The sequence below is a fragment of the Oncorhynchus mykiss genome, chromosome 17 (genome assembly GCF_013265735.2).
Source record: "Oncorhynchus mykiss isolate Arlee chromosome 17, USDA_OmykA_1.1, whole genome shotgun sequence".
NCBI lineage: Eukaryota > Metazoa > Chordata > Actinopteri > Salmoniformes > Salmonidae > Oncorhynchus > Oncorhynchus mykiss.
In genome coordinates this window covers 92874212-92946300 of record NC_048581.1, presented here as the reverse complement: position 1 = coordinate 92946300, position 72089 = coordinate 92874212, and the positions used below count along the sequence as shown (strand labels likewise).

Sequence of the window (72089 nt, the reverse complement as noted above, 5' to 3'; positions counted from 1 at the left end):
GGCTTAAATGCATTAAGAAGGAAATAAATTCCACAAATTCACACCTGTAAATTGAAATGCATTTAATTTCTCATGAAGCTGGTTGAGAGAATGCCAATAGTGTGCAAAGCTGTCATCAATGCAAAGAGTGTCTATTTGAAGAATCAAATATAAAATATACTTTTCTGGTTACTCCTGATTTCATATGTGTTATTTCATAGTTTTGATGTCTTCACTATTATTCTACAATGTAGAAAATAGTAAAAAGAAAAGAAAAACCCTTGAATGAGAAGTTTTGACTGGTACTGTAGGTGCACACAGGTCGAGAGACACATTTGACGTGACAGACGGTGACATTCAATACCGCTTTGCGCTTTTACACTTGCCTGCTGATAGTTGATGATAGTAATCATTAGTCCAATCATTAGTCCAACAGTTGCAAGCGAAAGTTTCTAATGGACAAATTCAGGTATGTTTATCCCTGTTTTGTTCCGTTTGCTTCTGTTTAAGAAACGTTTTTCAACAGAATTGGCGGAATGAATACACCCCTGATCACACGTCAACACAGTTCACTTTCATAGCAGCCACCTCATATTCCTTCTCAAAATGAGCTTCCTTCTTTCACTTTTTCCCTTCGCTTGTGGACTTTAAAGGCACAACACATCAGCTGTATGTGACCAGGCAAAAAAAACTTTCCAAGTCAAACCATGTCATAACTGCTACACAAAGCCGACATCGTTGTCACCATATTAGCTAAAGTAACATCATAGTCAACACAACTAATAGAACTAATGTGTTATTAAAACCGCTACAATCCTGCAGTACATTACAGTCAGTAAGCACACTGGGGGGCCCCAGTGGCAATACGTTTGTTAAACCAAAAGCTTACCTTGACTTGGAAAAGTTCCCGTGTAGTGTTGGATAGTCATAGCCAGCTAGCTAACATAGCATCCCTCTGTTATAGCCAGCTAGCTAACATTGCACCCCTCTGTTATAGCCAGCTAGCTAACATAGCATCCCTCTGCTATAGCCAGCTAGCTAACATAGCATCCCTCTGTTATAGCCAGCTAGCTAACATAGCATCCCTCTGTTATAGCCAGCTAGCTAACATAGCATCCCTCTGTTTGAGCAGAGTGTTTCAGTAGGCTAAACTAGCTAGCTGCATTTGGTAGCTAAGTAAGTGAAACTGAAAAATAATGACAATCTCTCTCAATTTCTATTTATCTCCTTACTTTAGGAAGAAATGCATTTTTTAAACTGTTCAAATATTGTCTTTCTCTCTCTCTATGAGTCAACTACTCACCACATTTTATGCACTGCAGTGCTAGCTAGCTGTATCTTATGCTTTCAGTACTAGAATAATTCTCTGATCCTTTGATTGGGTGGACAGCATGTCAGTTCATGCTGCAAGAGCTCTTATAGGTTGGAGGATGTCCTCAAGTTGTCATAATTACTGTGTAAGTCTAGGAAATGGGGTGAGAACCATGAGCCTCCTAGGTTTGGTACTGAAGTCAATGTATCCAGAGGACGACGGAAGCTAGCTGTCCTCCAGCTACACCATGGTGCTACCCTACAGAGTGCTGTTGAGGCTACTGTAGACCTTCATTGCAAAATAGTGTGCTTTTAATCATTTATTTCGTGAAGTGATTATATTTAATATAGTTTTATCTAAAAATTATAACTTTTTAAATGTTTTAAAATGATCATTTTCATGAGATTCACTGAGATTCACTGAGGACGATGGTCCTCCCCTTCCTCCTCTGAGGAGCCTCCACTGCCCTCTGTCCCTCTCTCTGTATCTCTTTCTCTCTCGCTCTTTCCCTCTCTCCTCGTGTCTCGGTCTTTTTCCTCTCTGACTTTTTTTTGACAATTGAGAGATAACTATGGAGGTGAGCTGGTTTCTAACACCATGTGGTTCCAAGGCCACAACTCAGCAGTATTGTGTATCTATAGCCTCCCTGCTACCAGTGATAGAAATGGACTGGGTCAACACTGTTATTCTCTGCTGCTCTCTCGCTTTTTGACAACATCAAAAAACATCCTCACTAGACTAAAGAACACTAGAGAAAATGTTCTGTGTGGAATATGTTTGATGTCCGTTTAGTTTAAATGAAACTGGGGTTGACCTTGGGTTGACCCCATCTGTCTCTGCTGCGTGATGACCAGCCCGGCTCCATACACCAAGGAATGTTGTCTATGTAATGGAGGCTCTTCCTTCACTGCTGAAGTGGTCAGAGAAACGCATCACAAGTCTGCTCAGTATTACAATTCTGATATACTTGACAATCCCAACCTTCGCCTGGACCAGTCTCCCTCTCTCCATCCCTCTGTTCATCCCTCTGTTCTCTGTCTACATCTATATTTATGGACACCTGCTCAATGTATTTCCAGAGGAGACTACGGCAGTTAGGACTAAACCCCCGCTGAAACTACAACACATCCATGGGGGCCTTCACAGCCAGTCAGCTTGTCCTGGTGTACCAATCATGCCGCCGCTTTGTGTAAGGGTTAGGTTTGGTTAGGTAAGGGTTAGGTTAAGTTATTGTTAGGTTAGGCTTAGGTAACGGTTATGGTTAGATAAAGGATAGGTTAGGGTTAGGTAACAGTTAGGGTTAGGTAAAGGTTAGGTTAGGGTTAGGTAACAGTTAGGGTTAGGTAAAGGTTAGGTTAGGGTTAGGTAACAGTTAGGGTTAGGTAAAGGTTAGGTTAGGGTTAGGTAACAGTTAGGGTTAGGTAAAGGTTAGGTTAGGGTTAGGTAAAGGTTAGGTTAGGGTTAGGTAACAGTTAGGGTTAGGTAACAGTTAGGGTTAGGGTTAGGTAACAGTTAGGGTTAGGTAAAGGTTAGGTTAGGGTTAGGTAACAGTTAGGGTTAGGTAACAGTTAGGGTTAGGTAACAGTTAGGGTTAGGTAAAGGTTAGGTTAGGGTTAGGTAACAGTTAGGGTTAGGTAAAGGTTAGGTTAGGGTTAGGTAACAGTTAGGGTTAGGTAAAGGTTAGGTTAGGGTTAGGTAACAGTTCGGGTTAGGTAACAGTTAGGGTTAGGTAATTGTTAGGTAGGGGTTAGGTGAGGTGAGGTTATTAGGTTAGGGTTAGGTATCAGTTAGGGTTAGGTAATTGTTAGGTAGGGGTTAGGTGAGGTGAGGTTATTAGGTTAGGGTTAGGTTATTGTTAGATTAGGTTAGGGTTAGGTACGGGTTAGTATGTACTGACTATGACTGTGATATGTGGTTGTCTCACCCAGCTATCTGAAGATGAATGTACTGACTATGACTGGTCCCCCCAGCTATCTGGAGATGAATGTACTGACTATGACTGTGATATGTGGTTGTCTCACCCAGCTATCTGAAGATGAATGTACTGACTATGACTGGTCCCCCCAGCTATCTGGAGATGAATGTACTGACTATGACTGTGATATGTGGTTGTCTCACCCAGCTATCTGAAGATGAATGTACTGACTATGACTGGTCCCCCCAGCTATCTGGAGATGAATATACTGACTATGACTGTGATATGTGGTTGTCTCACCCAGCTATCTGAAGATGAATGTACTGACTATGACTGGTCCCCACAGCTATCTGGAGATGAATGTACTGACAGAAATCGCTCTGGATAAGAGCGTCTGCTAAATAACTAAAATGTAGAAATGTTATTTCACTACTCTAATAGTATCATGAAATTGTGTCAGATATATGCGTAATCGAAATACACTTAATTATTTTTTTACTTACGATTTTAACCTGAGCTCTGCTGCGTAAGGGAGAGCGGCATGCTCTCTATTTCTGTAGCTACAGATTGGCCATGTAATCTCAGGGCAGACACTAACCACAAGGCCACTGTGTTGGTCTAGGCTGTAATCTCAGGGCAGACACTCTAACCACAAGGCCACTGAGTTGGTCTAGGCTGTTTAGTTTAGTATTGTGTAGTTCCTTATTCTTTTTGTTCAGTTTAGTCACATGATATATCAATTTGAAGTACCTTTGCCAATCGGTTGTGCTGCCAGACTTATTTGCCTTTTGCCTCATCCCTCTCAACCATACCATTTTTCAATTCCTCATCAATCCACAGGGATTTAACAGTTTTTACAGTCATTTTCTTAATGGGAGCTTATTATTACATGGAATAAGCAATTTCATGAATGTATCAAGTGTCTGGTTGCTCCTCCTTACACACCACAGACCAACAGCGTCTGGTTGCTCCTCATTACACACCACAGACCAGCAGCGTCTGGTTGCTCCTCATTACACACCACAGACCAGCGGTGTCTGGTTGCTCCTCATTACACACCACAGACCAGCAGCGTCTGGTTGCTCCTCAATACACACCACAGACCAGCAGCGTCTGGTTGCTCCTCATTACACACCACAGACCAGCAGCGTCTGGTTGCACCTCATTACACACCACAGACCAGCAGCGTCTGGTTGCTGCTCATTACCCTCCACAGACCAGCAGCATCTGGTTGCTCCTCATTACACACCACAGACCAACAGTGTCTGGTTGCTCCTCATTACACACCACAGACCATCAGCATCTGGTTGCTCCTCATTACACACCACAGACCAACAGTGTCTGGTTGCTCCTCATTACACACCACAGACCAGCGGTGTCTGGTTGCTCCTCATTACACACCACAGACCAGCAGCGTCTGGTTGCTCCTCATTACACACCACAGACCAGCAGCGTCTGGTTGCTCCTCATTACACACCACAGACCAACAGCGTCTGGTTGCTCCTCATTACACACCACAGACCAGCAGCGTCTAGTTGCTCCTCATTACACACCACAGACCAGCAGCGTCTGGTTGCTCCTCAATACACACCACAGACCAGCAGCGTCTGGTTGCTCCTCATTACACACCACAGAACAGCAGCGTCTGGTTGCTCCTCATTACACACCACAGACCAGCAGCGTCTGGTTGCTCCTCATTACCCTCCACAGACCAGCAGCATCTGGTTGCTCCTCATTACACACCACAGACCAACAGTGTCTGGTTGCTCCTCATTACACACCACAGACCAGCAGCATCTGGTTGCTCCTCATTACACACCACAGACCAACAGTGTCTGGTTGCTCCTCATTACACACCACAGACCAGCGGTGTCTGGTTGCTCCTCATTACACACCACAGACCAGCAGCGTCTGGTTGCTCCTCATTACACACCACAGACCAACAGCGTCTGGTTGCTCCTCATTACACACCATAGACCAACAGCGTCTGGTTGCTCCTCATTACACACCACAGACCAGCAGCGTCTAGTTGCTCCTCATTACACACCACAGACCAGCAGCGTCTGGTTGCTCCTCATTACACACCACAGACCAGCAGCGTCTGGTTGCTCCTCATTACACACCACAGACCAACAGCGTCTGGTTGCTCCTCATTACACACCACAGACCAGCAGCGTCTGGTTGCTCCTCATTACACACCACAGACCAGCAGCGTCTGGTTGCTCCTCATTACACACCACAGACCAGCAGCGTCTGGTTGCTCCTCATTACACACCACAGACCAGCAGCGTCTGGTTGCTCCTCATTACACACCACAGACCAGCAGCGTCTGGTTGCTCCTCATTACACACCACAGACCAGCAGCGTCTGGTTGCTCCTCATTAAACACCACAGACCAGCAGCGTCTGGTTGCTCCTCATTACACACCACAGACCAGCAGCGTCTGGTTGCTCCTCATTACACACCACAGACCAGCAGCGTCTGGTTGCTCCTCATTACACACCACAGACCAGCAGATATTATTTACATCATCAATTTAAGAATCACTACAAAACGTATTGTATGACCTCTTATACACATTATTAGGCCCAGCCTGACCTCTTACACACATTATTAGGCCCAGCCTGACCTCTTACACACATTATTAGGCCCAGCCTGACCTCTTACACACATTATTAGGCCCAGCCTGACCTCTTACACACATTATTAGGCCCAGCCTGACCTCTTACACACATTATTAGGCCCAGCCTGACCTCTTACACACATTATTAGGCCCAGCCTGACCTCTTACACACATTATTAGGCCCAGCCTGACCTCTTACACACATTATTAGGCCCAGCCTGACCTCTTACACACATTATTAGGCCCAGCCTGACCTCTTACACACATTATTAGGCCCAGCCTGACCTCTTACACACATTATTAGGCCCAGCCTGACCTCTTACACACATTATTAGGCCCAGCCTGACCTCTTACACACATTATTAGGCCCAGCCTGACCTCTTACACACATTATTAGGCCCAGCCTGACCTCTTACACACATTATTAGGCCCAGCCTTTGGAACTTTGGTTTTCCTAGATATGGCTACTATATTGTGATGGATTTGGATGCTGCTTTAGAGCAGATTTCTGCAGCATTAGTAAAGATGTGATCAATACATGTTAATGATTTCATTCCTGTGCTGTTTGTAACTACCCTGGTAGGTTGACTGATAACCTGAACCAGGTTGCAGGTACTGGTTAGAGTTTGAAGCTTTTTCTTGAGTGGGCAGCTTGATGAAAGTCAATATTTAAATCACCCAGAAAATATACTTCTCTGTTGATATTACATACATTATCAAGCATTTCACACATATTATCCAGATACTGACTGTTAGCACTTGGTGGTCTATAGCAGCTTCCCACCAGAATGGGAATTTAGGTGAGGCAGATGAACCTGTAGCCATATTACTTCAACAGTATTTAACATAAGATCCTCTCTAATCTTTACAGGAATGTGGTTCTGAATATCCCCCATAATTTACAAATAAATTCATTAAAAATCCTACAATGTGATTTTCTGGATTTTTTTTCTCATTTTGTCTGTCATAGTTGAAGTGTACCTATGATGAAAATTACAGGCCTCTCTCATCTTTTTAAGTGGGAGAACTTGCACAATTGGTGGCTGACTAAATACTTTTTTGCCCCACTGTACATCCACAGACTCAAATGATGTCAATTAGTCTATCAGAAGCTTCTAAAGCCATGACATAATTTTCTGGAATTTTCCAAGTTGTTCAAAGGTACAATCAACTTAGTGTATATAAACTTCTGACCCACTGGAATTGTGATACAGTGAATTATAAGGGAAATAATCTGTCTGTAAACAATTGTTGGAAAAAATTACTTGTGTCCTGCACAAAGTAGATGTCCTAAAACTAAATGTTTGTTAACAATACATTTGTGGAGTTGTAGTTAGTTTTAATGACTCCAACCTAAGTGTATGTAAACTTCCGACTTCAACTGTATCGAAGCAGCAATTGATTAGTAGGACTTCCTCAGTCCAAAATTCCCAGATTTAACACACAGTATTTCAGAAAGACAACATTCACTAAATCAAGCAATCTCATGTTGAATGAGTGGTCTGGGTCACGGAGAGAACGAAGTGCTACAAGGAAGATCATGGAAGTTCATCGTAACGTTCATTAAAAGGAATAATTCCATACTATCTGATCACCGACTCAATCACAGCGACTAAGTACTGCTTTTCTTAGGACAAAACATGGACAATAGATAATGATTATTAATGATACAACACAGATAATAGATAATGATTATTAATGATACAACACAGATAAAAGATAATGATTAATAATGATACAACACAGATAATAGATAATGATTAATAATGATACAACACAGATAATAGATAATGATTAATAATGATACAACACAGATAATAGATAATGATTATTAATGATACAACACAGATAATAGATAATGATTATTAATGATACAACACAGATAATAGATAATGATTATTAATGATACAACACAGATAAAAGATAATGATTAATAATGATACAACACAGATAATAGATAATGATTAATAATGATACAACACAGATAATAGATAATGATTAATAATGATACAACACAGATAATAGATCATGATTTATAATGATACAACACAGATAATAGATAATGATTAATAATGATACAACACAGATAATAGATAATGATTATTAATGATACAACACAGATAATAGATAATGATTAATAATGATACAACACAGATAATAGATAATGATTAATAATGATACAACACAGATAATAGATCATGATTAATAATGATACAACACAGATAATAGATAATGATTATTAATGATACAACATGGATAATAGATCATGATTAATAATGATACAACACAGATAATAGATAATGATTAATAGTGATACATCACAGACAATAGATAATGATTAATAATGATACATCACAGATAATAGATAATGATTAATAATGACCAGATAATGACCAGAACAGACGCTCTGAGAAATGAAATCCCTGCCTGGTATTACAGCTCTTTAAAATACACTTAGAGTATATGTATCGCATGCAGCACCCTATTCCCTATATAGTGCACTAATTTTGACCAGGGCCCATATGACTGGTCAAAAGCAGTGCACTACATAGGGAATAGGCTGAAATTTTGGATGCAACCCTAAACTAGCCAGAAACTCACAGCCACTGTTGAATAATTCACATATGAACCCTGAATACTGGAATATGCTGTGCTTGCTTCTTTTAATGTCTCTCTCTCTCTCTCTCTCTCTCTCTCTCTCTCTCTCCTCTCTCTCTCTCTCTCTCTCCTCTCTCTCTCGCCTCTCTCTGTCTCAACATCTTGTCTCTCTCTACCTCCCCATCTACCCCTTTCTCTCTCTCTCTACCCCCCCTCCTTCCTCTCTCTCTGTACCACTGAGCAGCAGCATCAGTCTGGGACTATCCCTCAGTCCCCCTCCTAAGACATGCCTCACAATATAGAGTAAAACGTTTAGATTTCAAACAATGTTTTCAAAATTCTTACTATCTCCGGCTCTTTGCAAAAGTGTGACGCGAAATAAAAATAGTAGCTATTTTTAATCGCGGCCATCAAAACAGTTTTTAACACGCGATTGCATTTAGAATTGTTGCGCAATGACTGGGCTTCTAAAAGTTAATGTTTCACTCCAGCTGTTTGATGAGCTGAAGCAGCAGCTCTCGTGCTACATCGATTGGTATTTCAATCAATTAATAGGCGAAAGTGCATTTTTGCAATGGGATTTTTGGGGGGCGTTGGGGGAGGACAATTGGCTGGCTGCAACTTCATCTTTCTTCTTTTCATTTATTTATATTTTGCCAAAAGCCGACTATTACCTGCTAGCAGAAACCCTGACTCTCACACTGAAGCACACACGCACGCACGCACACACGCACACACACACACACACACACACACGCACACACACACACACACACACACACACACACACACACACACACACACACACACACACACACACACACACACACACACACACACTCAGAGCTATAAACACAGGTCCATTCTGACCGGTTCACTGACATTTGCACCATATAAACCATACAACTCTCCTTCTGTGGCCTCCAACTGCTCTTAAACGCTAGCAAAACCAAATGCATACTTTTCAACTCGCCCGACTAGCATCACTACTCTGGACGGTTCTGACAGAATATGTGGACTACAAATACCTATGTGTCTGGTTAGACTGTAAACTCTCCTTCCAGACCCACATTAAGCATCTCCAATCCAAAATCAAATCTAGATTCGGCTTTCTATTTCGCAACAAAGCCTCATTCACTCACGCCGCAAAACTTACCCTCGTAAAACTGACTATCCTATCGATCCTCAACTTTCGGCGATGTCATTTACAAAATAGCCTCCAACACTCTACTCAGAAAACTGGATGTAGTCTATCACAGTGCCATCCTCTTTGTTACTAAAGCACCTTATACCACCCACCACTGCGACCTGTGTGCTCTAGTCGGCTGGCCCTCGCTACATATTCGTCGCCAGAACCACTAGCTCCAGGTCATCTATAAATCTATGCTAGGTAGAGCTCCGCCTTACCTCAGCTCACTGGTCACCATAACAACACCCACCCGTAGTACACGTTCCAGCAGGTATATCTCACTGGTCATCCCCAAAGCCAACACCTCATTTGGCCGCCTTTCCTTCCAGTTCTCTGCTGCCAGTGACTGAAACTAATTGCAAAAATTGCTGAAGCTGGAGACTTTTATTTCCCTCACCAACTTTAAACATCAACTATCTGAGCAGCTAACCGATCGCTGCAGCTGTACATAGTCCATCTATAAATAGCCCGACCAATCGACCCACCTCATCCCCATATTGTTTTTACTTACTTTTCTGCTCTTTTGCACACCAGTATTTCTACTTGCACATCACCATCTGCTCATCTATCACTCCAGTGTTAATCTGCTAAATTGTAATTACTTTGATACTATGGCCTATTTATTGCCTTACATCCTCATGCCATTTGCACACACTGTATATTGACTTTTTTTGTTTTCTATTGTACTATTGACTGTATGTTTGTTTATTCCATGTGTAACTCTGTGTTGTTGTTTCTGTCGCACTGCTTTGCTTTATCTTGGCCAGGTTGCAGTTGTAAATGAGAACTTGTTCTCAACTCGCCTACCTGGTTAAATAAAGGTGACATATTTTTTTTATTTTAAAAAGGTGATATAACAGTGGTGATTTTGACAATGAGGAATGCAGTAAACACACACACCATGAAGGGAATGTGTTCTTCTCAGAGTGTGGCCATGTCCTGTCCTGATTTAACCCCAATCTCAGATGACTTCTCAGCTACTCCTGACCGAAACGTCTGGTTGTTCCTGATTAATCGGGAATTCCTGTTCTTCTGACATAATCATTTGTTTATTCATACATCATTGACATCATTGACATTGACAAACCAATACCTAACTACACTCTGATCGCTGTCAAGGCATCCATCTCCTCCTCCATCTCCTCCCCCATCTCTTCCTCCATCTCCTCCCACATCTCCTCCTCCATCTCCTCCTACATCTCCTCCCCCATCTCCTCCCCCATCTCATCCTCGATCTCCTCCCCCATCTCCTCATCCATCTTCCTCCTCCATCTCCTCCACCATCTCCTCCTCCATCTCCTACCCCATCTCATTCTCGATCTCCTCCCCCATCTCCTCATCCAACTTCCTCCTCCATCTCCTCCCACATCTCCTCCTAGATCTCCTCCATCTCCTCCCCCATCTCCTCCTCCATCCCCTCCCCATCTCCTCCTTCATCTCCTTCTCCATCTTCTCCATCTCCTCCCCCATCTCCTCCTCCATCTCCCACATCTCCCCCCATCTCCTCCCCATCTCCTCCTCCATCTCCTCCCCCATCTCCTCCTCCATCTCCTCATCCATCTCCTCTATCTCCTCCCCCATCTCTTCCTCCATCTCTTCCTCCATCTCTTCTTACATCTCCTCCTCCATCTCCTCCCCCATCTCCTCCTCCATCTCCTCCCCCATCTCCTCCTCCATCTCCTTCCCCATCTCCTCCCCCATCTCCTCCCCCATCTCCTCCTACATCACCTCCCCCATCTCCTCCTCCATCTCCTCCTACAACTCCTCACCCATCTCCTCCTCATCTCCTCGCCATCTCCTCCCCCATCTCCTCCATCATCTCCTCCTCCATCTCCTCAATCATCTCGTCCTCCATCTCCTCCCCCATCTCCTCCATCATCTCCTCCTACATCTCCTAGCCCATCTCCTCCTCCATCTCCTCCCCCATCTCCTCCCCATCTCCTCCTCCATCTCCTCCCCCATCTCATCCCTGATCTCCTCCCCATCTCCTCATCCATCTTCCTCCTCCATCTCCTCCTCATCTCCTCCTCCATCTCCTCCCCATCTCCTCCTCCATCTCCTCCCCCATCTCCTCCTCCATCTCCTCCCGCATCTCCTCCTCCATCTCCTACTCCATCTCCTCCATCTCCTACCCCATCTCCTCCTCCATCTCCTCCTACATCTCCACCCCCATCTCCTCCTACATCTCCTTCTACATCGTCTCCTCCGTCTCCTCCACCATCTCCCACATCTCCCCCCATCTCCTCCCCATCTCCTCCTCCATCTCCTCCCCCATCTCCTCCTCCATCTACTCCCCATCTCCTCCTCCATCTCCTCCCCCATCTCCTCCTCCATCTCCTCATCCAGCTCCTCCCCATCCCCTCCTCCATCTCCTCCTCCATCTCCACACCCATCTCCTCCTCCATCTCCTTCCCCATCTCCTCCCCCATCTCCTCCCCCATCTCCTCCTCCATCTCCTCCCCATCTCCTCCTCCAACTCCTCCTACAACTCCTCACCCATCTCCTCCTTATCTCCTCCCCATCTACTCCCCCATCTCCTCCATCTCCTCCCCCATCTCCTCCATCATCTCCTCCTCCATCTCCTCGCCCATCTCCTCCTCCATCTCCTCCTACATCTCCTCCCCATCTCCTCCTCCATCTCCTTCCCCATCTCCTCCCCCATCTCCTCCCCCATCTCCTCCTCCATCTCCTCCCCATCTCCTCCTCCAACTCCTCCTACAACTCCTCACCCATCTCCTCCTTATCTCCTCCCCATCTCTTCCCCCATCTCCTCCATCATCTCCTCCCTCTCTCCTCCCCCATATCCTCCATCATCTCCTCCTCCATCTCCTCCTACATCGCCTCCCCCATCTCCTCCTACATCTCCTCCCCCATCTCCTCCATCTCCTCCATCTCCTCCCCCATCTCCTCCCCCATCTCCTCCCCTATCTCCTCCTCCATCTCCTCCTCCATCTCCTCACCCTTCTCCTCACCCGTCTCCTCCTCCGTCTCCTCCATCCCCTCCTCCATCTCCTCCTCCATCTCCTCCCCCATCTCCTCCTCCATCTCGTCCCCCATCTCCTCCTCCATCTCCTCCTCCATCTCCTCCCCCGTCTCCTCCTACGTCCAGCATGGAAGAAATTTGATGAACTGACTTGTTGGAAAGGTGGCATCCTATGATGGTGCCATGTTGAAAGTCACTGATCTCTTCAGTAAGGCCATTCTACTGCCTAAATTCTAAAGTGTCTAGACAAATAGACAGCAGAACTAATGGAGTCTGTTCAGGGAAAATTCTGGTTCCTTCTAGTGTATAACTAAGACCTGGAGGTTTAAACTCTGGGCCCTTCTAGTGTTTAACTAGGACCTGTTTTTTTTCAGTGGGTAAGTCTGTAACTTACTGTTGAGTGGCTAACAGTAGCTAGTAGCTTCAGCGCTCAGTGGGTAAGTCTGTAACTTATTGTTCATTGGGGGGGTTTGGGAAGAGAGGGATGGAAACACAAGAGTTAGCTGTCAGAGTCTGAAGTAAATGTTAAGTCATTGGGACTGTCTGGGATTGTCTGCTGCCTGTGGCTCTTGATGCCTTCTGTCCTGCAGCTGTGAATGTAAAAACAAAACCTTTCTCTCTTCACCGCTGGATGTGAGCTACAACTGCTACTTAGATGTCCAAATGAGTAGAAAAGTCATAACATTGTACTTGTCAAATATGTAACTTCTTTGTAAATACATTGTTATAAGATAGAATTTAATAGAATGTAATGTAATATTGTGGTCAAGGACAAGTTAATTTGAGATTTCACCATAGGATTTTATCAACCATGAGATTATAATATTTTTCAATCAGGGCGGTCCATTCATAATGACTTGTCTTCTCAGGTCGGGTGGGTGAGAGAGAGAGAGGGGAGGGAGGTTGAGAGAGAGAGGGGAGGGAGGGGGTGAGAGAAAGGGGAGGGAGGGGGTGTGAGAGAGGGGAGGGAGGGGGTGTGAGAGATAGAGGGGGTGAGAGAGAGAGGGGAGGGAGGGGGTGAGAGAGAGGGGAGGGAGGGGGTGAGAGACAGAGGGGAGGGAGGGGGTGAGTGAGATGGGAGGGACGGTGAGAGATAGAGGGGAGGGAGGGGGTGAGAGAGAGGGAAGGGAGGGGGTGAGAGAAAGAGAGGAGGGAGGGGGTGAGTGAGAGGGGAGGGAAGGGGTGAGAGAGAGGGGAGGGAGGGGTGAGAGAGAGGGGAGGGAGGGGGTGTGAGAGAGGGGAGGGAGGGGGTGTGAGAGAGAGGGGAGGGAGGGGGTGAGAGAGAGGGGAGGGAGGGGGTGAGAGACAGAGGGGAGGGAGGGGGTGAGTGAGTGAGAGGGGAGGGACGGTGAGAGATAGAGGGGAGGGAGGGGGTGAGAGAGAGGGGAGGGAGGGGGTGAGAGAGAGGGAAGGGAGGGGGTGAGAGAGGGGAGGGAGGGGTGTGAGAGAGGGGAGGGAGGGGGTGTGAGAGAGAGGGGAAAGAGGGGGTGAGAGAGAGAGGGGAGAGAGGGGGTGAGAGATAGAGGGGAGGGAGGGGGTGAGAGAGGGGAGGCAGGGGGTGAGAGACAGAGGGGAGGGAGGGGGTGAGAGAGGGGAGGCAGGGGGTGAGAGACAGAGGGGAGGGAGGGGGTGAGAGAGGGGAGGCAGGGGGTGAGAGACAGAGGGAGGGAGGGGGTGAGAGAGAGGGGGAGGGAGGGGTGAGAGAGAGAGGGGAGTGAGGGGGTGAGAGAGGGGAGGCAGGGGGTGAGAGAGGGGAGTGAGGGGGTGAGAGACAGAGGGAGGGGGTGAGAGAGGGGAGGGGGGGTGAGAGAGGGGAGTGAGGGGGTGAGAGACAGAGGGAGGGAGGGGGTGAGAGAGAGAGGGAGGGGGGGGGGTGAGAGAGGGGGGGAGGGAGGGGTGAGAGATAGAGGGGAGTGAGGGATGAGAGAGGGGAGGGAGGGGGTGAGAGAGGGGAGTAAGGGGGTGAGAGAGACGCGGGAGGGAAGAGAGGGAAAGTGGCAGATCTTTTAAAGAGGAAGACTGCGTCAATTACCCCTTGTCCTTTGTTTCTAATCTCATTATTATAGGTATATTGCAATCTGAAAGGCATGTATGTGAATGTTTAGAAGGGACAATCTTAGCTAATTGTATTGTTATGGTCCAGTGTCCAGCCTAACCAATCATGGATGGTACATTGGCATGGAATAATAGTCTCTGTGCAAGAGGTTGCCCGAAATGTTTCTCTACGCAATTATGCAAATTATGCATTCGGAGATCCCAAGAGACTTCTCCAGTTTCCCCGGAATCCGAACAGGTTGAATTAAGTATCAGTCACATATTTCAGGCCATTTTGTGGGCTATTCGAGTGGCGAGAGACATAGAGGGAACATGATGTCCGAAACACTTTCCACTCCGCTCCGCTGTGCGCTGCGTCTTTAACTGTTCCCCAACTCCTCCTTCTCCTTCAGTGACATGCCCTCCGGTCTGCATACTCCTTTTACTTCGGTCTGCCTCTCATAGCGGTTACTGGAAATGACACACGGGAGGCGGTCGAAAGGCAAATGTCCAAAAATAATGTGCTGTAGTTATGATTCACCTGGAAGCCACATTTTGATCAGATTTATAAAACCAGACAACACTTAGCCTATATGGTCTTTTCAGTAATGGGACGCAGTATCAAACGGTCTGAGAGAATATCGTTAATGTGTTGCAGCCTGGTGGTGTGTTGATTCCGTCTACCAGCCCGGGTGAGCTGCTGCTGTATCGTGGGACGACCGGGATCAGAGCGGACGGACGTGGTTCTGTCCATATCCACACGAGTAGAAGTTTAGCGCCGTGATTTTATTTTTTTGGCCCGCGTGTTAGTGCAAAGAGCCGCATCTATATTTCCCTAATGAAAATTACTCTTTGGAAGGGTTCCCGGGTCGTGACAGAGATGATGTCGAGTAAAAGTGTGGAATGGCTTCAAGAGGAACTTGAGTCCGGGCTCGGGGTGAGCTCGCTACTGCTGCTGGACTGCCGATCGCACGAGCTCTACGAATCATCACACATAGAGTCGGCCATCAATCTGGCGATTCCCGGTTTGATGCTGCGGAGACTAAAGAAGGGGAATCTACCGATCCGGTCCATCATTCCCAACAACGAGGATAAGGAGAAATTCGTGAAGCGGTGCAAAACGGACATGATTCTTCTCTACGACGAGGCCACTACGGACTGGCAGGAGACCGGGCTGGTGAGCTCTGTCCTCGGCTTGCTACTGCAAAAGCTCCGGGATGACGGCTCCAAGGCTTTTTACCTGGAAGGTGAGAGTTAGCTTCTTTGCTCTTTAATTGTGATATTTCCGTATTCTATTCTACACTCTTGGAAAAAAGGTGCAGTCTAGAACAAAATTATTTTTCGTTATTCCCAAAGGATAACCCTTTAGGAGAATCCTTTTTGGTTCCAGATAAATCCCCTTTGGGTTCCATGTTGAACCTTTTTTAAAGAGGGTTCTACATGGAACGAAAAAGTGTTCTCCTATGGGGACAGCCAAATAACCCTTTTATAACCCTTTATGTTCTAAGAGCGTATATTATATTCTGTTCTAGACTACCTGTTAGCCTACGAATCCACTATAGCCCAAACTATGTTCTATTCCTCAGCCTGGTCTCATAGACTAGACGTAACATACTAAATTCAGTGTCTGGATTTACATTTCCTATGATATATTATGTTTGGTATGGTTACATAAGACAAGAGATTGCTAAAGGCAAAAATGAAAGGAGGGTGGTTGGTCGGGCAGATAACGTCTAGCAATCCAAAGGTTGTGTGTTCTAATCTCATCACATGCAATATTAGCTACTTTGCAACTTCTTAGCGTGTTAGCTAACCTTTCTCCTAACTCTAACCTTTAACCCTTTTAGTTAACCCTTTAACCTTTTAACCTAATTCCTAACCTTTGTCTTAATTAACCAGGGATGCAAACTAGTCAACTTTCAGTGAAATTCGCCATTTTGAATCCAAAATAGGTGACCTGCGTGATTTGTGTAGATCCAATGATAACACTTTTGGGGTAGGGGGCGGAGCAATACTGGCTGTGTCCAAGGCTCAGCCAATCGTTCACATAACAACAGAATGCAGCGCAGCTGAAGAAAGAAGAGGCAACCAACTGACTAGTTACAGCATCAGCGAGCCTCTGGAAAGGCAGCTTGTCAGTTACAGCAGCGCGTCCCCTGAACGATAACGACGAGGTAACGGTAGAGGAGAAGCCTGACCACGGAGACCGGGGTGAGAAGGTGATGATGCGTACTTCATGAGCTGTAACCGAAAAACAACTGACATTTGGAAAGTTTGAGGTGAGGAGAAAGTGTGGTGGAACGAGTATTTTAAGTATCTTGCTAGCTGAATCGAATTCTCCGCTAGCTAGCCAGAGAAATGTTGAGCAACATTAGCCAACTTTACTAATCAAATAATTGAGTTTATGGTGTGAAAATTAGCTTGCTAATAAAGTCCGACAGCTAATGTTAGCTAGCTAACGTTACAACATGAAATGAGCAAACATTAGTAACCTAACTAATTTGCCAAAGTATTAACTGGTAAATGACTCCTTGCCGTTCCTCAAGTTATAACGCGTTAATTGCATACTAAACCCCAGCAATCTGTGTGAAAATAAGAATTTGTTCTTAACTGCCTAGTTAAATAAAGGTAGAAAAAATAAAATAATGTTAACTAGTTAACGAACTAACTACTATCTGTGAACTAATGTTTTCCCTCTACACTATGTGGTTAATTTTCAGAGTGAGAGAATTAGGTGAAAATTAGGCGTTGCTTGTTAAACAAGTGTAGCTGGAGCCTCGCCTGGTTTAAGCTGGATGCCTCTATAGAGGTGAAAGGAACAACACACACGTTCCCTCTTTCTCACTTCTTCAATACAGTGGATAAAAGGGTTGCCAGGTGTTACTCTCTGCCTGAAAGAGATCAATTATGCCAACAAAGGGTCTCATGCTCTGCTGGCACGTTGTAGAACACATGTCCACAGGCAGAAAGTGTACAATGTATTAATGTGTAGCCCAAAGATATTGCTTTAGTTGTGTTGAACTTGACAGTAACACGTGTGTGTGTGTGTGTGTGTGTGTGTGTGTGTGTGTGTGTGTGCGAGGGGGAGATTATAATTATTTTTTTACTCAGTGAATATCATTTTTTGCACACATGTAGCCTTGTGCACCTGATCGATGTCTACTATAGTGGCCACTATAATAGGGCAACAATAGAAAGCCTGTTTGTTTCATTATATTTCTACTTTAAGATGTTTTTTTTCCCCCCCAAGTGCAATATTTAGATGTGTGTGGTCACAAGCGTTTTATTATAAAGGCTGTCATGGTAACTGCAATATTAGTGTATTGTATTTTCTCAAGACTTGTGTCATTTGCAGTAAAGTTTAGGCAACAAATAACATTGGATTGTTTTCTTTACATGTTTTAGCTGTGAATTCCGTTCACATTAACCACTTTTTATTTCACACACAGAGACTGATCATGTAGATGATATTCTGTGTTTAATTAGTTAAAACCTGCATTTCCCCCTAGCAGGGATTTACATGTTTTAGCTGTGAGTTCGGTTTACATTAACCACTTTTTATTTCACACACAGTGACTGATCATGTAGATGATATTCTGTGTTTAATTAGTTAAAACCTGCATTTCCCCCTAGCAGGGATTTACATGTTTTAGCTGTGAGTTCGGTTCACATTAACCACTTTATATTTCACACACAGAGACTGATCATGTAGATGATATTCTGTGTTTAATTAGTTAAAACCTGCATTTCCCCCTAGCAGGGATTTATTGTATGTTTCAGTGCAACAAAAAAGTGTCACCTTTCTGGGCCCTCAGCAGTTGGCATCCCTGCCAAACACCTAGACTAGCTAACGTTAGCAACAACTAATTGGAATTCGCAACATATCATACGTTCTCCAAATCCGTAACATATTGTACGAGTTGCAATTCGTAACATACTGTATCATATGAATTGTAATTGGTAACATATCATACTAAATGGAGTGTCACGTAATTTACGTACAGAATAATACGAAATGCTGTGAAACCAGGTTGCAGCCATTCCTAAGGGGCGGTAGGTATAGCCTAGTGGTTAGAGCGTTGGAATCCCCGAGCAGACGAGGTACGAAAATCTGCCGTTCTGCCATTGAACAAGGCAGTTAATCCACTGTTCCTAGGCCGTTCTGCCATTGAACAAGGCAGTTAACCCACTGTTCCTAGGCCGTTCTGCCATTGAACAAGGCAGTTAACCCACCGTTCCTAGGCCGTTCTGCCATTGAACAAGGCAGTTAACCCACTGTTCCTAGGCCGTTCTGCCATTGAACAAGGCAGTTAACCCACCGTTCCTAGGCCGTTCTGCCATTGAACAAGGCAGTTAACCCACTGTTCCTAGGCCTTTCTGCCATTGAATAAGGCAGTTAACCCACCGTTCCTAGGCCGTTCTGCCATTGAACAAGGCAGTTAACCCACTGTTCCTAGGTCGTTCTGCCATTGAACAAGGCAGTTAACCCACCGTTCCTAGGCCGTTCTGCCCCTGAACAAGGCAGTTAACCCACCGTTCCTAGGCCGTCATTGTAAATAAGAATCTGTTCTTAACTGACTTGACTAGTTAAATAAAGATACTAATTGTTCTTAACTGACTAGTTAAATAAAGATACTAAAGTTACCACTGGATTACAGCCCAAGTTATATAGTCACTAGATCAATTACTAATTATCTATTTGTTTCCCTTTCAACAAGTTACACTATTCTTTTCCATTCTAGTCTGTATCATATTAAAGTTGTAAAATAATTGTTGTCTGAATGAAAAGTCAATGGATGGCAGCCATGTTTCCTATGCCATAATATACAGTATTCGGATATTTAAAAAAAATACTGCTCTTTATTTTCTCAAACGCTTCAAAACAAACCAGTTATATGTTGGTTTAGTTTTTGTACTGTCTAGGGTTTTTGTATATCTATGGGGTTTTGGTATTGTCTAGGTGTTTTTGTACTGTCTAGGGTTTTTGTATATCTATGGGGTTTTGGTTTGTCCAGGTGTTTTTTTATCCTGTCTAGGGTTTTTGTATATCTATGGGGTTTTTGTTTGTCTAGGTGTTTTAATCTGTCTAGGGTTTTTGTATATCTATGGGTTTTTTGTATATCTAAGGGGTTTTGGTATTGTCTAGGTTTTTTTTTTACCCTGTCTAGGGTTTTTGTATATCTATGGGGTTTGGTTTGTCTAGGTATATGTAGGTCTATGGTGGCCTGATTGGAATCAATCTGTAGGCAGTGGTGGGAATGATCCAAATCTTCTTCTATTGTCTTAATAGTGGCTTATTTCTTACTCTGTCACAGTAGTAAGAATCACAATGGTTCAAGCCCTTTAACTTTCGACTGTTAGACCAATCTAATGGAGTAAACATGTTATATGTGTCACGCCCTGACCTTAGTTATCTTTGTTTTCTTTATTATTTTGGGTAGGTCAGGGTCTGACATGGGGTGGTTGGTTTAGTTTTAGTCCTGTCTAGGTGTTTTTGTCCTGTCTACGGTTTTTTGTATATCTATGGGGTTTTAGTAGGTCTAGGTATATGTAGGTCTATGGTGGCCTGAATTGGTTCCCAATCAGAGACAGCTGTTTATCGTGGTCTCTGATTGGGGATCCTATTTAGGTTGCCATTTTCCATGTTGGTTTGGTGGGTTATTGTCTATGTGTAGTTGTCTGGCAGCACTCGTCTTATTAGTGTCACGGTCATTTTGTGTAGTTTGTTCAGTGTTTTATTCTTCATTTAAAGAAGTATGTATTCATCTCACGCTGCGCCTTGGTCTCATCGTTATGACGAACGTGACAATATTAATTATTTAAGGGTTTTGGAAAGAATGTGGAATGAACCAAATATGTTTTCAATTAACGGTCTAAAATGGTTCAGGAAAGTACTTTCATTTCATAAATACATAGGGCCTCGTCTCCGAGTTGGGATGTAGGTCTAACTTAAAGGATTCTGATGAGCCACACCCATTGCTGACAGGTCTATAAAATCCAGCACACAGCCGTGCAATCTCCATGGACAAACATTGGCAGTAGAATGGCCTTCCTGAAGAGCTCAGTGACTTTCAATGTGGCACTGTCAAAGGATGCCACCGTTCCAACACGTCAGCATGTACAATTTCTGCCTTGCTAGAGCTTCCCCGGTCGACTGTAAGGGCTGTTATTGTGAAGTGGAAACTTCTAGGAGCAACAACGGCGCAACCGCGAAGTGGTAGGCCACAGAAGCTCACCCCCGAGTGCTGAAGCGCGTAAAAATTGTCTGTCCTCTGTTGCAACACTCACTACTGAGTTCCAAACTGCCTCTGGAAGCAACGTCAGTTAACTAACTGTTTGTTGGGAGCTTAATGAAATGAGTTTCCATGGCCGAGCAGTCGCACACAAGCCTAAAATCACCATGGGCCATGCCAAGCGTCGGCTGAAGGGGTGTAAAGCCCGCCGCCATTGGACTCTGGAGCAGTAGATATGCATTCTTTGGAGTGATGAATCACGCGTCACCATCTGGCAGTCCGATGGACAAATCTGGGTTTTGGTGGATGCCAGGAGAACACTACCTGCCCCAATGCATAGTGCCAACTGTAAGTTTGGTGGAGGAGGAATAATTGTTTGGGGCTGTTTTTCATGGTTCGGGCTAAAGCCTTCCCAGAAGAGTGGAGGCTGTTATAGCAGCAATGGGGGGACCAACTCCATATTAAAGCCTTCCCAGAAGAGTGGAGGCTGTTATAGCAGCAATGGGGGGACCAACTCCATATTAAAGCCTTCCCAGAAGAGTGGAGGCTGTTATAGCAGCAATGTTCCTACATCTAGTGGAAAGCCTTCCCAGAAGAGTGGAGGCTGTTATAGCAGCAAAGGGGGGGACCAACCCCATATTAATGCCTATGATTCCATCGGCAGGTGCCCACATTCTTTTGGTTATGTAGACAGCACACAGTGTAGAAGTAGTTCCATATCTTGGCCCCGTTTCCCAGGGCGATGGAATGTAGGCTCATTGGTGTTTATAACGATGCTTCTTTCGTACGACGACCGAATATGTAACATGCGTTTCTCAAAACACCGTTCAGAAAGAACATTCGCCAAAGCTGTATCGTTGAGGCACGTTGTTTTAATACTGATAGAATCTATAGAAAGACAGCTCTGCTCTCGGATCAGTTTTCTCCATTTAAATCTTACCGTAACATTATAATTATTCCACAATACTGACGACGGATCAGTTCCTAGAAAGATATTATCACGTATGATTGCACATATTCATGCGGCTTATTCTAATGCTTACCCTATAATAATGAAACGAAAATCTAAATTTGGCACATTATTGCGCACGTTAGGCTAAATTTCATAAAATATATTGAGACAAATTACAGACAGTAGCCTACAAGTAGCAATGTAGAACTCAATTGATTTAACATGCAATGTAATTCAATATGATTTAAATGTACAGGCCTATAGCCTACTGTATTTACATGTTAATGCTTTCATCTCAGGTCTATTCATTTGAAGCATCCTTTTTATACGTCGCTTGTTTGTATTAATTGCAAAGACTTGGGCAACTTTCAATTGGTAGTCAACTTTGTTCTAAAGTTATGTCGGTCATAGCGGATAAACCGTGTGATTCCACGTTTAGCGGTGATGTTCCGTGTATTAAGTGACGCGCGGCGGAGAAAAGGCATTTTAACGATACATTTAGCTGTTCTACCAGCGGTCTGACGCGGGCGTTAGATTACGAGCGTTTTCAAGTGCAACGTTAATAACCAGGCTTTTTTGGAAACAGCTCGGAGATGTAACGATGCACCTACGAACTTTCTAACGATTAACTTAGCCTTAAGATGTTTTTGGGGAACCGGGCCCAGAACCGGGCCTATGAAATGTTGAAGGAGTGGAAACATGGGATGTACAGTAATCACAGAGATGGGTTTATTATTGTGTTATAGGGTTTAATGTGCTAACGTATCAGTATACATTTATTTGACCGTCATGTTTCCGTTTCCTGTCTAGCACATATAAATAGTATCTGGTTGTTCTTGGAGTTTATTTTGCCATTTTGAATTGATAAATGCTGTTCACACCTTTCGGTCAGTATTCTGGTAGATCTCTGTTCATGCTGTCATTTATCACACACACAGACGATATTCCAATTTGCACATTGGACAATAAAGCTATAATCTATTCTAATTTCTCTGTATTGTATTTATAGAATCGCTGGAATGACGTGTCACAGAACCTTTCTCATATTGTGATTCTGACCCATCTGTGTTCCTGTTCTTTCCAGCAGTTCTCTTCTGTTCTATTTGATTCTATTTGATTTGATTCTATTCTAAAATGTCTCTTTTGTTCTTTCCAGCAGTTCTCTTCTGTTCTATTTGATTCTATTTGATTTGATTCTATTCTAAAATGTCTCTTTTGTTCTTTCCAGCAGTTCTCTTCTGTTTTATTTGATTATATTCTAAAACGTCTCCGTTGTTGTTTCCAGGTGGATTCAACAAGTTCCAGACAGACTACCCAGAACACTGTGAGATCAACCTTGACTGTTCCTGCCCCAGCAGTTCCCCGCCTGCGTCTGTCCTGGGGCTGGGGGGGCTGAGGATCAACTCTGACTGTTCTGATGGGGAGTCATCGGACAGAGAACCGGGCAGCGCCACCGAGTCCGAGGGCAGCCCTCTCCCCAACAACCAGCCTGCCTTCCCGGTCCAGATCTTACCGTACCTCTACCTGGGCTGTGCCAAAGACTCCACCAATTTGGACATCCTGGGGAAGTATAATATTAAGTACATCCTGAACGTCACGCCCAACCTGCCCAACATGTTTGAACACGACGGAGACTTCAAGTACAAACAGATCCCCATCTCCGATCACTGGAGCCAAAACCTCTCGCAGTTTTTCCCAGAGGCCATTTCTTTCATTGGTGAGTTGTGGCAGTAGCCTGCTCATTTGAATGTTGTTCAATCACAGATCAGTTGGAGTTCAGAGTCTTTTCATTCTTGTCTCGTGTTGTAATGTTCGTTTGCGTAATGTTTCATGAACGCAGGTCATAGTTGATTCATTTGAAAAATTGTTTCCTCAGCTCATCCCACCAACATTCAGGTTATATAACTATAAAACTAAATCAGGCAGCGATAGATTCATTAAGTCGTTGGCTGAGTCAAACAAGCTGTCTTATTGCTTAAAACATAGATTTACAAGCAGAATAACAAAGCTTATAACTCAACATATATAGTACAGACGTATGAGTCAGCAACTTAAGCTAACAAGCCTCAGATGCATCATCCTTTAAGAAACAACTCTGATTGATCTCTTCCGAGCGGTTTGTGGTATTTCCTGCTACACGCCTCATTTCACACCATGAACGCTATGAGTCATGACTTGATCTGAGTCGCTCTAGCGTTGGAGGGATTATATCGTCAAATCACAGTGTGGGCCTTTAATTAACTCATCAAAAGTTGGCCAACAGGTTTCTAGCACAACTCATTATACAACAGAAGGGAATCTGTGAATGAAGTAGACCAGGTCATTTAGAGAAGCACTGTGAATGAAGTAGGCCAGGTCATTTAGAGAAGCACTGTGAATGAAGTAGACCAGGTCATTTAGAGAAGCACTGTGAATGAGGTAGGCCAGGTCATTTAGAGAACCACTGTGAATGAAGTAGACCAGGTCATTTAGAGAAGCACTGTGAATGAAGTAGGCCAGGTCATTTAGAGAAGCACTGTGAATGAAGTAGGCCAGGTCATTTAGAGAAGCACTGTGAATGAAGTAGGCCAGATCATTTAGAGAAGCACTGTGAATGAGGTAGGCCAGGTCATTTAGAGAACCACTGTGAATGAAGTAGACCAGGTCATTTAGAGAAGCACTGTGAATGAAGTAGGCCAGGTCATTTAGAGAACCACTGTGAATGAAGTAGGCCAGGTCATTTAGAGAAGCACTGTGAATGAAGTAGGCCAGGTCGTTTAGAGAAGCACTGTGAATGAAGTAGGCCAGGTCGTTTAGAGAACCACTGTGAATGAAGTAGGCCAGGTCATTTAGAGAACCACTGTGAATGAAGTAGACCAGGTCATTTAGAGAAGCACTGTGAATGAAGTAGGCCAGGTCATTTAGAGAAGCACTGTGAATGAAGTAGGCCAGGTCGTTTAGAGAAGCACTGTGAATGAAGTAGGCCAGGTCATTTAGAGAAGCACTGTGAATGAAGTAGACCAGGTCATTTAGAGAAGCACTGTGAATGAAGTAGGCCAGGTCATTTAGAGAAGCACTGTGAATGAAGTAGGCCAGGTCGTTTAGAGAAGCACTGTGAATGAAGTAGGCCAGGTCGTTTAGAGAAGCACTGTGAATGAAGTAGGCCAGGTCATTTAGAGAACCACTGTGAATGAAGTAGGCCAGGTCATTTAGAGAAGCACTGTGAATGAAGTAGGCCAGGTCGTTTAGAGAAGCACTGTGAATGAAGTAGGCCAGGTCGTTTAGAGAAGCACTGTGAATGAAGTAGGCCAGGTCATTTAGAGAACCACTGTGAATGAAGTAGGCCAGGTCATTTAGAGAAGCACTGTGAATGAGGTAGGCCAGGTAATTTAGAGAACCACTGTGAATGAAGTAGGCCAGGTCATTTAGAGAACCACTGTGAATGAAGTAGACCAGGTCATTTAGAGAACCACTGTGAATGAAGTAGACCAGGTCATTTAGAGAACCACTGTGAATGAAGTAGACCAGGTCATTTAGAGAACCACTGTGAATGAAGTAGACCAGGTCATTTAGAGAAGCACTGTGAATGAAGTAGGCCAGGTCATTTAGAGAAGCACTGTGAATGAAGTAGGCCAGGTCATTTAGAGAACCACTGTGAATGAAGTAGGCCAGGTCATTTTGACCAGCACTGTGAATGAAGTAGGCCAGGTCATTTAGAGAAGCACTGTGAATGAGGTAGGCCAGGTCATTTAGAGAACCACTGTGAATGAAGTAGACCAGGTCATTTTGACCAGCACTGTGAATGAGGTAGGCCAGGTCATTTAGAGAAGCTCTGTGAATGAGGTAGGCCAGGTCATTTAGAGAACCACTGTTAATGAAGTAGACCAGGTCATTTTGACCAGCACTGTGAATGAGGTAGGCCAGGTCATTTAGAGAAGCACTGTGAATGAAGTAGGCCAGGTCATTTAGAGAACCACTGTGAATGAAGTAGGCCAGGTCATTTAGAGAAGCACTGTGAATGAAGTAGGCCAGGTCATTTAGAGAACCACTGTGAATGAAGTAGGCCAGGTCATTTAGAGAACCACTGTGAATGAAGTAGGCCAGGTCATTTAGAGAACCACTGTGAATGAAGTAGGCCAGGTCATTTAGAGAAGCACTGTGAATGAAGTAGGCCAGGTCATTTAGAGAAGCACTGTGAATGAAGTAGGCCAGGTCATTTAGAGAAGCACTGTGAATGAAGTAGGCCAGGTCATTTAGAGAAGCACTGTGAATGAAGTAGGCCAGGTCATTTAGAGAAGCACTGTGAATTAAGTAGGCCAGGTCATTTAGAGAACCACTGTGAATGAAGTAGGCCAGGTCATTTAGAGAACCACTGTGAATGAAGTAGGCCAGGTCATTTAGAGAAGCACTGTGAATGAAGTAGGCCAGGTCATTTAGAGAAGCACTGTGAATGAAGTAGGCCAGGTCATTTAGAGAACCACTGTGAATGAAGTAGGCCAGGTCATTTAGAGAACCACTGTGAATGAAGTAGGCCAGGTCATTTAGAGAAGCACTGTGAATGAAGTAGGCCAGGTCATTTAGAGAACCACTGTGAATGAAGTAGGCCAGGTCATTTAGAGAAGCACTGTGAATGAAGTAGGCCAGGTCATTTAGAGAAGCACTGTGAATGAAGTAGGCCAGGTCATTTAGAGAAGCACTGTGAATGAAGTAGGCCAGGTCATTTAGAGAAGCACTGTGAATGAAGTAGGCCAGGTCATTTAGAGAACCACTGTGAATGAAGTAGGCCAGGTCATTTAGAGAACCACTGTGAATGAAGTAGGCCAGGTCATTTAGAGAACCACTGTGAATGAAGTAGGCCAGGTCATTTAGAGAAGCACTGTGAATGAAGTAGGCCAGGTCATTTAGAGAAGCACTGTGAATGAAGTAGGCCAGGTAATTTAGAGAAGCACTGTGAATGAAGAAGGCCAGGTCATTTAGAGAACCACTGTGAATGAAGTAGGCCAGGTCATTTAGAGAAGCACTGTGAATGAGGTAGGCCAGGTCATTTAGAGAACCACTGTGAATGAAGTAGGCCAGGTCATTTAGAGAACCATTGGGAATTAAGTAGGACAGGTCATCTAGAGAACCACTGTGAATGAAGTAGGCCAGGTCATTTAGAGAAGCACTGTGAATGAAGTAGGCCAGGTCATTTAGAGAACCATTGGGAATTAAGTAGGACAGGTCATTTAGAGAAGCACTGTGAATGAGGTAGGCCAGGTCATTTAGAGAAGCACTGTGAATGAAGTAGGCCAGGTCATTTAGAGAAGCACTGTGAATGAAGTAGGCCAGGTCATTTAGAGAAGCACTGTGAATGAAGTAGGCCAGGTCATTTAGAGAAGCACTGTGAATGAAGTAGGCCAGGTCATTTAGAGAAGCACTGTGAATGAAGTAGGCCAGGTCATTTAGAGAAGCACTGTGAATGAAGTAGGCCAGGTCATTTAGAGAAGCACTGTGAATGAAGTAGGCCAGGTCATTTAGAGAAGCACTGTGAATGAAGTAGGCCAGGTCATTTAGAGAAGCACTGTGAATGAAGTAGGCCAGGTCATTTAGAGAAGCACTGTGAATGAAGTAGGACAGGTCATCTTGAACACTGTGAAGACTGAAGAATGAAGGATAGACTTACTTGTTGACCACACCTCCCACCCACCACCGCCCTCGCATGTGCGAGCATGCAAAATTAACACAAACGTTATTCTATTCGATTTGAAAAAACATAAAAATACACCTTATGGAACAGCAGGATTATGAAGCAACACAAACATAGACACATGCATACCAACACACAATAACATACGTACTATACAGACATGGATTTTGTGTTATAGATATGTGGTAGTAGAGTAGAGGCCTGAAGGCACACACTTAGTCAGTTAGGAATGTAATGTTATTGATCTGCCTTAATTTTGCTGGATCCCAGGAAGAGTAGCTGCTGCCTTGACAGGAACTAATGGGGATCCATAATAAACCCCAGGAAGAGTAGCTGCTGCCTTGGCAGGAACTAATGGGGATCCATAATAAACCCCAGGAAGAGTAGCTGCTGCCTTGGCAGGAACTAATGGGGATCCATAATAAACCCCAGGAAGAGTAGCTGCTGCCTTGGCAGGAACTAATGGGGATCCATAATAAACCCCCTGGTCTAAAGTAGTGTACTATATAGGGAATAGGGCTCTGGTCTAAAGTAGTGCCCTATATAAGGAATAGGGCTCTGGTCTATACTAGTGCCCTATATAGGGAATAGGGCTCTGGTCTATGTTAGTACCGCTATATAGGGAATAGGGTCTGGTATAAAGTAATGCACTATTTAGGGAATAGGGCTCTGGTCTAAAGTAGTAAAATAATTATAACAGAGAGGTTTGTTTTGTCATATTTACTTAGGACTATTTCAGTATTTCAGACCAGACTATTTGACAATAGTTTCAGTATTTCAGACCAGACTATTTGACAATAGTTTCAGTATTTCAGACCAGACTATTTGTGGTTAGTTTCAGTATTTAATTAATCACCCTACTACTAGACGAATAACCAGGGTATTCCCCTCATCAGCTTCATGGGAATGTGGAGTTTTGGTTTGGCTCTGGAATTTATCCTGAGCCGTGTTTCTTTTGAAAGTGCCACAGTTAAGAAACCCACTATGACATGTGAAAGGTTTCGAGTCAGAGTTTGAGGGTCTTGGTCAATCGCAGGAATGTGTGGTAGCAGGGATTGCTGCTCCACTTTTAGGGAAATATGTAAAGCTACTGTAGTTAGTTAGGGCCTGTTAATTAGTTACTTTGGGCCTGTTAGTTGCTTTGGACCTGTTAGTTACTTTGGGCCTGTTAGTTACTTTAGAACTGTTAGTTACTTTGGACCTGTTAGTTACTTTGGACCTGTTAGTTACTTTGGACCTGTTAGTTGCTTTGGGCCTGTTATTTGCTTTGGGCCTGTTAGTTACTTTGGGCCTGTTAGTTACTTTAGAACTGTTAGTTACTTTGGACCTGTTAGTTACTTTGGACCTGTTAGTTGCTTTGGGCCTGTTAGTTGCTTTGGGCCTGTTAGTTGCTTTGGGCCTGTTAGTTGCTTTGGGCCTGTTAGTTACTTTGGGCCTGTTAGTTACTTCGGGCCTGTTAGTTGCTTTGGACCTGTTAGTTGCTTTGTGCCTGTTAGTTAGTTACTTTGGGCCTGTTAGTTAGTTAGGGCCTGTTAGTTAGTTAGGGACAGTTAGTTAGTTAGGGCCTGTTAGTTAGTTAGGACCTGTTATTTATTTAGGGCCTATTAGTTAGTTAGGACCTGTTTGTTCGTTAGGGGCCTGTTAGTTAGTTAGGGCCTGTTTGTTAGTTAGTTAGTTAGTTAGTTAGGGACAGTTAGTTAGGGCCTCAAATCAAATGTATTTGTCACATACACATGGTTAGCAGATGTTAATGCGAGTGTAGCGAAATGCTTGTGCTTCTAGTTCCGACCATTCAGTAATATCTAACAAGTAATCTAACAATTTCACAGCAACTACCTTATACACACAAGTGTAAAGGAATTAATACGAATATGTACATACAAATATATGAATGAGCGATGGCCGAACGGCATAGGAAAGATGCAGTAGATTGTATCGAGTACAGTTTATACATATGAGATGAGTAATGTAGGGTATGTAAACAAAGTGGCATAGTTTAAAGTGGCTAGTGATACATCTTCTCTACATGGGGATGGCCTTATATGCGTCACGGAAGTTAGAATAACAGTGGTCTAGGGTTATGCCAGCCCTGGTAGCACAATCAATATGCTGATAGAATTTGGGGAGCCTTGTTTTCAGATTAGCCTTGTTAAAATCCCCAGCTACAATAAATGCAGCCTCAGGAAATGTGGTTTCCAGATTACATAGAGTCCAATGAAGTTCTTTCAGGGCCGTCAATGTGTCTGCTTGGGGGGGAATATACATGACTGTTATTATGATCGAAGAGAATTCTCTTGGTAGATAATGCAGTCGGCATTTGATTGTGAGGAATTCTAAGTCAGGTGAACGAAAGGACTTGAGTTCCTGTATGTTGTTATGATCACACCACGTCTCGTTAATCATAAGGCATACACCCCCGCCCTTCTTCTTACCAGAGAGATGCTTGTTTCTGTCGGTGTGATGCGTGAAGAAACCAGGTGGCTGTACCGACTCAGATAGCGTGTCTCAAGTGAGCCATCTTTCCGTGAAACAAAGAATGTTCCAGTCTCGGATGTCTCTCTGGAATGCTACCCTTGCTCGGATTTCATCAACCTTGTTGTCAAGAGACTGGACATTGGCGAGTAGTATGCTAAGGAGTGGTGCACGATGTGCCCGTCTCCGGAGTCTGACCAGAAGACCGCTCCGTCTGCCCCTTCTACGGCGCCGTTGTTTTGGGTCGCCGGCTGGGATCCGATCCATTGTCCTGGGTGGTAGGCCAAACAGAGGAACCGTTTCGGGAAAGTCATATTTCTGGTCGTAATGATGGTGAGTTGACGTTGCTCTTATATCCAATAGTTCCCCCCAGCTGTATGTAATACAATCTAAGATTTCCTAGGGTAACAATGTAAGAAATAACACTTAAAAAAAACAAAATACTGCATAGTTTCCTAGGAACGCAAAGCAAGGCGGCCATCTCGGTCAGCTCAGGAAGTTGTCTGACCTGTTAGATAGGGCCTTTTTGTTCGTTAGGTAGGGACAGTTAGATAGGGCCTGTTAGTTAGCTAGGTCACTTGTAGCCTATCTTTCAACTTGAACTTTTAATTCCATAATTTTTATTGAATCTTCAATTGATTATATATCTGCAAACTTTTTCCACATATGGAGGCTTCATGACTATAGCCTATTGATGCTTTGATGACTCATGATTGGTCAACGACAAGCTACACGCGCCACGCTCCAATGTTGTGAAAAGCAAAGGGCAGCAGCATCAATTGTAAAATGTCTCTCTGTCTCTACTGCAGCAGTCAAGTTCGGATCTGTACGGCCCTTCTGGACAGGTAAATGAAAATGTACACATACCCGAGAACCGTGGCATTCAGATCCTACCCAGATCCATGACATTATTTTCAATTCTGGATACTGATCCTCTCGTGTCCCCTATTGGGTCTCAGGTATTCGGGTACAGGTGGATCCATGAAGACCTCTACTGATCACACAGCTTTGTGGTTTAAACTCAACCTCAGGTGAGATGTAGGAGGGTAGTTTAACCCACAATCATCTCAACCTTTATTTCCTTTAAGTTAGAAACTCTTAACAGGCTCACCTGAGGCTCACTGGAGTTGAGATACACTGTATACTCTAGAAGGGCCCAGAGTTTATACCTCCAGCTCCTAGTTATACACTAGAAGGAACCAGAGTTTAAACCTCCAGGTCTTAGTTAGACACTAGAAGGAACCAGAGTTCAAACATCTAGCTCCTAGTTATACACTAGAAGGAACCATAGTTTTTCCTGACTAGACTCCATTAGTTCTACTGTCTTTGTCTAGACACACGAGAGTTAATTTATACACACTATATATACAAAAGTATCGGTGGCTATTTCAGCCACATCCGTTGCTGATAGGTGTATAAAAATAAAGCACACAGCCATGCAATCTCCATAGACAAACATTGGCAGTAGAATGACCTTACTGAAGAGCTCAGTGACTTTCAATGTGGCACCATCATAGGGTAGCACTTTTCCAACAAGTCAATTTGTCAAATGTCTTCCCTGCTGGAGCTGCCCCGGTTAACTGTAAGTGCTGTTATTGTGAAGTGGAAACGTCTCGGAGCAACAACGGCTCAGCCACGAAGTGGTAGGCCACACAAGCTCACAGAACGGGACCACCGAGTGCTGAAACGTGTAGCTCGTAACAAATGTCTGTCCTCGGTTGCAACACTCACTACCGAGTTCCCAACTGCCTCCGGTAGCAACGCCAGCGCAATAACTGTTTGTCGGGAGCTTCATGAAATGGGTTTCCATGGCCGAGCAGCCGCACACAAGCCTAAGATCACCATGCACAATGCCAAGCATCATCTGGAGTGGTGTAAATCCCGCCACCATTGGACTCTGGAGCAGTGGAAACGCGTTCTCTGGATTGATGAATCACTCTTCACCAACTGTCAGTCCGACGGACAAATCTGAGTTTGGTGGATGAGGACTAATGGTCTGGGGAGGGAGGGAGGGGAGGGAAGGAAGGAGTATGGGTTGAAAGAGAGTGGGACTGACTTACTTTGCGGTATCCTTTGAAGCACTAATGGCTTGATAGTGCAGAGTGTTGCACCAGATAAAACCCAGGAACATCATCTAGGTTGTGAATAATGGATCATCTATATCAATGACTATGTCCCAAATGCACTACTTTTAAAAATGGGCCCTGGTCAAAATTTGTATACTAATTTTTAACATGGGCCTGGTGTCTTGAGATGTTGCTTCAATATATCCACATAATTTTCCTCCCTCATGACGCCATCTATTTTGTGAAGTGCACCAGTCCCTCTTGCAGCAAAGCACCCCCACAACATGATGCTGCATCCCCGTGCTTCACGGTTGGGATGGTGTTCTTCGGCTTGCAAGCCTCCCCTTCATCCTCCTAACATAACGATGGTCATTATGGCCGAACAGTTTTATTTTTGTTTCATCAGACCAGAGGACATTTCTCCAAAAAGTACAATCTTTGCCCCTATGTGCAGTTGCAAACCGTAGTCTGGCTTTTATATGGCTGTTTTGGAGCAGTGGCTTCTTCCTTGCTGAGCGGCCTTTCAGGTTAGGTCGATATAGGACTTTTTTTTACTGTGGATGTAGATACTTTTGTACCTGTTTCCTCCAGCATCTTCACAAGGTCCTTTGCTGCTGTTCTGGGATTGATTTGCACTTTTTGCACCAAAGTACGTTCATCTCTAGGGGACAGAACGCTTCTCCTTCCTCAGCGGTATGATGGCTGCGTGGTCCCATGGTGTTTATACTTGTGTACAATTTTTTATACAGATGAACGTGGTACCTTCAGGGATTTGAAAATTGCTCCCAAGGATGAACCAGGCTTGTTGATATCTACAATTCTTTTCTGGGGTATTGGCTGATTTCTTTTGATTTTCCCATGATGTCAAGCAAAGAGGCACTGAGTTTGAAGGTAGGCCTTGAAATACATCCACAAGTTCAACTCCAATTGACTCAAATTATGTCAGTTAGCCTATCAGAAGCTTCTAAAACCATGACATCATTTTCTGGCATTTTCCAAGCTGTTTAAAGGCACAGTCAATTTAGTGTATGTAAACTTCTGAACCACTGGAATTGTGATACAGTGAACTATAAGTGAAATAATCTGTCTGTAAACAATTGTTGGAAAAATTACTTGTGTCATGCACAAAGTAGATGTCCTAAACAACTTGCCAAAACTATAGTTTGTTAACAAGACATTTGTGGAGTGGTTGAAAAGCGAGTTTTCATGACTCCAACCTGAGTGTAAGTAAACTTCCGACTGTCGTTTTGAATATAGGTAATTTAGTTCTGAACGTGGGTCATTTAGTTCTGAACGTGGGTCATTTAGTTCTGAACGTGGGTCATTTAGTTCTCAATATAGTTCATTTAGTTCTGAACGTGGGTCATTTAGTTCTGAATATAGTTCATTTAGTTCTGAACGTGGGTCATTTAGTTCTGAATATAGTTCATTTAGTTCTGAACGTGGGTCATTTAGTTCTGAATATAGTTCATTTAGTTCTGAACGTGGGTCATTTAGTTCTGAATATAGTTCATTTAGTTCTGAATATAGTTCATTTAGTTCTGAATATAGTTCATTTAGTTCTGAACGTGGGTCATTTAGTTCTGAATATAGTTCATTTAGTTCTGAATATGGTTCATTTAGTTCTGAATATAGTTCATTTAGTTCTGAATATAGTTCATTTAGTTCTGAATATAGTTCATTTAGTTCTGAACGTGGGTCATTTAGTTCTGAATATAGTTCATTTAGTTCTGAACGTGGGTCATTTAGTTCTGAACGTGGGTCATTTAGTTCTGAACGTGGATCATTTAGTTCTGAATATAGTTCATTTAGTTCTGAATATAGTTCATTTAGTTCTGAATATAGGTCATTTAGTTCTGAACGTGGGTCATTTAGTTCTGAACGTGGGTCATTTAGTTCTGAACGTGGGTCATTTAGTTCTGAACGTGGGTCATTTAGTTCTGAATGGGGGTCATTTAGTTCTGAACGTGGATCATTTAGTTCTGAACGTGGATAATTTAGTTCTGAACGTGGATAATTTAGTTCTGAACGTGGATAATTTAGTTCTGAACGTGGATAATTTAGTTCTGAACGTGGATAATTTAGTTCTGAACGGGGGCCATTTAGTTCTGTATATAAGTCATTTAGTTCTGAATAAGGGTCATTTAGTTCTGAATAAGGGTCATTTAGTTCTGAACGTGGGTCATTTAGTTCTGAACGTGGGTCATTTAGTTCTGAACGGGGGTCATTTAGTTCTGAACGTGGGTCATTTAGTTCTGAATATTGGTAATTTAGTTCTGAATGTTGGTCATTTAGTTCTGAACGGGGGTCATTTAGTTCTGAACGTGGGTCATTTAGTTCTGAACGTGGGTCATTTAGTTCTGAATATAGGTCATTTAGTTCTGAACGTGGGTCATTTAGTTCTGAACGGGGGTCATTTAGTTCTGAATATTGGTAATTTAGTTCTGAATGTTGGTCATTTAGTTCGAAATGTGGGTAATTTAGTTCTGAATATGGTTCATTTAGTTCTGAACGTGGGTCATTTAGTTCTGAATATAGGTCATTTAGTTCTGAACGGGGGTCATTTAGTTCTGAACGTGGGTCATTTAGTTCTGAACGTGGATCATTTAGTTCTGAATATAGTTCATTTAGTTCTGAATATAGTTCATTTAGTTCTGAATATAGGTCATTTAGTTCTGAACGTGGGTCATTTAGTTCTGAACGTGGGTCATTTAGTTCTGAACGTGGGTCATTTAGTTCTGAACGTGGGTCATTTAGTTCTGAACGGGGGTCATTTAGTTCTGAACGTGGATCATTTAGTTCTGAACGTGGATAATTTAGTTCTGAACGTGGATAATTTAGTTCTGAACGTGGATAATTTAGTTCTGAACGTGGATAATTTAGTTCTGAACGGGGGCCATTTAGTTCTGAATATAGGTCATTTAGTTCTGAATAAGGGTCATTTAGTTCTGAATAAGGGTCATTTAGTTCTGAATGTGGGTCATTTAGTTCTGAACGTGGGTCATTTAGTTCTGAACGGGGGTCATTTAGTTCTGAAGTGGGTCATTTAGTTCTGAATATTGGTAATTTAGTTCTGAATGTTGGTCATTTAGTTCTGAACGGGGGTCATTTAGTTCTGAACGTGGGTCATTTAGTTCTGAATATAGGTCATTTAGTTCTGAACGTGGGTCATTTAGTTCTGAACGGGGGTCATTTAGTTCTGAATATAGTTCATTTAGTTCTGAATATAGTTCATTTAGTTCTGAATATAGTTCATTTAGTTCTGAATATAGTTCATTTAGTTCTGAACGTGGGTCATTTAGTTCTGAATATAGTTCATTTAGTTCTGAACGTGGGTCATTTAGTTCTGAACGTGGGTCATTTAGTTCTGAACGTGGATCATTTAGTTCTGAATATAGTTCATTTAGTTCTGAATATAGTTCATTTAGTTCTGAATATAGGTCATTTAGTTCTGAACGTGGGTCATTTAGTTCTGAACGTGGGTCATTTAGTTCTGAACGTGGGTCATTTAGTTCTGAACGGGGGTCATTTAGTTCTGAACGTGGATCATTTAGTTCTGAACGTGGATAATTTAGTTCTGAACATGGATAATTTAGTTCTGAACGTGGATAATTTAGTTCTGAACGTGGATAATTTAGTTCTGAACGGGGGCCATTTAGTTCTGAATATAGGTCATTTAGTTCTGAATAAGGGTCATTTAGTTCTGAATAAGGGTCATTTAGTTCTGAATAAGGGTCATTTAGTTCTGAATGTGGGTCATTTAGTTCTGAACGTGGGTCATTTAGTTCTGAACGGGGGTCATTTAGTTCTGAAGTGGGTCATTTAGTTCTGAATATTGGTAATTTAGTTCTGAATGTTGGTCATTTAGTTCTGAACGGGGGTCATTTAGTTCTGAACGTGGGTCATTTAGTTCTGAATATAGGTCATTTAGTTCTGAACGTGGGTCATTTAGTTCTGAACGGGGGTCATTTAGTTCTGAATATAGTTCATTTAGTTCTGAATATAGTTCATTTAGTTCTGAATATAGTTCATTTAGTTCTGAATATAGTTCATTTAGTTCTGAACGTGGGTCATTTAGTTCTGAATATAGTTCATTTAGTTCTGAACGTGGGTCATTTAGTTCTGAACGTGGGTCATTTAGTTCTGAACGTGGATCATTTAGTTCTGAATATAGTTCATTTAGTTCTGAATATAGTTCATTTAGTTCTGAATATAGGTCATTTAGTTCTGAACGTGGGTCATTTAGTTCTGAACGTGGGTCATTTAGTTCTGAACGTGGGTCATTTAGTTCTGAACGTGGGTCATTTAGTTCTGAACGGGGGTCATTTAGTTCTGAACGTGGATCATTTAGTTCTGAACGTGGATAATTTAGTTCTGAACATGGATAATTTAGTTCTGAACGTGGATAATTTAGTTCTGAACGTGGATAATTTAGTTCTGAACGGGGGCCATTTAGTTCTGAATATAGGTCATTTAGTTCTGAATAAGGGTCATTTAGTTCTGAATAAGGGTCATTTAGTTCTGAACGTGGGTCATTTAGTTCTGAACGTGGGTCATTTAGTTCTGAACGGGGGTCATTTAGTTCTGAACGTGGGTCATTTAGTTCTGAATATTGGTAATTTAGTTCTGAATGTTGGTCATTTAGTTCTGAACGGGGGTCATTTAGTTCTGAACGTGGGTCATTTAGTTCTGAACGTGGGTCATTTAGTTCTGAATATAGGTCATTTAGTTCTGAACGTGGGTCATTTAGTTCTGAACGGGGGTCATTTAGTTCTGAATATTGGTAATTTAGTTCTGAATGTTGGTCATTTAGTTCGAAATGTGGGTAATTTAGTTCTGAATATGGTTCATTTAGTTCTGAACGTGGGTCATTTAGTTCTCAATATAGTTAATTTAGTTCTGAACGTGGGTCATTTAGTTCTGAACGTGGGTCATTTAGTTCTGAACGTGGGTCATTTAGTTCTCAATATAGTTCATTTAGTTCTGAACGTGGGTCATTTAGTTCTGAACGTGGATAATTTAGTTCTGAACGTGGATCATTTAGTTCTGAATATTGGTAATTTAGTTCTGAATGTTGGTCATTTAGTTCGAAATGTGGGTAATTTAGTTCTGAATATGGTTCATTTAGTTCTGAACGTGGGTCATTTAGTTCTGAATATAGGTCATTTAGTTCTGAACGGGGGTCATTTAGTTCTGAACGTGGGTCATTTAGTTCTGAACGTGGGTAATTTAGTTCTGAGCGTGGGTAATTTAGTTCTGAATATAGTTCATTTAGTTCTGAACGTGGGTCATTTAGTTCGAAATGTGGGTAATTTAGTTCTGAATATAGTTCATTTAGTTCTGAATATAGGTCATTTAGTTCTGAACGGGGGTCATTTAGTTCTGAACGTGGGTCATTTAGTTCTGAACGTGGGTCATTTAGTTCTGAATATAGGTAATGTAGTTCTGAACGTGGGTAATTTAGTTCTGAATATAGTTCATTTAGTTCTGAACGTGGGTCATTTAGTTCTGAACGTGGGTCATTTTTTTCTGAATATAGGTAATGTAGTTCTGAACGTGGGTAATTTAGTTCTGAATATAGTTCATTTAGTTCTGAACGTGGGTCATTTAGTTCGAAATGTGGGTAATTTAGTTCTGAATGTTGGTCAGTTAGTTCTGCATGTGGGTAATTTAGTTCTGAATACAGTTAATTTAGTTCTGAAACGTGGGTCATTTAGTTCTGAATATAGGTAATGTAGTTCTGAACGTGGGTCATTTAGTTCTGAATGTGGGTAATTTAGTTCTGAATATAGTTCATTTAGTTCTGAACGTGGGTCATTTAGTTCTGAACGTGGGTCATTTAGTTCTGAATATAGTTCATTTAGTTCTGAATATAGGTCATTTAGTTCTGAACGGAGGTCATTTAGTTCTGAACGTGGGTCATTTAGTTCGAAATGTGGGTCATTTAGTTCTGAATGTTGGTCATTTAGTTCTGAATGTGGGTAATTTAGTTCTGAATATAGTTAATTTAGTTCTGAACGTGGGTCATTTAGTTCTGAATATAGGTAATGTAGTTCTGAACGTGGGTCATTTAGTTCTGAACATGAGCGATTTAGTTCTGAACGTGGGTAACTTAGTTCTGAATATAGTTCATTTAGTTCTGAACATGGGTAATTTAGTTCTGAATATAGTTCATTTAGTTCTGAACGTGGGTCATTTAGTTCGAAATGTGGGTAATTTAGTTCTGAAAATAGTTCATTTAGTTCTGAATATAGGTAATGTAGTTCTGAACGTGGGTCATTTAGTTCTGAATATAGTTCATTTAGTTCTGAATATAGGTAATGTAGTTCTGAACGTGGGTCATTTAGTTCTGAATATAGTTCATTTAGTTCTGAACGGGGGCCATTTAGTTCTGAACATAGTTCAATTAGTTCTGAACGTGGGTCATTTAGCTCTGAATATAGGTCATTTAGTTCTGAACGGGGGTCATTTAGTTCTGAACGTGGATCATTTAGTTCTGAACTTGGGTCATTTAGTTCCTTCAGAATATATTCACACTTTTTCCACATGTTGTGTTACAGCCTGAGTTTAAATTTGATTAAATATAGATTTTGTGTCACTGGCCTAAACACATTACCCCATAATGACAAAGTGGAATAATTGTTTTTCGAAATCTTTACAAATAAATAAAAAATGAAAAGCTGAAATGTATTGAGTCAATAAGTATTCAACTCCTTTTTTTTAATTAAAAACCTCCAGTGTTTAACATGAGTTTTGAATGACTACCTCGTCTCTGTAACTCGTCTTACAATTATCTGTAAGGTCCTTCAGTTGAGAAGGGAATTTCAAACACCTATTCAACCACAAAGACCAGGGAGGTTTTCAAATTCCTTGCCAAGAAGGGCACCTACAGTGGCTTGCGAAAGTATTCACCCCCCTTGGCATTTTTCCTATTTTTGTGGGGTTTGTATCATTTGATTTACACAACATGCAACTACCACTTTGAAGATGCAAAGTATTTTTTATTGTGAAACAAACAAGAAATAAGACAAAAAAACAAAGAACTTGAACGTTCATAACTATTCACCCCCCAAAGTCAATACTTTGTAGAGCCACCTTTCACAGCAATTACAGCTGTAAGTCTCTTGGGGTATGTCTCTATAAGCTTTGCACATCTAGCCACTGGGATTTTTGTCCATTCTTCAAGGAAAAACTCCTCCAGCTCCTTCAAGTTGGATGGGTTCCGCTGATGTACAGCAATCTTTAAGTCATACCACAGATTCTCAATTGGATTGAGGTCTGGGCTTTGACTAGGCCATTCCAAGACATGTTTCCCTTTAAACCACTCAAGTGTTGCTTTAGCAGTATGCTTAGGGTCATTGTCCTGCTGGAAGGTGAACCTCCGTCCCAGTCTCAAATCTCTGGAAAACTGAAACAGGTTTCCTTCAAGAATTTCCCTGTATTTAGCACCATCCATCATTCCTGACCAGTTCCCCAGTCCCTGCCGATGAAAAACATCCCCACAACATGATGCTGCCACCACCATGCTTCACTCTGGGGATGGTGTTCTCGGCATAATGAGAGGTGTTGGGCTTGCTACATTTTAGTCTCATCTGACCAGAGTACCTTCTTCCATCTGTTTGGGGAGTCTCCCACATGCATTTCAGCAAACACCAAAAGCGTTTGCTTATTTTTTTATTCAAGCAAAGGCTTTTTTTCTGGCCACTCTTCCACAAAGCCCAGCTCTGTGGAGTGTACAACTTAAAGTGGTCCTATAAACAGATACTCCAATCTCCGCTGTGGAGCTTTGCAGATCCTTCAGGGTTATCTTTGGTCTCTTTGTTGCCTCTCCGATTAATGCCCTCCTTGCCTGGTCTGTGAGTTTTGGTCGGCGTTCCTCTCTTGGCAGGTTTGTTGTGGTGCCATATTTTTTCCATTTTTTAATAAGGGATTTGATGGTGCTCCGGGGGACGTTCAAAGTTTCTGATATTTTTTTATAACCCAACCCTGATCTGTCCTTCTCCACAACTTTGTCCTTGACCTGGTCTTCATGGTGCCGCTTGCTTGGTGGTGTTGCAGACTCTGGGGCCTTTCAGAACATGTGTATATATACTGAGATCATGTGACACTTAGATTGCACACAGGTGAACTTTATTTAACTAATTATGTGTCTTCTGAAGGTAATTGGTTGCACCAGATCTTACTTAGGGGTTTCATAGCAACGTGTGAATATATATGCAGGAACCACCTTTCCATTTTTTATTTATTTTTGAAACAAGTTATTTTTTTTCATTTCACTTCACCAATTTTGACTATTTTGTGTATGTCCATTAAATCCAAATAAAAATCCATATAAATGACAGGTTGTAATGCAACAAAATAAGAAAAACACCAAGGGGGATGAATACTTTTGCAAGGCACTGTATTGGTGGATAGGTAAACAGAACAGACATTGACTATCCCTTTGAGCATGGTGCAATAATTAATTACACTTTGGATGGTGTACCAATACACCCATTCACTACAAAGATACAGGCGTCCTTCCGAACTCAGTTGCTGGAGAGGAAGGAAACCGCTCAGGGATTTCACCATGAGACCAAGGGTGACTTTAAAACAGTTACAGAGTTTAATGGCTGTGATAGGAGAAAACTGAGGATGGATCAACAACATTGTAGTTACTTCACAATACTAACCTAAATGACAGAGTGAAAAGAAGGAAGCTTGTACAGAATACAAATATTCCAAAACATGTATCCTGTTTGCAACAAGGCACAAAAGTAAAACTGCAAAAAAATGTGGCAAAGCAATTAACTTCTTGTCCTGAGGACAAAGTGTTATGTTTGGGGCAAATCCAATGCAACAAATTACTGAGTACCACTCTCCATATTTTAAAGCATAGTGCTGGCTGCATCATGTTATTGGTATGCTTGTAATCGTTAAGGACTGGAGAGTTTTTCAGGATAAAAAAGAAATGGAATGGAGCAAGGCACATGCAAAATCCTAGAGGAAAACCTGGTTCAGTCTGCTTTCAACCTGACACTGGGAGATGAATTCACCTTTCAGCAAGACAATAACCTAAAAAGTTGTTGTAGCTGTTCTCTCATTATAAACTCCTGAAACCAGAGGTGGAGTTGTTGTAGCTGTTCTCTCATTATAAACTCTAGAAACCAGAGAGGTGGAGTTGATGTAGCTGTTCCCTCATTATAAACTCCAGAAACCAGACAGGTGGAGTTGTTGTAGCTGTTCCCTCATTATAAACTCCAGAAACCAGACAGGTGGAGTTGTTGTAGCTGTTCCCTTTAAATATTTCTGAACACTCGAAGGCTTCACACAAGTTCAATAAAGTAAGTAAAACTAATTTATGTTGCATTAAAAAACACCTCAAACTCATCTTTACCTTCTCTCTTCCAGATGAAGCTCGTTCCAAAAAGTGTGGTATCCTGGTGCACTGCCTGGCAGGGATCAGTCGCTCGGTAACAGTCACCGTGGCTTACCTGATGCAGAAGCTCAACCTATCGCTCAACGACGCCTACGACTTCGTCAAACACAAGAAGTCCAACATCTCTCCCAACTTCAACTTCATGGGTCAGCTTCTAGACTTTGAGAGAACGTTAGGGCTCAATAGCCCATGTGACAACCACACCTCCACCAATGACCAGCTGTTCTTCACCACGCCAACCAATCATAACGTGTTCCAGCTCGACACGCTGGAATCTACATGAAAAGGAGGAGGGGCAAGACTTGAGCGGCCAACTTGGATGTGAATGTTTATCTTCTGATCGTCAGAGGCTGGCTTTGACAGCGGATAGTCTGGGATGGTGGATGGACATGGGAAGAGGAGAACAGATGCCTAATGGAAGTCTGTTTGGCTTGTTGAATCATTGGTCTCTCAGAGAGGAAGAGGAGGAAGCCTGTTCTTCTGTTTCATCTCCACGGTGGTTTGGGAAGCGACTTATCTTGTCATCTTGTTGACCAGCCTATTATTTTATGTCTAAGGAAGGAAGAAGTCCTAGATGTAGACTGATTCATGCTGCAGTACAGAACTGTACAGAGAATCATACAAAGATGGGTAACGCAGATAGATGGATCTGCTGCAGTCATTCATTGAGTCATTGTCGTCCTCTTGGACAAGCTCCTCATCAACAACGTCTTGATGATGATGATGTGTTGGAGGGTCTTGGATTCACCCTTATGGAGCTGGTCTCCCTCTATTGAATGTTGGTCAAATTTTTTAACAAACTTAATAAGTTATTATTAAAACAAAACACAAGTCTGTTCAAGTGATGCTAATAACAATGTAATTTTCAAGTACGTATTATCAGTATGAATGTATGTATGTATGTATGTATGTATATGTATGTATGTATGCATGTATGCATGTATGTATGTATGTATGTATGTATGTATGTATGTATGTATGCATTTGTATATTTGAATACATTTACACACAAGTGTATGTCTACTACTACTACTACTATACTCTTACCTGTACAAAAACACTGACAGCTGAAGGAGATATTATAACTAAAGAGAAAACAGACCAACAGAAAGTAACTTTTTGATCATATTCTGGTTGTTTTTGTCATTTCTTTTCTATGTTTGTAATGATGACCTAATGCAGTTTGCACAGTGAAGCTTATTGTTTCTTGGCACTTGCGAGAGAGAGAGAGACATTGAGAGAGAGAGAGAGAGAGACATTGAGAGAGAGAGAGAGAGAGAGAGAGAGAGAGAGAGAGAGAGACATTGAGTGTGAGAGAGAGAGACATTGAGAGAGAGAGAGCGGCATTGAGAGAGAGAGAGACATTGAGTGAGAGAGAGAGACATTGAGTGAGAGAGAGACATTGAGAGAGAGCGAGAGATTCAGAGAGGAACATTCAGAGATTGAGGGACATTCAGAGATTGAGGGATATTCAGAGAGATTCAGAGAAGGACATTCAGAGATTTAGAGATTCAGAAAGGGACATTTAGTGATTGAGAGAAGAAGAGAGGGACATTCAGAGATTGACAGAAGAAGAGGGACATTACGAGATTGAGAGAAGGAGATTGTCATTCAGACATTGAGAGAAGAAAAGGGACATTCAGAGATTGAGCTGGGTGAAGCACTTAATTGAAAGCTTAGTTCCTTAATTGTATATGAAAGATAGCATGCATCCCAAATGTCCCCCCTACTCCCTACATCAGGGATATTCAACTCCTACCCTACGAGGTCCAGAGCCTGCTAGTTTTTTGTTCTATCTGATAACGAATTGCACACTTGGTGTCCCAGAACTAAATCATTCCCTGATTAGAGGGAAACAATGAAAACATGCAATGGAACTGTCTTCCAGAGTTGAGTTGGAGAGCCCTACGTAGTTCACTACGGAGGGAATAGGGTGCCATTTGGAACGTAAATTCATTATTTTGGTTTAAGCAAAGATCCCAACATCCCCCGAAATAGTTTTAATCGTGGGAACAATCACCCTGCAAGCCATGGCTATATTATACATATTATATTACTCTAAATGATTATATTATATTAGGAATAAAATATTAGCTCAATTCTCTACATGAGCATGCTACTGTGTGCTCTCTACCCGTGGGGTGGTGGGTGACTTCACAAGGAAAGAGTTGGTTGTGAATAGGTTTGAAAATGTTTTCTAAATTTCCAGGTTTTCCCAAAAAAATCCTGGTTTGGAGATTTCCATATTGAGACAACAAGCAGAACATCCAGGAATCCTTCTTCAAGGTTTTATGGAAAACCTGGGAATTGTAGAGAATGACTATAATTTTGCAACCCTAGTTGGGAGGTTGTTGGTTGTTTATTTACCAGTTGGAAGACGGACATCAGTTTTTTTCTTACAACTATTACTGCTGTCTGCCTGTCTGCCTGTCATGTATAAACCCCGTTCACACCGAGGACTTTATTAAATCTGTAATCTGTATAGCTGAAGGTTGTGCCACCTGAATGAAAGGTAATTTCCCATTGAGCCGACATACCGTGAATGGAGTCTCTGCTAACACGGGAACATTGCCTTTAGATTTCAATCACGCTGAACTTCAGCCATTCAGATGGAACCCAGACCTTAGGTTGCACAACTGATGTACAACGCATTTGGTACAACGGTTGTGATACAATTGATATATTTTCCTAATACTTCATGCTGAAAAATCCTCTGTTGTATCACAACCGTTGTACCAAATGTGTTGTACAACAGTTGTACGACTCGAGTGTGGGGTCATATAGAGGAGAGGAAGGTTGTTAGCATTAGCTATAATAAGAGGTTATAAGCTGTAGCTGTTAAAAGCTGTAACTGTAGCTATTATAAGTGGTTATAAGATATAGCTGTTGGAAGAGGCTATAAGCTCTAGCTGTTGGAAGAGGCTATAAGATCTAGCTGTTGGAAGAGGTTATAAGATATAGCTGTTGGAAGAGGCTATAAGCTCTAGCTGTTGGAAGAGGTTATAAGCTCTAGCTGTTGGAAGAGGTTATAAGATATAGCTGTTGGAAGAGGCTATAAGCTCTAGCTGTTGGAAGAGGTTATAAGATATAGCTGTTGGAAGAGGCTATAAGCTCTAGCTGTTGGAAGAGGTTATAAGATATAGCTGTTGGAAGAGGTTATAAGATATAGCTGTTGGAAGAGGTTATAAGATATAGCTGTTGGAAGAGGTTATAATCTCTAGCTGTTGGAAGAGGCTATAAGCTCTAGCTGTTGGAAGAGGTTATAAGATATAGCTGTTGGAAGAGGTTATAAGCTCTAGCTGTTGGAAGAGGCTATAAGCTCTAGCTGTTGGAAGAGGCTATAAGCTCTAGCTGTTGGAAGAGGCTATAAGCTCTAGCTCATCACATACAGCAGTATATAGTATATGGCCAGGAGGGTTTCTACAGCCTAATTCATACCGTACACAAAAACACAACGCCAGAACACAATTAGTTACTTAGAATCCTGCATAGTTGCGTCGAGTTACTCCAGAGCTGCGCACATTTGCATATTTTTGCTATGCAAGTACACAGAACAGCCATTTTGCAAATATGATGATATTATTGTGTATGGTCCACATCAGGCTCAACACAGAGTCATGTGACTGGTCCAAAGGAAGAAGATCAGGTAGCATGCTAGCAGATACCCATAGACCTCCAGTCATCGCGCTAACACTAGTTAGCATTGGCTCACCAAACTACCTCTTAACTTCCTTCACACTGGACACAGAGACATTACAAGGGTGTCCATGAGTTTGTCTGACTCCGGGGAAGTAGATTAAGGGCCTTAATGCCAAAATCTCCAAGTATCCCTTTAATAATAATATAAATCAAAACAAACATGTTAATGACGAGCAAATTCTGAAATAGCACCCTGTTCCCTATAAAGTGCACTACCGCTACTTTAGTGCCCTATTGTGGTCCTAAATAGTGCATTATATAGGGGAACAGGGTGCCATTCGGGGACGAATGAATTGTTTCTTAATTGGTTTTCAGACTAGGTGGTTTTTCTTACTTTGCAATATATCAACAAACACATTTTGCAGTGTTTTCAACATCTATCTATCATGTCTTATTGCTCATCTGTTCAAGACCTCTCCTGTTTTCAGAGAACAATTCTGGACATCAATACAGAATACAGCTATAGAATTCTAGACATCAATACAGAATACAGCTATAGAATTCTAGACATCAGTATAGAAAACAGCTATAGAATTCTGGACATCAGTACAGAATACAGCTATAGAATTCTAGACATCAATACAGAATACAGCTATAGAATTCTAGACATCAATACAGAATACAGCTATAGAATTCTGGACATCAGTACAGAATACAGCTATAGAATTCTAGACATCAATACAGAATACAGCTATAGAATTCTAGACATCAGTATAGAAAACAGCTATAGAATTCTGGACATCAGTACAGAATACAGCTATAGAATTCTAGACATCAATACAGAATACAGCTATAGAATTCTAGACATCAATACAGAATACAGCTATAGAATTCTAGACATCAGTATAGAAAACAGCTATAGAATTCTGGACATCAGTACAGAATACAGCTATAGAATTCTAGACATCAATACAGAATACAGCTATAGAATTCTAGACATCAATACAGAATACAGCTATAGAATTCTGGACATCAGTACAGAATACAGCTATAGAATTATAGACATCAAAACAGAATACAGCTATAGAATTCTAGACATCAATACAGAATACAGCTATAGAATTCTGGACATCAGTACAGAATACAGCTATAAAATTCTAGACATCAATACAGAATACAGCTATAGAATTCTAGACATCAATACAGAATACAGCTATAGAATTATAGACATCAATACAGAATACAGCTATAGAATTATAGACATCAAAACAGAATACGGCTATAGAATTCTAGACATCAGTACAGAATACAGCTATAGAATTCTAAACATCAGTACAGAATACAGCTATAGAATTCTAGACATCAGTACAGAATACAGCTACAGAATTCTAGAATACAGCTATAGAATTCTAGACATCAGTACAGAATACAGCTATAGAATTCTAGACATCAAAACAGAATACAGCTATAGAATTCTAGACATCAGTACAGAATACAGCTATAGAATTCTAGACATCAAAACAGAATACAGCTATAGAATTCTAGACATCAGTACAGAATACAGCTATAGAATTCTAGACATCAAAACAGAATACAGCTATAGAATTCTAGACATCAGTACAGAATACAGCTATAGAATTCTAGACATCAGTACAGAATACAGCTACAGAATTCTAGACATCAGTACAGAATACAGCTATAGCTCTGATGGCTCTGCTTATTTGTTGGGTCAAGTTGCCCCTAAATACTGGTCTTGGGCAGTTTTGCTAGCCTGGGTCCCACATCTTTGTGTTATCTTTCTAACTCCCAGCTGTGTGAGGAAGGAAGCTATACAGTTAAGCAAGCACAGTGAAACCTATTACACCTACTCCATTGCTAACTCTCATTGTCAAGCCATTTGTGTGGGATGGCAATTCCATAATGAGTTGGCAAGAGAGCACAAACAGACTGGCACCCAGGCTAATACCTAGTATATCACCTAGCCTGGGCATCAGTCTGGTTGTGCTAACATTCCACACCTTGTAGTGTGTTGTCATATGTTTGGCTGTGGCAAGGTATATGATGGCACAAACTGATCTGGGACCAGGCCTACCAAAACACTTAAGAAGTGGGTGACAACCTGCACCTATATCTGGATCTATCACAGATCATTACACCCTTACATTGAAATGTCTTTCTTCTTCAGTGATTTTTGTTGTTGTTGGTTTTGATAGCGTGCTCTATGCTATCGGTCTAGTCATGTGGCTTTTCTCAGTATATTAAGCTGAAATGCAAAGTAGTTTCTCCTAAATATAACAGAGCATTTATTTTTCTTTTTTCAATGATGGTGGTTATTTTACATCCTTGAAAGAAGTTTAATAGTAAAGAGTTTGAACAATAAAGAAATATGAGAGTCCAGTCAAAAGTAGTGTAATATATCTATAGGGGAAGATTTGGGACGCACTTTTACGTTACACCCTTAGGGTTGAAATGTATTGAAGTACAGAGGTTTTTTTAGTTGTATTTTATTAAGAGAGAAAATCTTTGATTTCGAGCTGCTTCATGTGTTTGTGTCTTTGTAACGATGAAAGATAAAACCTTGCGTTTTTTTCTCTGTTTGTATATTTGACGGGAACACAGGAACAATGTAACTGAGTTTGCATCCGAAATAGCAACCTATTCCCTATGTAGTGCCCTACTTATGACAGGCTCTGGTCTAAAGTAGGGCACTAATATAGGGAATAGGGTGCCGTTTGGGACACAGGGAGAGAGAAAGTGACCGATCATCATCTTTACCTCACTGAGGGAATTTTCAGGGATTGTTTTGACAATGCATCTTCATACCCGTTTAATACCTGGTTAATACCCGTTCAACACTCTTTCAATACCTGTTTAATACCTGTTTAATACCTGTTCAACACTCTTTCAATACCTGTTTAATACCCGTTCAACACTCTTTCAATACCTGTTTAATACCTGTTTAATACCCGTTCAACACTCTTTCAATACCTGTTTAATACCTGTTCAACACTCCTTCAATACCTGTTCAATACCTGTTCAACACTCTTTCAATACCTGTTTAATACCCGTTCAACACTCCTTCAATACCTGTTCAATACCTGTTCAACACTCCTTCAATACCTGTTTAATACCTGTTCAACACTCCTTCAATACCTGTTTAATACCTGTTAAACACTCCTTCAATACCTGTTTAATACCTGTTCAACACTCCTTCAATACCTGTTTAATACCTGTTCAACACTCTTTCAATACCTGTTTAATACCTGTTCAATACCTGTTCAATACCTGTTCAACACTCCTTCAATACCTGTTCAATACCTGTTTAATACCCGTTCAACACTCTTTCAATACCTGTTTAATACCTGTTTAATACCTGTTCAACACTCCTTCAATACCTGTTTAATACCCGTTCAACACTTTTTCAATACCCGTTTAATACCTGTTTAATACCTGTTCAACACTCCTTCAATACCTGTTTAATACCCGTTCAACACTCTTTCAATACCTGTTTAATACCTGTTTAATACCTGTTCAACACTCTTTCAATACCTGTTTAATACCTGTTCAACACTCCTTCAATACCTGTTTAATACCCGTTCAACACTCCTTCAATACCTGTTTAATACCTGTTAAACACTCCTTCAATACCTGTTTAATACCTGTTCAACACTCCTTCAATACCTGTTTAATACCTGTTCAACACTCCTTCAATACCTGTTTAATACCTGTTCAACACTCCTTCAATACCTGTTTAATACCCGTTCAACACTCCTTCAATACCTGTTTAATACCTGTTAAACACTCCTTCAATACCTGTTTAATACCTGTTCAACACTCCTTCAATACCTGTTTAATACCTGTTTAATACCTGTTCAACACTCCTTCAATACCTGTTTAATACCTGTTTAATACCTGTTCAACACTCCTTCAATAGCTGTTCAATACCTGTTTAATACCTGTTCAATACTCCTTCAATACCTGTTCAATACCTGTTTAATACCTGTTTAATACCTGTTCAACACTCTTTCAATACCTGTTTAATACCTGTTTAATACCTGTTCAACACTCCTTCAATACCTGTTCAATACCTGTTTAATACCTGTTCAATACTCTTTCAATACCTGTTCAATACCTGTTTAATACCTGTTCAATACTCCTTCAATACCTGTTCAATACCTGTTTAATAGCTGTTCAACACTCCTTCAATACCTGTTTAACGTGTGGATACATTTTGAACACGATGCCATCTATAAATGATGTGTAGAAAGCTGTCAACAGGGCAGTTGATTCTTCCTGATGTTAAAGGACGTTGACCGTATGTATTGTATAGTTGAATGGACACATGTTTATACGACAAAATAAATATTGAATAATAATTTTCTTTAACATGTGTAATCTGCTCTTATGTGGGTTAATGTATGGTGATGACATGTTTATGTGCTGAAACAGGGTTACTGTAGGTGAGACCACATCAGGACTGTGGTTCCTATTTCACATGGTCACATGGTTTCAGAGTCATGTGATGGTGGTACATCCTATGACTCTTTCCATGCTATAGACATGCTGATGTACCCCATCTAGTTCATGCTATAGACATGCTGATGTACCCCATCTAGTTCTAGACATGCTGATATACCCCATCTAGTTCATGCTATAGACATGCTGATGTACCCCATCTAGTTCATGCTATAGACATGCTGATATACCCCATCTAGTTCTAGATATGCTGAATTATACCATCTAGTTCATGCTATAGACATGCTGATATACCCCATCTAGTTCATGCTATAGACATGCTGATGTACCCCATCTAGTTCATGCTATAGACATGCTGATGTACCCCATCTAGTTCATGCTATAGACATGCTGATGTACCCCATCTAGTTCATGCTATAGACATGCTGATGTACCCCATCTAGTTCATGCTATAGACATGCTGATGTACCCCATCTAGTTCATGCTATAGACATGCTGATGTACCCCATCTAGTTCATGCTATAGACATGCTGATGTACCCCATCTAGTTCATGCTATAGACATGCTGATGTACCCCATCTAGTTCATGCTATAGACATGCTGATGTACCCCATCTAGTTCATGCTATAGACATGCTGATGTACCCCATCTAGTTCATGCTATAGACATGCTGATGTACCCCATCTAGTTCATGCTATAGATATGCTGAATTACACCATCTGCACGCATCATTTGCACGCCTAATTTTTCAGTTTTTATTTTTTATTTTTTTTTAAATATCCAATAAATGTCGTTCCACTTCATGATTGTGTCCCACTTGTTGTTGATTCTTCACAAAAAAATACAGTTTCATATCTGTATGTTTGAAGCCTGAAATGTGGCAAAAGGTCGCAAAGTTTAAATGGGGCCGAATACTTTCGCAAGGCACTGTAGACATGCTGATGTACCCCATCTAGTTCATGCTACAGACATGCTGATGTACCCCATCTAGTTCTAGACATGCTGATGTACCCCATCTAGTTCTAGATATGCTGAATTATACCATCTAGTTCATGCTATAGACATGCTGATATACCCCATCTAGTTCATGTTCTAGACATGCTGATGTACCCCATCTAGTCCATGCTATAGACATGCTGATGTACCCTTTCTAGTTCATGCTATAGACATGCTGATATACCCCATCTAGTTCATGTTCTAGACATGCTGATGTACCCCATCTAGTTCATGCTATAGATATGCTGAATTACACAATCTAGTTCATGCTATAGACATGCTGATATACCCCATCTAGTTCTAGATATGCTGAATTATACCATCTAGTTCATGCTATAGACATGCTGATGTACCCCATCTAGTTCTAGATATGCTGAATTATACCATCTAGTTCATGCTATAGACATGCTGATATACCCCATCTAGTTCTAGATATGCTGAATTATACCATCTAGTTCATACTATAGACATGCTGATGTACCCCATCTAGTTAATACTATAGACATGCTGATGTACCCCATCTAGTTCATGCTATAGACATGCTGATGTACCCTATCTAGTTCATGCTACAGACATGCTGATGTACCCCATCTAGTTCTAGATATGCTGAATTATACCATCTAGTTCATGCTATAGACATGCTGATATACCCCATCTAGTTCATGCTATAGACATGCTGATGTACCCCATCTAGTTCATGCTATAGACATGCTGATGTACCCCATCTAGTTCATGCTATAGACATGCTGATGTACCCCATCTAGTTCATGCTATAGACATGCTGATGTACCCCATCTAGTTCATGCTATAGACATGCTGATGTACCCCATCTAGTTCATGCTATAGACATGCTGATGTACCCCATCTAGTTCATGCTATAGACATGCTGATGTACCCCATCTAGTTCATGCTATAGACATGCTGATGTACCCCATCTAGTTCATGCTATAGACATGCTGATGTACCCCATCTAGTTCATGCTATAGACATGCTGATGTACCCCATCTAGTTCATGCTATAGATATGCTGAATTACACCATCTGCACGCATCATTTGCACGCCTAATTTTTCAGTTTTTATTTTTTATTTTTTTTTAAATATCCAATAAATGTCGTTCCACTTCATGATTGTGTCCCACTTGTTGTTGATTCTTCACAAAAAAATACAGTTTCATATCTGTATGTTTGAAGCCTGAAATGTGGCAAAAGGTCGCAAAGTTTAAATGGGGCCGAATACTTTCGCAAGGCACTGTAGACATGCTGATGTACCCCATCTAGTTCATGCTACAGACATGCTGATGTACCCCATCTAGTCCATGCTACAGACATGCTGATATACCCCATCTAGTTCATGCTATAGACATGCTGATGTACCCCATCTAGTTCATGCTACAGACATGCTGATGTACCCCATCTAGTTCTAGACATGCTGATGTACCCCATCTAGTTCATGCTACAGACATGCTGATGTACCCCATCTAGTTCTAGACATGCTGATGTACCCCATCTAGTTCATGCTACAGACATGCTGATGTACCCCATCTAGTTCTAGATATGCTGAATTATATCATCTAGTTCATGCTACAGACATGCTGATGTACCCCATCTAGTTCTAGACATGCTGATGTACCCCATCTAGTTCATGCTACAGACATGCTGATGTACCCCATCTAGTTCTAGACATGCTGATGTACCCCATCTAGTTCTAGATATGCTGAATTATATCATCTAGTTCATGCTATAGACATGCTGATATACCCCATCTAGTTCATGTTCTAGACATGCTGATGTACCCCATCTAGTCCATGCTATAGACATGCTGATGTACCCTTTCTAGTTCATGCTATAGACATGCTGATATACCCCATCTAGTTCATGTTCTAGACATGCTGATGTACCCCATCTAGTTCATGCTATAGATATGCTGAATTACACAATCTAGTTCATGCTATAGACATGCTGATATACCCCATCTAGTTCTAGATATGCTGAATTATACCATCTAGTTCATGCTATAGACATGCTGATGTACCCCATCTAGTTCTAGATATGCTGAATTATACCATCTAGTTCATGCTATAGACATGCTGATATACCCCATCTAGTTCTAGATATGCTGAATTATACCATCTAGTTCATACTATAGACATGCTGATGTACCCCATCTAGTTAATACTATAGACATGCTGATGTACCCCATCTAGTTCATGCTATAGACATGCTGATGTACCCTATCTAGTTCATGCTACAGACATGCTGATGTACCCCATCTAGTTCTAGATATGCTGAATTATACCATCTAGTTCATGCTATAGACATGCTGATATACCCCATCTAGTTCATGCTATAGACATGCTGATGTACCCCATCTAGTTCATGCTATAGACATGCTGATGTACCCCATCTAGTTCATGCTATAGACATGCTGATGTACCCCATCTAGTTCATGCTATAGACATGCTGATGTACCCCATCTAGTTCATGCTATAGACATGCTGATGTACCCCATCTAGTTCATGCTATAGACATGCTGATGTACCCCATCTAGTTCATGCTATAGATATGCTGAATTACACCATCTGCACGCATCATTTGCACGCCTAATTTTTCAGTTTTTATTTTTTATTTTTTTTTAAATATCCAATAAATGTCGTTCCACTTCATGATTGTGTCCCACTTGTTGTTGATTCTTCACAAAAAAATACAGTTTCATATCTGTATGTTTGAAGCCTGAAATGTGGCAAAAGGTCGCAAAGTTTAAATGGGGCCGAATACTTTCGCAAGGCACTGTAGATATGCTGATGTAGCCCATCTAGTTCATGCTATAGACATGCTGATGTACCCCATCTAGTCCATGCTACAGACATGCTGATATACCCCATCTAGTTCATGCTATAGACATGCTGATGTACCCCATCTAGTTCATGCTACAGACATGCTGATGTACCCCATCTAGTTCTAGACATGCTGATGTACCCCATCTAGTTCTAGATATGCTGAATTATACCATCTAGTTCATGCTATAGACATGCTGATATACCCCATCTAGTTCATGTTCTAGACATGCTGATGTACCCCATCTAGTCCATGCTATAGACATGCTGATGTACCCTTTCTAGTTCATGCTATAGACATGCTGATATACCCCATCTAGTTCATGTTCTAGACATGCTGATGTACCCCATCTAGTTCATGCTATAGATATGCTGAATTACACAATCTAGTTCATGCTATAGACATGCTGATATACCCCATCTAGTTCTAGATATGCTGAATTATACCATCTAGTTCATGCTATAGACATGCTGATGTACCCCATCTAGTTCTAGATATGCTGAATTATACCATCTAGTTCATGCTATAGACATGCTGATATACCCCATCTAGTTCTAGATATGCTGAATTATACCATCTAGTTCATGCTATAGACATGCTGATGTACCCCATCTAGTTCTAGATATGCTGAATTATACCATCTAGTTCATGCTATAGACATGCTGATATACCCCATCTAGTTCTAGATATGCTGAATTATACCATCTAGTTCATACTATAGACATGCTGATGTACCCCATCTAGTTAATACTATAGACATGCTGATGTACCCCATCTAGTTCATGCTATAGACATGCTGATGTACCCCATCTAGTTCATGCTACAGACATGCTGATGTACCCCATCTAGTTCTAGATATGCTGAATTATACCATCTAGTTCATGCTATAGACATGCTGATATACCCCATCTAGTTCATGCTATAGACATGCTGATGTACCCCATCTAGTTCATGCTATAGACATGCTGATGTACCCCATCTAGTTCATGCTATAGACATGCTGATGTACCCCATCTAGTTCATGCTATAGACATGCTGATGTACCCCATCTAGTTCATGCCATAGACATGCTGATGTACCCCATCTAGTTCATGCTATAGATATGCTGAATTACACCATCTAGTTCTAGACATGCTGATATAACCCATCTAGTTCATACTATAGACATGCTGATGTACCCCATCTAGTTATAGACATGCTGATGTACCCCATCTAGTTCTAGACATGCTGATGTACCCCATCTAGTTATAGACATGCTGATGTACCCCATAGTGTAATATACAGTGCATTCTGAAGGTCTTCAGACCCCTTGATTCTCTCCACATTTTGTTACATTACAGCCTTATTCTAAAATGGATCAAATAAAATAAAAATCCTCATTAACCTACACACAATACCCCATCGTGACAGGTTTATAGTCATTTTTTGCAAATGTATAAAAAATGTAAACAGATAGTTACATAAGTACACAGATCCTTTGCCATTAAGCTCAGGTGCATCCTGTTTCCATTGATCATCCTTGAGATGTTTCTACAACTTGATTGGTGGCCACCGGTGGTTATTAAGTGGTTATAAGTGGTTATAAGTGGTTATAAGTGGTTATAAGTTATTAAAGGATGTTGACGTTATGTCAGTGTGAAGATACTAATTCCAGAGTATGGTACCTCTATATCTCATATTGACTGTGAGGTATTGTATTGACTGTGAGGTATTGTATTGACTGTGAGGTTTTGTATTGACTGTGAGGTATTGTATTGACTGTGAGGTATTGTATTGACTGTGAGGTATTGTATTGACTGTGAGGTATTGTATTGACTATGTGTATTGTATTGACTGTGAGGTATTGTATTGACTGTGAGGTTTTGTATTAACTGTGAGGTATTGTATTGACTGTGAGGTATTGTATTGACTGTGAGGTATTGTATTGACTGTGAGGTTTTGTATTGACTGTGAGGTTTTGTATTGACTGTGAGGTATTGTATTGACTGTGAGGTATTGACTGTGAGGTATTGTATTGACTATGTGTATTGTATTGACTGTGAGGTATTGTATTGACTGTGAGGTATTGTATTGACTGTGAGGTATTGTATTGACTGTGAGGTATTGTATTGACTGTGAGGTTTTGTATTGACTGTGAGGTTTTGTATTGACTGTGAGGTATTGTATTGACTGTGAGGTATTGTATTGACTGTGAGGTATTGTATTGACTGTGAGGTATTGTATTGACTATGTGTATTGTATTGACTGTGAGGTATTGTATTGACTGTGAGGTATTGTATTGACTGTGAGGTATTGTATTGACTGTGAGGCATTGTATTGACTGTGAGGTATTGTATTGACTATGTGTATTGTATTGACTGTGAGGTATTGTATTGACTGTGAGGTATTGTATTGACTGTGAGGTATTGTATTGACTATGTGTATTGTATTAACTGTGAGTTATTGTATTGACTGTGAGGTATTGTATTGACTGTGAGTTATTGTATTGACTGTGAGGTATTGTATTGACTGTGAGGTATTGTATTGACTGTGAGGTATTGTATTGACTATGTGTATTGTATTGACTGTGAGGTATTGTATTGACTGTGAGGTATTGTATTGACTATGTGTATTGTATTGACTGTGAGGTATTGTATTGACTGTGAGGTATTGTATTGACTGTGAGTTATTGTATTGACTGTGAGGTATTGTATTGACTGTGAGGTATTGTATTGACTGTGAGGTATTGTATTGACTGTGAGGTATTGTATTGACTGTGAGGTATTGTATTGACTGTGAGGTATTGTATTGACTGTGAGGTATTGTATTGACTGTGAGGTATTGTATTGACTGTGAGGTTTTGTATTGACTGTGAGGTATTGTATTGACTGTGAGGTATTGTATTGACTGTGAGGTATTGTATTGACTGTGAGGTATTGTATTGACTGTGAGGTATTGTATTGACTGTGAGGTATTGTATTGACTGTGAGGTATTGTATTGACTGTGAGGTATTGTATTGACTGTGAGTTATGGTATTGACTGTGAGGTTTTGTATTGACTGTGAGGTATTGTATTGACTGTGAGGTATTGTATTGACTGTGAGGTATTGTATTGACTGTGAGGTATTGTATTGACTATGTGTATTGTATTGACTGTGTGAGGTGAGGCAGTGGGGAGGGTGAAGGTTATCACAGTGTCTTGTGTTATATAGATAGATTTCAGAATTAACCTGGAATTATCCAATGAAGGGTTTAGGTGAACTGTCTTGGGGGGGATGACTATTTGTAGATAAAGTGCTTAACTGGTGTACAGTAATGTTGTAAATAGACACGATATTGAGTTTCTTAAGGCTGCAATCCCATTAACGGGATTGATATGACAACAGCCAGTGAAAGTGCAGGGCGCCAAATTCAAACAACAGAAATCTCATAATTAAAAATCCTCAAACATACATGTATCTTATACCGTTTTAAAGGTAATCTTGTTGTTAATCCCACCAAATGTCCGATTTCAAATAGGCTTTGCAGCGAAAGCACCAAATACGATAATGTTAGGTCACCACCAAGTCACAGAAAAATTCTGCCATTTTTCCAGCCAAAGAGAGGAGTCACAAAAAGCACAAATAGAGATAAAATTAATCACTAACCTTTGATGATCTTTATCAGATGACACTCATAGGACTTCATGTTACACAATACATATATGTTTTGTTTGATAAAGTGCATATTTATATAAAAAAATCTCAGTTTACATTGGCGCGTTATGTTCACTAGTTCCGAAAACATCTGGTGATTTTGCAGAGAGCCACATCATTTTACAGAAATAGTCATTATAAATGTCGATGAAAATACCATTGTTAGACATGGAATTATAGATACACTTCTCCTTAATGCAACCGCTGTGTCAGATTTAAAAAAAACTTTTTGGAAAAAGCAAACCATGCAATAATATGAGTACAGCTTTCAGACAACATAGCAGCCAAAAAGATATCCGCCATATTGGGTAGTCAACATTAGTCAGAAATAACATGATAAATATTAACTTACCTTTGATGATCTTCATGAGAATGCACTCCCATGAATCCCAGTTCCACATTAAATGTTTGATTTAGTTCGAAAATGTCCATCATTTATGTCCAAAGAGCTACTTCTGTTAGCAAGTTTGGTAAGCAAATCCAAAATCATGAAGCGCGTTCCCTAGTTGCAGACGAAATGTCAAAAAGTTCCGTTACTGTCCGTAGAAACATGTCAAACGATGTATGGAATCAATCTTTAGGATGTTTTTAACATAAAACGTCAATAATGTTCCAACCGGAGAATTCTATTGTCTTCAGAAGTGCGATGGAACAGAGCTCCCTCTCATGTGAACGCGCATGGTCAGAGCATGGTCAGCTCATGGCAGACCTGACTCATTCCTCTCTCATTCTGTCCCACTTCCCAGTATAATCCTCAAACAAGTTTCTAAAGACGGTTGACATCTAGTGGAAGCCTTAGGAAGTGCAACATAACCAATATCCCACTGTGTATTCAATAGGGGCTGGGTTGTAAATCGACCAACCACAGATTTCCCACTTCCTGTTTGGATTTCATCTCTGGTTTTTGCCTGCCATATGAGTTCTGTTATACTCACAGACATCATTCAAACAGTTTTAGAAACTTCAGAGTGTTTTCTATCCAATACTAATAATAATATGCATATATTAGCAACTGGGACTGAGGAGCAGGCCGTTTACTCTGGGCACCTCTGAGCACCTTTCATCCAAGCTACTCAATAGTGCCCCTGCAGCCATAAGAAGTTTTAAGCGAAGGTGCATATGGAGCCAGGTAATTAGATGAGGCAGGTAGTCTTGCAAATGTATTTTGCATGATGAGTAATTTGTGTAGGCAGGAGGCACATGTACTGGCCCAGACAATATTACAGTAACCCTAAGTCTCCCAGATGCTTGAATTACAGACCGATGGTGAGAGCAGGCCAGCGCACAGAGAAGATAAAAAAAGCCTTACTACTACGTCTTTCCCTCTGTGTAAATTTGTAAATTTTTATCTGGGATTGCTTACCTTGCCGTTCTATTTTGAAACCGCACTATGGATTTTATCCCAATAACCAGAATAGGGAGACAAGGGCAGCATTGAACTACATAAATTGAGCTGTGGCAATATATTTATTTAGACATGTAACGGCTTTCTTCCTGGGAAGGAGAGGCGGACCAAAACGCAGCGTGGTTGGAGTTCATGTTATTTTAATAAGGTGAACTGAATACAAAACAATAAACGTGGCAAAACCCAAACAGTACTAACTGGTGCAGACAACACAAAGACAGGAAACAATCACCCACAAACCCCAACACAAAACAAGCTACCTAAATATGGTTCCCAATCAGAGACAATGACTAACACCTGCCTCTGATTGAGAACCATATCGGGTCAAACACAGAAACAGACAAACTAGACACACAACATAGAATGCCCACTCAGATCACATCCATCCTGACCAACACTGAAACAAGGAAAACACACAAGAACTTTGGTCAGAACGTGACAGTACCCCCCCCCCCCCCCCCCCCCCCCCCCAAGGTGCGGACTCCGACCGCACAACCTAAACCTATAGGGGAGGGTCTGGGTGGGCATCTGTCCGCGGTGGCGGCTCTGGCGCTGGACGTGGACCCCACTCCAACATAGTCTTTGTCCACCTCCTTAGCGTCCTTTGAGTGGCGACCCTCGCCGCCGACCTTGGCCTAGGAACCCTAACAAAGGGCCCCACTGGACTGAGGGGCAGCTTGGGACTGAGGGGCAGCTCCGGACTGAGGGGTAGCTCAGGACTGAAGGGTAGCTCAGAACTGAGAGGTAGCTCAGGACTGAGAGGTAGCTCAGGACTGAGAGGTAGCTCAAGTCTGAGAGATAGCTCAGGCTGGTTGACGGCTCTGGCAGATCCTGGCTGACTGGCGGCTCTGGAAGTATATATTTATTTATACAAAAGATATTCTACCGGCTAAAACAGCTGGGATATCCAGATTGAATCGATTTGATTTAAGAGTTCTGTTAAAGTTTCTGGCAATGGTTTTATCTAAGGAAGGATAAAATCTATTCCCAAATATTTAAAATGGAAACGATTAGGATTCCTTACGTAGAGATAGAGGCAGTAGGAATGATTTGGTTCGATTAATTTTATAACTTGAGATGGAGCTGAATTTGTCTACGATCTTCAAAGCTTTGGGGAGATACGTTGTCTAAATAAAATAATATATTGTCGGAGATCCATAGAATTGAGAGATATTGGTATTATGTCTTTCGATTATCAAAATGCCTGGGCCAAGGGCTCCATAGACAATAAAAATAGCAGAGATGAGATGGGATCACCTTGTCTGCTACATCTAGTTATTCTGAACAGAACAGAGAAGATATTGCCTGTTATTACTATGGCTGAGTGATTGGCATGTAGTATTTAAATCAGATGAATTCAATTGGAGCCAAGTCCCATATGTTCCAAAACCGACCAAAGATATGACCGTTCTAGTCTATCAAAAGACATGACCGATCTAGTCTATCAAAAGACATGACCGATCTAGTCTATCAAAAGCTTTTTCTGCATTGAGAGAACTGTCCAAGGAGCTATATGAAGGATGTCAGATATGTAATAGACGACAGAGATTATCTGAGGAGAATCCTTTTTTAACTAACTTTGGTCCAGATGTACGTAAGAATTTAATAAAATAGTTTAATATCTGTGTTTATTAGAGATACGGGGCGATAGTAAGAGCATCTATAACCGTATGTTTGTGTTATGAATGACCAAAGGGGTCTGACTTTAAAGTAAGTACAGTTTAATGCGATATAGTGTCTTAATGGATGTGTTATGAATGGCTGAAGGTGTCTCACTTCAAACAAAGTATTACAGGATACTACAGAAAGTGTCAATAAATAGGTCTTAAACGTTTTGCTGATTTATGAAGGTTGGCTCATGATCCACAGGTGTCTGGAGGGTGGAGAGGTATTTAGATGGATTGATGGACATTCAAAGCGTTGTGTGTGTGTGTGTGTGTGTGTGTGTGTGTGTGTGTGTGTGTGTGTGTGTGTGTGTGTGTGTGTGTGTGTGCGTGTGCGTGTGCGTGTGTCAGAGCCAAGATGATTTGGAATAGGCCTAGTCCTACCTGTAGGGCTTGATTACAACCTGTTTCAATGTTGCCAACAGTTTGTGACTGATCTTTAATTGAGCGATAGGGTGAATGTGTCAGAGACCTGACTGGGCCCAGCATCAGTATGGCTCCTAATATTGTTGTAGAGACCTGACTGGGCCCAGCATCGCATGGTATGGCTCCTTATATTGTTGTAGAGACCTGACTGGGCCCAGCATCGCATGGTATGGCTCCTTATATTGTTGTAGAGACCTGACTGGGCCCAGCATCACATGGTATGGCTCCTTATATTGTTGTAGAGACCTGACTGGGCCCAGCACCGCGTGGATTGACTCCTTATATTGTTGTAGAGACCTGACTGGGCCCAGCATTGCATGGTTTGGCTCCTTATATTGTTGTAGAGACCTGACTGGGCCCAGCACTGCATGGTATGGCTCCTTATATTGTTGTCAGAGACTTGACTGGGCCCAGCACTGCATGGTATGGCTCCTTATGTTGTTGTCAGAGACCTGACTGGGCCCAGCATCGCGTGGATTGACTCCTTATATTGTTGTCAGAGACCTGACTGGGCCCAGCATCACGTCGTTTGACTACTTATATTGTTGTAGAGACCTGACTGGGCCCAGTTTTGCGTGGATTGACTCCTTATACTTTACTCTGTTCTCCTGTAACAGCTAAGGACTACTTTACACTGTTGTCCTGCTATAACAGCTAAGGACTACTTTACTCTGTTCTCCTGTAACAGCTAAGGACTACTTTACACTGTTCTCCTGCTGTAACAGCTAAGGACTACTTTACTCTGTTCTCCTGTAACAGCTAAGGACTACTTTACACTGTTGTCCTGTAACAGCTAAGGACTACTTTACTCTGTTCTCCTGTAACAGCTAAGGACTACTTTACACTGTTCTCCTGCTGTAACAGTTAAGGACTACTTTACACTGTTCTCCTGCTATAACAGCTAAGGACTACTTTACTCTGTTCTCCTGTAACAGCTAAGGACTACTTTACACTGTTCTCCTGCTGTAACAGCTAAGGACTACTTTACTCTGTTCTCCTGTAACAGCTAAGGACTACTTTACACTGTTGTCCTGTAACAGCTAAGGACTACTTTACTCTGTTCTCCTGTAACAGCTAAGGACTACTTTACACTGTTCTCCTGCTGTAACAGCTAAGGACTACTTTACTCTGTTCTCCTGTAACAGCTAAGGACTACTTTACACAGTTCTCCTGTAACAGCTAAGGACTACTTTACACTGTTCTCCTGTAACAGCTAAGGACTACTTTACACTGTTCTCCTGTAACAGCTAAGGACTACTTTACACTGTTCTCCTGCTGTAACAGCTAAGGACTACTTTACACTGTTCTCCTGTAACAGCTAAGGACTACTTTACACTGTTCTCCTGTAACAGCTAAGGACTACTTTACTCTGTTCTCCTGTAACAGCTAAGGACTACTTTACACTGTTCTCCTGTAACAGCTAAGGACTACTTTATTCTGTTCTCCTGTAACAGCTAAGGACGACTTTACACTGTTCTCCTGCTGTAACAGCTAAGGACTACTTTACACTGTTCTCCTGTAACAGCTAAGGACTACTTTATTCTGTTCTCCTGTAACAGCTAAGGACTACTTTACACTGTTCTCCTGCTGTAACAGCTAAGGACTACTTTACTCTGTTCTCCTGCTGTAACAGCTAAGGACTACTTTACACTGTTCTCCTGTAACAGCTAAGGACTACTTTACACTGTTCTCCTGCTATAACAGCTAAGGACTACTTTACTCTGTTCTCCTGTAACAGCTAAGGACTACTTTACTCTGTTCTCCTGTAACAGCTAAGGACTACTTTACACTGTTCTCCTGCTGTAACAGCTAAGGACTACTTTACTCTGTTCTCCTGTAACAGCTAAGGACTACTTTACACAGTTCTCCTGTAACAGCTAAGTACTACTTTACACTGTTCTCCTGTAACAGCTAAGGACTACTTTACACTGTTCTCCTGCTGTAACAGCTAAGGACTACTTTACTCTGTTCTCCTGTAACAGCTAAGGACTACTTTACACAGTTCTCCTGTAACAGCTAAGGACTACTTTACACTGTTCTCCTGTAACAGCTAAGGACTACTTTACACTGTTCTCCTGTAACAGCTAAGGACTACTTTACACTGTTGTCCTGTAACAGCTAAGGACTACTTTACACTGTTGTCCTGTAACAGCTAAGGACTACTTTACACTGTTTTCCTGTAACAGCTAAGGACTACTTTACTCTGTTCTCCTGTAACAGCTAAGGACTACTTTACTCTGTTCTCCTGTAACAGCTAAGGACTACTTTACACTGTTCTCCTGTAACAGCTAAGGACTACTTTACACTGTTCTCCTGTAACAGCTAAGGACTACTTTACACTGTTCTCCTGTAACAGCTAAGTACTACTTTGATCTGAAACCTGGAGATTTAACTTCAACCGCGATAGTCTGTTTCCCGGACACAGATAAATCCTATTTCTCACCTCTCACCTGTTTACCTTCTCACCTGCACTAATAATTATGTTCAATGGTTTACTGGACTCCATTGAAAGTACATTTTTAGTCCAAGACTAGGTTTAATCTGTGTCTGGGAAAACAACCCTGAGTGTTTTCTTCTACAGTTCTCACCAGATTATTATTCCTTATTCTAATAACAAGCCTCACCGGGGTGCAGATTGACCTCCTTCCTAACAGTTGTTTGAGAAGGTAAACATTGTGGATTTTGGATCTACCAGCCATAAAACGTAAATACTTTGAAGTCAAGTCAGAGAAGGATTGATCAAGATTGTCTGAATGACTATTTAATTTATTTAACCTTTGTAAGCCTACATGTGTTTACAGCTAAATCAATGAGGTGGGCAATATGCGATTGCTACATACATTTTTGTACTTTTAAATTATTTAATTAACCTTTGTTTCTTGAAGAATGTAACTTTTAAATGCCTCAAGCTTAGTTCAACTGTCACGCTCCATCAGAGCCCAAAATACTACCTTGTTTGTGAACAATGTAATTATAAACAAACATTTTACAGCCTCAATGTAGTTAATTAAAACCACAGTTTTAATATCATGGATGGTCAGTTCCTGCATCCATAGATTTGGCTATGAATTCGATAGTGGTTAAATTTCTCCAGCCCCGTCCCTCAGCTGTTTGATAGTGGTTAAATTTCTCCAGCCCCGTCCCTCAGCTGTTCGATAGTGGTTAAATTTCTCCAGCCCCATCCCTCAGCTGTTCGATAGTGGTTAAATTTCTCCAGCCCCGTCCCTCAGCTGTTTGATAGTGGTTAAATTTCTCCAGCCCCGTCCCTCAGCTGTTCGATAGTGGTTACATTTCTCCAGCCCCGTCCCTCAGCTGTTCGATAGTGGTTAAATTTCTCCAGCCCCATCCCTCAGCTGTTCGATAGTGGTTAAATTTCTCCAGCCCCGTCCCTCAGCTGTTCGATAGTGGTTAAATTTCTCCAGCCCCATCCCTCAGCTGTTCGATAGTGGTTAAATTTCTCCAGCCCCGTCCCTCAGCTGTTTACCAAAACAGAGGCGTTGTTATTGTTTGTTTGGCAGATTCCCCCTTTAATAGCAGTCTCTTATTGCAAAGACGATCAGTCAAGTTCATAGCTTGGAAGACAGAAATGTGTCCTTCAGTATTGGATATGCTAGAAATGATATATGAGAGACGAGTAGGTTGGATATGGTTGAATATGTAGATAGGTTGGATATGTAATGTAGCTCCCTTCAGTAACCACGAGCACAACCGTTCCTTGATTTTAACTGGCGGCTTTATTCTGTAGTTTTAGTCAGAATTATCACCTTCCGTGAGAACTATAAAGTAAATGAAAAATACAGTTAAGCACACTCTTACAACCTTATCTTACGTGTGACTTATTAGCTTGGTATAACTCTGAAGTGCTTACATACATAACAGGTTAACCGGCGTTATAATGGGTTCAGATTAAACACATGAATAAAGGAAAAAATACCTCATTGGCTGCTTATTACAGAAGGGAGGAAATCAAACTTCACACTTATTATTCCTGGCGTGAATTCACACTTCATCCTAACATACACTCTTCAACCTTTATGAACTACACCCGATGACATGAAAACTTAGCAGGATTGCCTTCCTTCCAAAAGTGTGTTGCTACAATAAGGATCCCTGTTACAACAGTATTAGCTACGTAGTTCCGCTTGTATTATCATTTCCCTCGCACAGCGGACACGTAAACAATTCAAACAAAAGACAACGACATAACCTGTAAATCTAACTGTCAGTTACATGTTGTTAGGTTGGATATGGTTGGATATGTAGGTAGGTTGGATATGGTTGGATATGTAGGTAGGTTGGATATGGTTGGATATGTAGGTAGGTTGGATATGTAGGTAGGTTGGATATGGTTGGATATGTAGGTAGGTTGGATATGGTTGGATATGTAGGTAGGTTGGATATGGTTGGATATGTAGGTAGGTTGGATATGGTTGGATATGTAGGTAGGTTGGATATGTAGGTAGGTTGGATATGGTTGGATATGTAGGTAGATTATTAGTTAGTTAAATTTCTCCAGCCCCATCCCTCAGCTGTTCGATAGTGGTTAAATTTCTCCAGCCCCGTCCCTCAGCTGTTCGATAGTGGTTAAATTTCTCCAGCCCCATCCCTCAGCTGTTCGATAGTGGTTAAATTTCTCCAGCCCCGTCCCTCAGCTGTTTACCAAAACAGAGGCGTTGTTATTGTTTGTTTGGCAGATTCCCCCTTTAATAGCAGTCTCTTATTGCAAAGACGATCAGTCAAGTTCATAGCTTGGAAGACAGAAATGTGTCCTTCAGTATTGGATATGCTAGAAATGATATATGAGAGACGAGTAGGTTGGATATGGTTGAATATGTAGATAGGTTGGATATGTAATGTAGCTCCCTTCAGTAACCACGAGCACAACCGTTCCTTGATTTTAACTGGCGGCTTTATTCTGTAGTTTTAGTCAGAATTATCACCTTCCGTGAGAACTATAAAGTAAATGAAAAATACAGTTAAGCACAATCTTACAACCTTATCTTACGTGTGACTTATTAGCTTGGTATAACTCTGAAGTGCTTACATACATAACAGGTTAACCGGCGTTATAACGGGTTCAGATTAAACACATGAATAAAGGAAAAAATACCTCATTGGCTGCTTATTACAGAAGGGAGGAAATCAAACTTCACACTTATTATTCCTGGCGTGAATTCACACTTCATCCTAACATACACTCTTCAACCTTTATGAACTACACCCGATGACATGAAAACTTAGCAGGATTGCCTTCCTTCCAAAAGTGTGTTGCTACAATAAGGATCCCTGTTACAACAGTATTAGCTACGTAGTTCCGCTTGTATTATCATTTCCCCCGCACAGCGGACACGTAAACAATTCAAACAAAAGACAACGACATAACCTGTAAATCTAACTGTTAGTTACATGTTGTTAGGTTGGATATGGTTGGATATGTAGGTAGGTTGGATATGGTTGGATATGTAGGTAGGTTGGATATGGTTGGATATGTAGGTAGGTTGGATATGTAGGTAGGTTGGATATGGTTGGATATGTAGGTAGGTTGGATATGGTTGGATATGTAGGTAGGTTGGATATGGTTGGATATGTAGGTAGGTTGGATATGGTTGGATATGTAGGTAGGTTGGATATGTAGGTAGGTTGGATATGGTTGGATATGTAGGTAGGTTGGATATGGTTGGATATGTAGGTAGGTTGGATATGTAGGTAGGTTGGATATGTAGGTAGGTTGGATATGGTTGGATATGTAGGTAGGTTGGATATGGTTGGATATGTAGGTAGGTTGGATATGGATAGATTAGTAGGTAGGTTGGATATGGTTAGATATGTAGGTAGGTTAGATATGTTGTTAGGTTGGATATGGTTGGATATGTAGGTAGGTTGGATATGTAGGTAGGTTAGATATGGTTGGATATGTAGGTAGGTTGGATATGGATAGATTAGTAGGTAGGTTGGATATGGCTAGATATGTAGGTAGGTTAGATATGTTGTTAGGTTGGATATGGTTGGATATGTAGGTAGGTTGGATATGTAGGTAGGTTGGATATGGTTGGATATGGATAGATTAGTAGGTAGGTTGGATATGGCTGGATATGTAGGTAGGTTAGATATGTTGTTAGGTTGGATATGGTTGGATATGTAGGTAGGTTAGATATGTTGTTAGGTTGGATATGGTTGGATATGTAGGTAGGTTGGATATGGTTGGATTTGTAGGTAGGTTGGATATGGTTGGATATGTAGGTAGGTTGGATATGGATAGATTAGTAGGTAGGTTGGATATGGCTAGATATGTAGGTAGGTTAGATATGTTGTTAGGTTGGATATGGTTGGATATGTAGGTAGGTTGGATATGTAGGTAGGTTGGATATGGTTGGATATGGATAGATTAGTAGGTAGGTTGGATATGGCTGGATATGTAGGTAGGTTAGATATGTTGTTAGGTTGGATATGGCTGGATATGTAGGTAGGTTAGATATGTTGTTAGGTTGGATATGGTTGGATATGTAGGTAGGTTGGATATGGTTGGATATGGTTGGATATGTAGGTAGGTTGGATATGGTTGGATATGGTTGGATATGTAGGTAGGTTGGATATGGTTGGATATGTAGGTAGGTTGGATATGGTTGGATATGTAGGTAGGTTGGATATGGATAGATTAGTAGGTAGGTTGGATATGGCTGGATATGTAGGTAGGTTAGATATGTTGTTAGGTTGGATATGGTTGGATATGTAGGTAGGTTGGATATGGTTGGATATCTAGGTAGGTTGGATATGGTTGGATATGGATAGATTAGTAGGTAGGTTGGATATGGCTGGATATGTAGGTAGGTTAGATATGTTGTTAGGTTGGATATGTAGGTAGGTTGGATATGGTTGGATATGTAGGTAGGTTGGATATGGTTGGATATGTAGGTAGGTTGGATATGTAGGTAGGTTGGATATGGTTGGATATGGATAGATTAGTAGGTAGGTTGGATATGGCTGTATATGTAGGTAGGTTAGATATGTTGTTAGGTTGGATATGGCTGGATATGTAGGTAGGTTGGATATGTAGGTAGGTTGGCAATGGTTGGATATGTAGGTAGGTTGGATATGCTAGTAATGATATATGAGACAGGAGTAGGTTGTCCCATCAGGGACTGTCTGGACTGTCTGACGGAGCGACATTTGGCACACTAACACAATTAACTTAACTCGATATGTAGGTAGGTTGGATATGGTTGGATATGTAGGTAGGTTGGATATGGTTGGATATGTAGGTAGGTTGGATATGTAGGTAGGTTGGATATGTAGGTAGGTTGGATATGGTTGGATATGTAGGTAGGTTGGATATGGTTGGATATGTAGGTAGGTTGGATATGGATAGATTAGTAGGTAGGTTGGATATGGTTAGATATGTAGGTAGGTTAGATATGTTGTTAGGTTGGATATGGTTGGATATGTAGGTAGGTTGGATATGTAGGTAGGTTAGATATGGTTGGATATGTAGGTAGGTTGGATATGGATAGATTAGTAGGTGGGTTGGATATGGCTAGATATGTAGGTAGGTTAGATATGTTGTTAGGTTGGATATGGTTGGATATGTAGGTAGGTTGGATATGTAGGTAGGTTGGATATGGTTGGATATGGATAGATTAGTAGGTAGGTTGGATATGGCTGGATATGTAGGTAGGTTAGATATGTTGTTAGGTTGGATATGGTTGGATATGTAGGTAGGTTAGATATGTTGTTAGGTTGGATATGGTTGGATATGTAGGTAGGTTGGATATGGTTGGATATGTAGGTAGGTTGGATATGGTTGGATATGTAGGTAGGTTGGATATGGATAGATTAGTAGGTAGGTTGGATATGGCTGGATATGTAGGTAGGTTAGATATGTTGTTAGGTTGGATATGGTTGGATATGTAGGTAGGTTGGATATGTAGGTAGGTTGGATATGGTTGGATATGGATAGATTAGTAGGTAGGTTGGATATGGCTGGATATGTAGGTAGGTTAGATATGTTGTTAGGTTGGATATGGCTGGATATGTAGGTAGGTTAGATATGTTGTTAGGTTGGATATGGTTGGATATGTAGGTAGGTTGGATATGGTTGGATATGGTTGGATATGTAGGTAGGTTGGATATGGTTGGATATGGTTGGATATGTAGGTAGGTTGGATATGGTTGGATATGTAGGTAGGTTGGATATGGTTGGATATGTAGGTAGGTTGGATATGGATAGATTAGTAGGTAGGTTGGATATGGCTGGATATGTAGGTAGGTTAGATATGTTGTTAGGTTGGATATGGTTGGATATGTAGGTAGGTTGGATATTGTTGGATATGTAGGTAGGTTGGATATGGTTGGATATGGATAGATTAGTAGGTAGGTTGGATATGGCTGGATATGTAGGTAGGTTAGATATGTTGTAAGGTTGGATATGTAGGTAGGTTGGATATGGTTGGATATGTAGGTAGGTTGGATATGGTTGGATATGTAGGTAGGTTGGATATGTAGGTAGGTTGGATATGGTTGGATATGGATAGATTAGTAGGTAGGTTGGATATGGCTGTATATGTAGGTAGGTTAGATATGTTGTTAGGTTGGATATGGCTGGATATGTAGGTAGGTTGGATATGTAGGTAGGTTGGATATGGTTGGATATGTAGGTAGGTTGGATATGCTAGTAATGATATATGAGACAGGAGTAGGTTGTCCCATCAGGGACTGTCTGGACTGTCTGACGGAGCGACATTTTGCACACTAACACAATTAACTTTACACCCATCAGTCTGAGGGAGTGTTATTTGGCATGCCAACACACACACACACACACACACAGACACCCACACACACACACACACACACACACACACACACACACACACACACACACACACACACAACACACACACACACACACACACACACACACACACACACACACACACACACACACACACACACACACACACACACACACACACACACACACACACACACTATCCTTGTGGGGACCAAACAATTGATTCCCATTCAAAATCCTATTTTCTCCTACACATAACCCTTTTTAACCAACCTTAACCCTAACACTAACCTTAATCCCAAAACCCTAAATCTAAACCTAAAACCTAACTCCTAACCCTAAATCTAACCACTAACACTCATCTTAACCCTAAACATAATTGCAACCCTAACCTTAATCCCTACGCCTAAAAAAAGCTATTTTTCTAATGGGGACCAGCAAAACGTCCCCACTTGTCCAAAGTGTTCATGTTTATCTATCCTTGTGTGGACTTATAGTCCCATTGAGTCGACAGATGCAGCATTTACCGTGAATGCAGTCACCATGAACGTTGGAACATTGCCTTTACATTAAAAAATGCTTTGTACCACGGATCTTCAGTGCTACAGATTGAATTAATTTAATTTAATTAAGCCCTTAGTGAGTACTACGGTGTACAGCAGTTCCCTGTTCCTCTCCAGCCTCTCTGAACAGAACACAGTTTATAAATGATGTGTCAGAAGGCAGTCAGACAGTCAGTCATCACCACTAGAGTTCTACAATGAGTTCTAGAGTTTTACAATGAGTTCTAGAGTTCTACACAAATCCAGAGAAAGAACACAAATCTGACTGATCTAATAATAATTTATAACAGCCTCTAATAATAATTTATAACAGCCTCTAATAATAATTTAGAACAGACTAATAATAATTTAGAAAGGCCTAATAATAATTTAGAAAGGCCTAATAATAATTTAGAACAGCCTAATAATAATTTAGAAAGGCTTAATAATAATTTAGAAAGGCCTAATAATAATTTAGAAAGGCCTAATAATAATTTAGAAAGGCCTAATAATATTTTGGAACAGCCTCTAATAATAATTTAGAACAGCCTCTAATAATAATTTAGAAAGGCCTAATAATAATTTAGAACAGCCTCTAGTAATAATTTAGAACAGCCTCTAATAATAATTTAGAACAGCCTCTAATAATAATTTAGAACAGCCTCTAATAATAATTTAGAACAGCCTGATGTTGATGACTGATGACTGTTGACTGTTGACAGCCTGATGACTGTTCCAACCATGTTCTGTCTGTTTGACTGATGACTGTTCCGACCATGTTCTGCCTGTTTGACTGATGACTGTTCCAACCATGTTCTGCCTGTTTGACTGATGACTGTTCCAACCATCTTCAGCCTGTTTGACTGATGACTGTTCCAACCATGCTCTGCCTGTTTGACTGAAGACTGTTCCAACCATGTTCTGCCTGTTTGACTGATGACTGTTCCAACCATGCTCTGCCTGTTTGCCTGATGACTGTTCCAACCATGTTCTGCCAGTTTGACTGATGACTGTTCCAACCATGTTCTGCCAGTTTGACTGATGACTGTTCCAACCATGTTCTGCCAGTTTGACTGATGACTGTTCCAACCACCTGTTTGACTGATGACCTAGCTGGTTAGAATAACACCAATCTGGTTAATCTGAGACCTATTGGTAGAATAACACGAGTCTGGTTTATCTGGGACCAAGCTGCAGAATAACACCAGTCTGGTTTATCTGGGACCTATTGGTAGAATAACACCAGTCTGGTTTATCTGGGACCTATTGGTAGAATAACACCAGTCTGGTTTATCTGGGACCTATGGTAGAATAACACCAGTCTGGTTTATCTGGGAGCTATTGGTAGAATAACACCAGTCTGGTTTATCTGGGACCTATTGGTAGAATAACATCAGTCTGGTTAATCTGGGACCTATTGGTAGAATAACACCAGTCTGGTTTATCTGGTACAATGACTCTACTACCTCTTCCTCTGAGGGCAAAGAGCAGCAGGTAAATTAGTTTGTCAATGTTTGTTGACTATGAGCCGACTCAGACTCAAAGTCCACAACGCAACAGACAGACCAGGGCAACACCTTAATGTTCCAGCCTTCTATTTTCCTCCCACCTGAGAGGTACTAGCTAACTCATAACGCTCACAGCTCTTTGTCTGATGTTACATAACCCCCCCCCCACACACACACACACACACACACACACACACACACACACACACACACACACACACACACACACACACACACACACACACTCTAACAGCAATGTATAGGCTTGTCCACACACACTCTAACTGCAATGTTTAGGCTAGCCCATAGTAGCACATTTTAAGTGCAGGCAAACTGGCCGTCCAACAGTCATGTATCCATTCAAAGCTTTCCACATGCCCAGTGAGAGTGATTCTCTCCTTTCTGTAGCTCGACAATCTCCTTCAGTGGACAAGACATTTAGCTAACTTGGCGTAATCTGTGGCAAGGAGGCTGTCAAAGTCAAATCATTAAATAGAACGCAATAATATTTCTGTATCTCTATGGTCCAAAGAATTGTGTTAGCCTGTATCCTACCCAGAGCCAAGATCAAGTCCTCATCTAACGGACTAGAGGTGCTAAATGTCAGACATGTCACTCCTCTGGGTTTAGGAGAGGGTTGGCCACCATCTTGGGTTTCAGTTGCTGGCAGCCGCCGGGGCCTGGGAGGAAGTGCTACT

The 72089-nt window shown here is 41.4% G+C and overlaps 1 protein-coding gene across 1 annotated transcript; it reads left to right on the top strand.

The window, feature by feature from the left end:
* The first annotated feature begins 15093 nt into the window (after window positions 1-15093).
* LOC110494836 (dual specificity protein phosphatase 7) lies at window positions 15094-42751 on the top strand. The gene is made up of 3 exons (XM_021570159.2): window positions 15094-15880; window positions 23104-23535; window positions 41412-42751. Exons 1-3 carry the CDS (start codon window positions 15472-15474, stop codon window positions 41720-41722), a joined length of 1152 nt encoding a protein of 383 aa, XP_021425834.2. The 5' UTR covers window positions 15094-15471; the 3' UTR covers window positions 41723-42751.
* Window positions 42752-72089: the final 29338 nt, after the last annotated feature.

Excerpts from the sequence above, each read along its gene's own strand:
- LOC110494836 (XM_021570159.2), top strand. The coding sequence starts at position 15,472 with ATGAAAATTACTCTTTGGAAGGGTTCCCGGGTCGTGACAGAGATGATG. Across the intron at positions 15,881-23,103 it reads CAAGGCTTTTTACCTGGAAG|GTGGATTCAACAAGTTCCAG; the intron begins GTGAGAGTTAGC and ends TGTTGTTTCCAG. Across the intron at positions 23,536-41,411 it reads AGAGGCCATTTCTTTCATTG|ATGAAGCTCGTTCCAAAAAG; the intron begins GTGAGTTGTGGC and ends TCTCTCTTCCAG.